The sequence below is a fragment of the Miscanthus floridulus genome, unplaced genomic scaffold (assembly GCF_019320115.1).
Source record: "Miscanthus floridulus cultivar M001 unplaced genomic scaffold, ASM1932011v1 os_2644_1_2, whole genome shotgun sequence".
Lineage (NCBI taxonomy): Eukaryota > Viridiplantae > Streptophyta > Magnoliopsida > Poales > Poaceae > Miscanthus > Miscanthus floridulus.
This window is the reverse complement of record NW_027098425.1, coordinates 1-60,000: the sequence shown is the minus strand read 5'-3', so window position 1 is coordinate 60,000 and position 60,000 is coordinate 1. Positions and strand designations below refer to the sequence as shown.

Here is a 60,000-nt window from a genome sequence, read left to right as displayed (position 1 = left end):
TAGGAGGTGGCTACCGGCAGGCCATAAGTACCGCTTACAAAAGATGAATAAGTACTTTGACAATATGGATGAATCAAAATCTACTGCTCCATCAGGTTATAGTAAAGGGCACAGAGTGTATAAGATAGTTGAGAATGTCAAGTTTGTGTTTGGAAAAAAGACCAAAGATGGGAAACCAAGAAAGGTTGTGAAGGCAAATGAGGGGGACACATTCAAGAAGAAGTCTATTTTCTTTAAGTACTTATCGTACTGGAAAGACTTAGACGTACGACATGCGATCGATGGTATGCATGTTCAGAAGAATGTGTTTGACAGCGTAGTTGGAACTTTGCTAGACATAAAGAGCAAGACAAAGGAAGGTCTCAATTCACGTTTGGACATGCAACATTTAAAGATCAGAAAAGAACTTCACCCTGTACTCCTAGAGAATGGGAAGTACCATCTACTGGCAGCAAGCTATAACCTGAACAGAGAGGAGAAACATGCAATGTGTGTGTGGTTGAAGAATTTAAAAGTTCCATCTGGTTTCTGCTCCAACATAAGGAGTCTTGTTTCGATGAAAGACCTTACACTCACCAACTACAACTCACATGATTGTCATGTAATGCTGACCACTTTTCTTCCTATTGCCATCAGGGCTATAAATCCAGTGTTCTTAAAGATGGCAATCACACGGTTGTGCTACTTCTTCAATAAGATATCTGAGAAGGTAATTATCCGTGATGAGTTAGAGTCCCTACAGAAATTTGCTGCAGAGACATTGAGCCAGATGGAGATGTGCTTTCCCCCATCGTTCTTTGATATCATGGTACACCTTATTGTTCATTTGGTGCCTCAAATTGAGGCATTGGGCCCCATGTATTTCCATGAAATGTGGACGTATGAGCGTTTCATGTCAATATTGAATGGCTATATGTCAAATCGTGCTCATCCGGAGGGTTCCATGATAGAGGCATACACTACAAAAGAGGCCATTGAGTCTGGAGGACCATTATGTAATAATCTCCTAAAAGTCCAGGTATCAATTGGTTTGCCTCCGTTGCGACATGAGGGAAGGCTTGGTGGACGAGGGAGGATGGGACGAAAATCATTCATCCCGCCAGATTACAACATAGTCCTAGAGGTACATTACAGCATACTACAACAACTCATAATAATGGACCCATTCACCAAGCAGCACATGAAAGAGCTTCGTGAGGAGAATCCAGGATGCACAAATGATTGGGTACACAAAGAACACAAGCGTCGGTTCACCGCATGGCTAAAGAATTTGGACATGACAGATGAATCAGAAACCATCAAGATTTTAGCATCTGGACCATCAAGCCAGGTCATATCATGGCAGAGCTATGACATTAGTGGCTTCACATTTTCCACCAGTTTTAGGGACACCAAGCGCATGGCACAGAATAGTGGCGTTCGATGTGAGGCTGTAGATGATACAACTGGTGAAGAAACTACATACTTTGGATTCATTGATGACATATGGGAGGTTGAATATGGTCCACACCTGCAGATTCCAGTGTTCTGATGTCGATGGGTTCAAGATAAACATGTCACTGTGGATAACTATGGCCAAAGAGTTCTTGATCTAAGTAAAGTAGGTTACAAAGATGATCCGTGGATCCTTGCTAACCGTGCTGCACAGGTGTTCTATGTGGAACAAATTCTATCTACGAATGAAAAGAAAAGTACCCAAAAGCCAAAGCACGTAGCAATCCCTGGAAAGCAACAAATTGTAGGAGTTGATGGTGTAATGGTTTAGAGGATGTTAACCAGTTCAGCGAGATGTCTCTTTTTACAAACTTTGAAGAAAAGATAAAAAATGTGGAGAAAAGTATCCCGCAAACCTCTTTGCCCTGGGTGCGCCATGATGGACAAGGAAGGACTGTAGCACGCTAGATTGTTTATCATGTAACTAATGTATCACTTATCATTTGTACCTAATGCTACTCTTTCTTATTAAGCAAGATGTTTACATTTCCCCTTGTTGTATACCTTTGGACTATGATATTATTTTCTAACTTAATTAAACAAATCTTAATTAAAACCTCTTTCCCCTTCTTGTATACCTTTGGATTCTATATTATTTACTAACCCTAGGTACATGAAATATTAACTAACCCTAATTAACAAACCTTTAATTAAAAACTTAATTAATTCACGAACCCTAAGTACATGAAATAATAACTAACCCTATTAAACAAGCCTTTAATTACTAACTAAATTAATCCACTAAGTACATGAAATAATAAATAACCCTAATTAACAAACCATTATTTACTAACTAAATTAATCCACAAATCCTAATTAAGTACATGAAATAATAACTAACCCTAATTAACATACCATTAATTACTAACTAAACTAATTCACAAACCCTAAATAAAGGGAATAAATAACCTTTAATTACTTACTAAATTAACTAACAAACCTATTATTAATAAACACTAACTAAATTAACTAATTACTAACTAACTAAATTACTAACTAACTAAATTAGTACAGACGGGCCCAGCAGGCAACGCTGGCCCAGCAGGCCCAGCAGGCAAGGCGGGCCCAGCAGGCAACGCTAGCCCTAAATAAAGGGAATAAATAACCTGAATTCCTGTGGAAAATGAAAAAAACATTAGTACAGATGGCTGTTGATGAGGGCCGCCTGTACTAATGTAGGCGGCCCTCATTAACAGCCGCCTATACTAATATATTAGTACAGGCGGCGGTCAATGACGCCCGCCTGTGAAAAGATTTTTACAGGCGGTGGTCAATATGGCCCGCCTGTACTAATGTGCTCCAATATAAGTTCCCGCGCGTGGCCCGCGAAAATTTCTATGTCCCGGAGGCGCGAGTTCAGAAATTGGACGCCATCAGGCTACCGAAATCCGCCGCCGCTCCTCCACCGCTCGCCGGACCGCCACCATCGTGAGCTGCCGCTGCCACACCGCCGAGGGACCTCCACTCCGCCGGCACGCCTCCACGCCGCCGCCGAGGGACCTCCGCTCCGCCGCAGCGAGCCGCCGCCGCCAGCAGCTGCCGCGCCGCGCCGGGAATGCGCCTACACGCCGCCGCCGCGACCTCGCCGGAACGCCGAGAGGTAGGCCGTGCACACCCGCCACCGCCGAGCTCCGCTCCGAGGCGGCTCCGATCGGTGCGGCGGCGGCTGCCATGTGCGCCGCCGCGCGCGCGCCCCTCCGAGCGCCGGCGGCGTTGCCTGCTGGGCCTGGCAGGCCCTTGCTGGGCCTGCTGGGCCTAGCAGGCCGCCTTGCCTTTTTTTTAATTAATTAGTAATGTTTTATTAGTGTTTGTTAGGTAATTTTGTTAGTAATTAGCTAATTTAGTTAGTACTTTAGTTAGTTAGTAATTTAGTTAGTAAGTAATTAGTTAATTTAGTTAGTTAATTTAGTTAGGGTTTGTTTGCAAAATTTAGGAATGTTTTTTGTTATGGTTTTTTATTAATAGTTAGTAATATTTTTTGTTAGGGTTTATTTAGTAATTAGTTAATTTAGTTAGTTAATTTAGTTAGTGTTTATTAATAATAGGTTTGTTAGTTAATTTAGTAAGTAATTAACGGTTATTTATTCCCTTTATTTAGGGTTTGTGAATTAGTTTAGTTAGTAATTAATGGTATGTACTATGTTTTTTGTTAGGGTTTTTTTTCCATAATTTAGCTATGTTTTTTCCATGTTAATACTTATATTTCATGCAGATGAGTACTCCATCAAATGCTGAGCAGGCCGATGCCCAGATAGGTACACTGGGATCTGACTCCTCTGGATCCGAACCTTATAGGAGCCCGAGCGTATCACCACGTGAATCTCCTAGAGCTAAGAAGGCCCGTCTTGAGTTGGAACGTGACCCTAATTACGAGCCTGAAGATGAGCCAAATGATGATGAGGTATATATGCTCGTAGATTGTCTATACGAGAGAATAATGCATGTGTATGTATGTACCTATCAACTGAATTGACAGGAGGTGTTCTCTCAAGTTGTTGCCGAAATGGAGGTAGAGTCACAAGATGTTCATAAGGACACGGCGCCTCAAACGACCGGGACATCCTCCGAGCGAAGAAGTACAAAGAAAAAGAGTGATCGGGCACGAGGAGATAGAGGAAGGAATAGATTTCCAGAAGAAGTTTATAGGATTACAGAGATTAGCCCGAGCGGAGAGCCCTTAGCACCTCTAGAGGCGCTACCCAAATTTAGGGCCGCCATTGGATGGTTAGTAAAGGAAGAATTTGATATCACCTGGAGTGATTGGAGTATGGTGCCTGAAGGAAAGAGGAAGAATTGTTGGACTCGATTGTGCACTAAGTTTATTTTCCCGGAGGGAACAGAAGGTTTGGTCAAGGGTCATGTCATGAAGCAGTTAGCAATATCATTCCGAGGCTATAGGCACGATATGAATAAAAAGTGGCTACAGAAGGGGCGGGACCCAACGAAGTGGTACCCTATCACAGCAGAACAGTGGGCACATTTTAGTGTCATAAAAAACTCCGACGACTCCAAGGCTAAGAGCCAAGCCGCCTCAAGACTTGCGAAGAAGAACAAGTAGCACCACCACCTCGGCACTGGCGGTTACAAGACCAAGATTCCTAAATGGAGGGCAGAAGACGAAGCAAAGAGGAGAGAGGGCAAGTTGGCATTGACAGATATAGTGCCAGAACGAAGTGCGAATTGGCTTCGCGCTCGGAAGGCAAACACTGAGAGTGATGAGATCTCCTGTCCCGATGAGATCAAGCCAGTTGCCGAGAAGGTTTTGGAAGCAACAAACCTAGAAAAGACAGGTGCCTTCAAGTCACAGAGGGAGAGGGACAGCCTTTCCCATGCTCTAGGTAACAAAATTATATTTTCCATTTTGTTCGAGTAAAATAGAAATCGACACTGACATTAAATATCATGTTGTAGGTAACCCCGAGCATCCAGGTCGTGTACGGGGCGTCTCATCCAGAACCACCTGGAAAGAAGGGTTTGGTGAAGAGTGGAAAGGCATGTATAAGAAAAGAGAACGACATAAGGAGCACATGAAGGATTTTTTTGAGCAGCAGGCTGCCAAAAAATTTAGGGATTTGATGGAAGACTTCATTAAAAACCCTGATCCTAAAGTGATGAAGCGGTTGGCGGGAGCAGTGTCTGCTCAACAGATGTCATCACAAGCTCCTTCATATATGCAGCATGTCCTAGCTCAACCCTTGGGTAGCCAGGAGATGGCCACACAATCTATGCCCTTTCCAAGCAGTATAGCGTCAACATCAAATCAGGACCATTATCCAGTTGACGATATTGATAAACCTTGGCCTTGCTCATTGTTAATTGGATATGGCCTTAGGAATCAGCATACAAAGCAAGTGGCCACAGGCAATGCCATCCCTGGACGTAGGTTTCATGGTGTCGAGATGCAAGATGCATACTGCAGGGTGGAAGTGTTGACGGTCGAGAGTGGATATGAAGACGACTTCATCGACATCCTGACCTCTGAGGGTATAGAGAAGCTTGGACAAGCAATCAAGAACTTCATACAATGGCCGAGACGGTACGTAAGGTTGATTGATCCACCAACAGCACCCTCTCCACCAGTGCATCAAGCATCCCAAGAGGCCGAAACAAGTCAACAGCCAGCATCGCCAATGCATGCCCCAGCATCCCCGTATATTTATGAGCCACCATCGTCATCCCCAATACATGATATGTCATTCTCGCTGGATGAGCTCGAGGGGCCAGCCAAGAACATGCCCGAGCAGTAGACTCCGCTAGCCAAGAAGGACACAACACCAGAGAAGGAGGTAGAGCAAACTCCCCCGCCACCACCAAAGCAGAATGAAGATGAGCAAACTCCCCCGCCACCACCAAAGCATAAGGAAGCAGAGCAAACTCCCCCACAAGCACCGGCCTCCAAGAAGGCAAAGAAATTTCCAATTCCAAAATTGGTTTCTCCCTATGAGCCAAAAAGGGGAAAGCAGCAGGCACAGTTCTATTTCTGAAAGGGCTTGGAAAGCAGCGGACGGCATGAGTCGTTGAGCTCGAACCGTCACAGAATAAGGAAGCCGCCGGCCAAGCAACTGAAGCCGTGCCACCAACAAAGGAAGCCCCAAGTGGCGATGTACATGTCGAACCGCCATCAAATACACCATTGACCCTTAAGGATATAAGAAAGCCAATGGATGATGAGTATGTCAATGTCCCCAGTAACTATGTGCCCGGAAGGCCTATGCTGCAATGGACGGTGCTTGAAAAGGGTCCATGGACGATAAAAAGGTTTCATGACTAGTACATGAGAGCAGTGAATGCTGGCCTGCATGCAGTTAGTGTTGACATACCAGCAGACGTGTTTGCTACTGGCAAGGATAAAAGCGGGGCATTTGTTACCTTCGAGGACATGCACCTGCTGTTGAACTATAGGAAACTTGACGTCCAACTCATTACAATCTGGTGCCTGTAAGTATCACTCATGCACACACATTGTTATTATTAAATTCGGAATGTGATAAACTCTAATATGTGGATGTTGTATGTAGTTTGCAAGACCACGAGCAGAGATCGTTAACTACAGGATCGATGGTCGGTTACCTGAGTCCAATCAGGTTACAAGAAAATATGCACAAATTTGTACTTACAAATGAAGATAGAGCAAAGATAGAGAAGGACAAAACACCAGAACAAGTTGCAGAAGCTGTAAAGAAATTGCAACGAAAATACGAGGACAAATATGCCCTCTATCTCAGTAGAGCAATGCTGAGATATAAGTACAGGGATTTTATATTGGCACCCTACAACTTTGGGTAAGCGTGACCTCGTATACGTACTTCAAATTATCGTGTTAACCCTAAGTACATGTGTCGCTCACTCGTTTATTCATGCAGTGACCATTGGATTGTTTTTTATATTTATCCATTCGAAGGGAAGGTGCTTGTCCTAGACTCCTTACATTATCCTCCTCAGTCATATCAAACATTCCTGATTCATTTAGAAAGGTGAGCCAACATGCAACCACATCCGTACTTATATGAATTGGAGTTTCTAAATAACTATAGTGTTTTATATTCGATATCTACAGGGCATGGCGGTTTTATAAGAAGCAAAAAGGACCGGTCGACGCCGCCCGCTTAGATCCTAGTGTGCCATTGACGATACAACACCATTATCCGGTAAGTTGTCCGAACACATATAATCATATAAATAATACACAAGGCATGACAATTTTAGTTTAATCTTTTGCTCATTAATTACATAGTGCCACATGCAACCACCTGGATCGGTCTACTGTGGATACTATGTGTGTGAGTTCATAAGGCAGCGGGGACGATACGTCAGGGACAAAAATATGGTAAAAAATATCTATGTATGAAGTTTTCTCATTAAAGTTGGAAATATTAATATTGGACATGTGTCAATGATGCTTTTAAACTTTGTTTCCAGCCGAGAAGCAAAGGAAAGGACGTGCCATTCACTCCAAAAACTATGGAAGATATAGTAGCAGACTTGTGCGGTTTTATTATGAGAGAAATAATTCCAAATACCGGATCATATTTTTATGAAGCCGGTGATTTAGCAAGTGAAAGATTTAGAGCGCTGACAGACCTAGCTGGTCTAAACTTGAAACGAAATGACATGTAAACACCAAATGGTTGAACTCATAACATGAAATGACGTGTATTATATGTAATTTTATGCTTGATGTTTGATTTCATGTGTACACATCTGTAATATTTATATGTGTTGTATGTATGATGCAATTTTATGGTTCATGTTAGCATATCTTATATATATATATATATATATAGTGCAGTGTGGAGGCAAATATTAAAATTTGAAATAAAAAAATAATAATTACACAGGCGGCACACAGAGTGAGCCGCCTGTGAAAAATGGGTTTTCACAGGCGGCTGACAAAGTGAGCCGCCTGTGTAAATAACTATTTACACAGGCGGCTGACAAAGTGAGCCGCCTGTACTGTGGGCCGATTAGTACTGACCCCTAGTATAGGCGGTGGACTTGGCCGCCTGTATAAATGCCTCTACCACCGCCTGTGAAAACGTTTTCTGTACCAGTGATCCATCAGAACCAAACCACCTAACCCGTCATTGTACAAGTTGGTTTTGAAAACCAGCTAAACCTGATCAAACCCGTCGTTGAACATGCCTACATATGGTAACCAAGACCTTAATATATATACATGAATGATAACAAAGATCTTTTTAGGATGGTACAGCCTTGTCCAAGCTAGGCCAATGTTAGATTCAAATTCTGTAAACATATTATAATATAACCATCTCATGGACATTCTTTCTAGTACTCGACTAGGATCTCGGATGTGCAAGAGCATGTCGGAGGGGTAGAACAGTCACTAGGGCTGCAAGCAATGACGAGCCAATGCCACTGGCTCAACGTAGCCCAACAAACCGACCGGATCATGCTAACATTGATCCTAGCATGCCCTGGCTTTAGCGTGTCTCCATCTTCACGAGCATTCTGCTAGTACCTCCCGTGCACCATATCTTAACTAGGAATGGAAGTGTATGTGGAGGGGTTTTTTCCACCGAGAGTATATACTGAGACTACAAATGGTGAAGCAATGAGCTAGTATTACATATTGGATTGGTGTAGGACTACAAGCTCCAAATCACCTCATTTGTCCATGGGGAGTGGAGGTATCTACTGCATCCAAACGCATGTATAAGTAGAAACAAAGGCGGTAGCTGAATCTGATGGTGGAAAAGAATGTAACAGGTCACTAGTAGAGAACAGACTTTCAGTTCAAGGCTTTAGTCCCGGCCATTTTTGGGCCTGGGACTAAAGAAAGGATTAGTCCCTGTTGAAGCTAGCAACTGGGACTAAACTCACCCGCCCAACGGCTAGAGCCGTAGCTTTTCCAGGAGGGGAGCGAGAGGGGACCTTTGGTCACGGTTGGTGGCTCAAACCAGGACTAAAGGTCACCCTCCAGTCACAGTTGGAGCCACCAGCCGTGACTAAACCTTTAATCCCGGTTGGTGGCTCCCACCGGGACTAGAATTCCACCTGTAGTCCAGGTTTACACCATAAACCGGGACTACATGTCCCAGGCTATATACTTCCTCCTTCTTCCTCCCTCAGCCTGAGCCATTTCAAGCTCTCTGCCTGCTCTCTATTCTTGCTCGTGGAAGGAGTTCATGCTTGCGGGATTGGTGAAGACTTCATTCCTCCATCCATTCTTCAGTTCTAAAGGTTACCAACTTCATCCTCTCATGTTTCATCACTAGCATGGCTCATTTTGTGGTCTAGAAATAGAGAAATTTGTGGTTTTTTAGATTGGGAATGATGATATTTTTTTTATTTATATACCATTTGAGCTCAAAATCACTTGATAGTTTGAATATGAAGATGAAGGAAGCTTATAGTAGTTCATCAAAACTAGTATGCACCTTTCATTGCCTCATTTCATGGTCTAGAAATAGAGAAATTTTTGGTTTTCTAGATTGGTAATAATGGTGAATATAGTTGATTTATATGCCATTTGAGCTCAAAATCACTTGATAGTTTGCATATGTAGATGAAGGAATCTTATAGTAGCTCATCAAAACTAGTATGCACCTTTTATTGCCTCATTTCATGGTTTAGAAATAGAGAAATATAAAGTTTTTTAGTATATAGCTCATTTAATTTCATGGTTCACAAAATGAGAAATTTATAGTAGTTGATGAAAATGAGTATAGAGAGTCATACATGGCGACTGCTTCTGGGTCCTCGGCCTCGCATGGGGTCCCTAAGCGACTAAGGCCGGACCTCCCTCTCATTGCATGTGGCAAGTGTGCACAGAAGACTGTGAGGGAGTATAGGGTGAAGAAGATCCCAACCAAGGGCGCATCTTCTACACGTGTCCGGATCGCGAAGTGAGTTATTTTTTGTCATGTTTTGTTATAGTTTGTAGCCATTTTTCGTGATGATTTTGATTAAAGTTCTTGATTTTTTGCTGTAATTTTAGTGGGATGGCACTAGATCATGTGACGGTCGGTACTGGGAGGAAGAATATGTTGTGCACGTCCAAGAATCTCTTGCAAAGGAGACTGAGGCGGCTGATGAGAGTGCACCTGTGTATGATGAGGTAGTGAACCAGCAGAAGAATGATCTGTCTGTTTTAACACCCTCGGTGTTACACCATAAATCACTTACTAAAACATGTCATAAGCATCATGTTTAAATGTTATTGCATGTGATAATATGAACAAGTGAAGCAGTGTAATTTAAACGAACCATAAAAACTTAAAACAAAATGTTGTTCACGACTTATGAAATTATCAAGTAAGGATGTTCGCGAATTTTTATTGAACAAAAACACTATAGAACATGCATGAGAGGCCTAAATAAAGTTGGAAGTCTAAGAATTATAGTTGACAGTGAAATACTTGGTGTAGAGAAATAATTGGGTTAAGTACAAATTTCAATAGCTTGAAAATGCAACTAGAAATAGAAATCCAATTAAAACTTAGAAAATTTCTGGAACTTTGGAAAGGGTAGACATTGCTTTGTTCATCAATTTTTGTAGAAAAATTTAGTTAACAAGTAGAGTAGTGTCATGGCCTGTTTTAGTTGCCTAATATACCCTCTAAAGTATGGTGAAGATAGTTTGGGTGTTTGGCCAACCGATTAGTTGTTTTGGACGCTTTAAAAAGCGTTCATGGCACGTCCTCGGTCGGTTTTCTCGCGTAGGCATGGTCACCGCGCCCCTGAGCCACTACGTCAACGCGCCAGCCGCCACGTGCGCGCGCGCCTGGTCGTGCTCGGCTGGCCGCTGTGGCGGATAGCCCTGGCGCGCAGCTGCCCCACCTCACTACCGCACTACTACCCCATCGCTAGCTCCTAGCCATGCGCCATCACGCCATCGTTGCCCTGCCCCAGCTCGCTACACCGTGCTGTTGCCCGCCACGCCGCAGCACGCTGCCGTCGCGTCCGCCTGTGCCTAGGAATAGTAGTGTTGTGAAGGAGAGAGTAGGCGAGGGCCGTTGTGCATAAGTGTTGTCGCTAGGAACAGTAGTGTGGACCGCGGGTTCATTTGTCCTAAAGCTAGGGGCTTTTCTGCAAGAGCATGTCGCGCGCGGGCTCCCCCGCTGCGGGACGCCTTCGTGTGTGGGCCGCGCCCGTTCGTTAGTGGGCCGTGCTGGTTGAATTTGTTTTTCCTTTTTTCTAGAAAATAGAAATAGGTTTTATTTTTAGATTCTGAGCTAGACTTTGAAAAATCATATCAATTCACATAGACGTCCAAAAATGGTGAAGTAAATTATGTTTGGTTCCTAAAAATATTGTCTATCTGATGATATGATTAGTGGATACATGTCTGACTTCATGCTAAGGTATATTAATTCATTTGAAAGAGCTTAGTATTATTTAGGATAATATTGTAGAAATTTTTGTGGCTAATTGATAATAGCTTTGGCCCTGAAACCTTTATAGTAGGTTCATTGTATTATTATGTGCTCACTGTAATTTTTGTAGCCCTAGGATAGAATGGGAAATAAGATAGCTAATTACCCCCTTTTAAGTGTATATTAAATCATTAATAGAAATGAGAAAGCATTTTTAGTTGCTAAGATAATACTTGAATGTTTCATACCTATTTAGTGGAAAGGATGGGTAGCTTAGCATCTTAGTCATTAGAGTTAGCTTAGTAGCTTGGTAGATGTATTGTTATTTTAAGAGCTGCTGTTGCTAAAATGCTAAGTGTTGCATCATCATTGCATGCATGTAGAGAACGCGTTGGTGGAGTTCGTAACCGCTGGAGAGCAGGAATACAAGGAGGTGATTGAGGAGTACGAGGAGGAGGTCTTCGTATAGGAGGAAGCCTTAGAGCCACCGATGACTGACATAGCTGACCACCCGCCTACCCAAGTCAAGCCCCGGTGCATAACCCTTATTTTGAATAATCACTATATATATATATATATGAGATGTGCATTACGTTTCAGGACTTTGGTGAAAACTACATGCATAAATATATCTACCTATGAGTCCTACTAGTATAGATCGCGTAGCTGCTATGCTTAAGTTTTTCGATAGCGTGAGTAACCTGCTATTACTCACAGTAGGTGATTATTATTACTGCTCTCATAATAAAATTGTGTAAAGAAAATGAAGACCGAACAGGGATATGGTACGGCTGTTGGTGGGTGTAATAGGTTGTGTCCCGTGGCCAACGGGGCATAGCTTGATTACACTATTTTCCCTATCCGTGTTGGTTAAGGACCGTTCGTTGCTGTGGATGGTAGTCAGGTCACAGACTTATTATCCTGAGCACATACTTGCTTATGGGAGCGAGAAGACTTGTCACTTTCTTGTCATGGGTTCTGGCTCTTTCTGAACCGACTGATTCGAGGCGGGGATGGTGGAGGTCTAAGCACCGCACTGAGTCCAGGACTCAGGAGCGGGGGCTTGGAGTCCAAGTTTGGATGGGGACCTGGACCCCGTGATAGGAGATTGGTAGGTTGGTCTTGCTTATGCTTGGGGTACAAGCGGGGCGTGTGTTTTGGGGTACCCAGCTGGGATACATTGGTTCGCAAATCACTGCGTGATGTGGTATGGCATGGCTATGATCTAGCATCGTAGTAAGAACTGGAAGATGAAAGGTGAAGAATGGCTCTGATTGCTCAACTCATGCTTGAAAGTAGAACAAGTGCTTACCTAGAAGGGTTAGTTAATGTACTAATCTAGACCGCTAATAAAATGAACACATAAGGAGTCACGATTAGTAATGCTTTCCGCTAAAAGAAAACCAGGAAGCCATAAAGCCTATCATATCCTTTGGAGTCGGGAAACTATTCCCACTAGTTGGGTAAGTCTTGCAAGTATATTGTGTACTCAGGGTTTATTTACCCCGGTTGTAGGTGTAGCTTAAGGATGGCTTTTGTGTGGAGGATTCTTCTGGTGGGCACAGATGGATCCTTGTATCTTATCGTTAGATGTTTAATTCAATTCCGCACTCTGAACTTGGTATTGTAATAATTTATTTCTAAGAACTCCTGTTGTATGAAATGGATTAAGTATTGTAAGCTCGTTCTCATTATTGGATCCTGGATGAAAAATGTGGATTATTTGGGTTTTGCCTTGGGGTGTGCTCAATGGAACCGTCCGATGTAGCTAACTTTTGGGGTGCTTAGTGTCTAACGGAAGACGAGCGCCCCCGAAAGCGTGTTATTTTGGGTGGTTCTGCCACACTATTTTAGTTGGAATTGGTCTCAAAATCCTTATTCTGTTGAAGTGCATTGTAGGTTTAGTTTGTTTAGTGTTAGTTGGGATTGTCTACATTGTATCAAGGCTTTAATAAATTAATGTTCGAGAGTACGTGAAAGAGTTATGTGTTATAGGATATTAATTAATCATGTTGATTGATGGATGTTGTATAATATGGGTTATTACAAGTTTTTGATGTGGTGTACGTCATGTAATGCTGATGAACCGGCAATAGATGTACAACGTGTGGACCGCCGCTCCCCAAAGTTCATTAGGGGCGTGCATGAATTAATAAATGTGGCCAAGGCAAACACGCGGAATGGTTTCATGTGCTGCCCATGTGTTCTATGTAAGAATGAGAAGGATTATTCTTGCTCAAGGATCCTTCACGAACACCTATTTATGTCAGGTTTCATGCCAAACTATATTTGTTGGACTATGCATGGAGAAAGAGGTGCTATAATGGAAGAAGGTGAAGAAGAAGAAGGAGATGATGACAACATTATTATTCGTGGGTTTGCTGAGTATGGTGCTTTTGATGATACTGCAATGGGGGAAGCTAAAGAAGAGGTAGCAGCTAAAGAAGAGGTAGCGGTAGAAGATGAGCCCGCTAATGATCTTGGTCAGGCCATCCGTGATGCATAGAGAGAATGCGAAAGTGAAAAGGAGAAGATAAAGTTTGAGCGCATGTTAGAGGATCACAAGAAATTGCTATACCCGACCTGCGAAGAGGGGCAAAAAAAGTTGGGTACCACACTTGAATTGCTGCAATGGAAGGAAAAGAATGGTGTATCCATCAAGGGATTTGGGGAGTTACTGACTATCGCAAAGAAGATGCTTCCGAAGGCAAATGAATTGCCCGTCACTACATACACAACAAAACAGGTCATCTGCCCTCTAGGATTAGAAATCTAGAAGATACATGCATGTCCTAATGACTGCATCCTCTACCACGGCGAGTACGAGAATTTGGATGCATGCCCGGTATACCGTGCATCATGGTATAGGATCAGGCGAGATGACCCTGGTGATGTAGAGGGCGAAGGTGAACATCCCAAGAAGAGAATCCCTACCAAGGTGATGTGGTATGCTCCTATAATACCACGCTTGAAATGTTTGTTCAGAAACAAAGAGCATGCAAAGTTGTTGCGATGGCACAAAGAAGACCATAAGGTAGACAATATGTTGAGACACCCCGCTTATGGGTCTTAGTGGAGAGCAATCGACAGAGAATTTCTAAAGTTTGCAGATGACACAAGAAACTTAAGGCTTGTTTTAAGTACGAATGGCATGAATCCTTTCGGGGAGCAGAGCAACAGTCATAGCACTTGGCCTGTTACTCTATGTATCTACAACCTTCCTCCATGGTTGTACATAAAGCGGAAGTTCATTATGATGCAAGTGCTCATCCAAGGCCCGAAGCAACCTGGTGTTGACATAGAAATTTGGTTCGAGATAAGAAGTCCCTGAAGACAGGAAATTATCAAGGAAGGCCAAATCCTCCAATCAAATCGGCTAAATAGATTGCCAGATCAGCTAGCAAAATGACGACATCAAGGGAAAGAGCCCTATCGACAGAGACAGCAAGACATGAAATAAGAAGATGCGTTGGGCTCCATAGAAGGGAAAGATTGGAGTCCAAGTTATCCTAGATTAGGAAGTTTTGTTCGTTTTTCCAAGTTTTGTAACCAGTCTTGTTTGACCAGGACTCATTGTTAGGCCTTGGGTATAAATATTGAACCCCGGCCATTGTAATAGACATCTCCAACGATCTATACAAACAAGTACCTTTACTTTTTGGCTTATGCCACCCCTTAGGAGTAGGAGTAGAATAGATTTTGATGAGTTCTTTGATGAGTAGGGCTACATCGGTTAGGTCCAACCTCCAGTTTGTCTAAGTATCCGTCACGACTTATACCTTGTTTGTAAGGCTGCATTGGTTAGGTCTGACCTCTTGCAAGCTTTGTATAAGTTAGTTATCGTCAGTTAATTGTAAGGCTACCTTGGTTAAGTCTGATCTCTTGCAATTGTAGATAGTTATCCTTGGTTCTTATCAAAATCCACATGGCTGCCCTCGGTTAAGTCTGATCTCATACGATTTTTTATACGAACCCCTTGCCCAATTAAGATCGATATAGATCGGCTTTGTATCTTTTTGAATCATCATCTTATCGCATTACATTGTTCACCTCCTGCACTGACGATGGTTCTTGTTAGCTTAGCCATTCTAATCCATTCTTGATCAAAGATAGCGTGTGGTCAAGGCATGTTTAGCCCTAGGTAAGGCTTGCTAGCTAATGAGATCTAGTCTAGAAGTGCTTTTATGGCTGCATCGGTTAGGTCTGACCCCCACTGCTAGCATCATAGATTGGAAATTGTCAAATTGTAAGCCTTGCTTATGGCCAAGCATAGTCTATGGCTGCATACTATGTCTGCATCGGCTATTTAGCCGATTGCCTATGCTTTCACGATAACAACATGTTCTCGTGATCTCGTTAAGCGTTTATAGATCTACGTGCTTTGAAGGTTTAATTTGTTATCTTTATTATAGCTGCATCAGTTAGGTCTGACCCCCACTGCTAAAGATAGTAGATTGGATCTGATAGGTGTACGGGTTTATACAAGTCTAACGGTTGAGTGGTTGCATGCTATGACCCTTCTTTCACTGGAATCGGCTATTTAGCCGATAATCTATCTTTTGAGAATATATGTTGGCTCCGTACATGCTTTTTACTTGTTTTTATCTTGGTTAAAAGCTAGTATGTTTCTCAATCAAATCATATGCTTTCATGCCTATCTTTTGTACACCTCTTCTCATGCTTTCATGATAATCGGCAGGTTAGATCTATTTAATTGAGTAACTGATGATTACCGATATGCTTGTTTTACTTATCATGCATCATGAACATGCTAGATATCGACACTCTAGTAGATAGCCTTGTCTCACTAGCCACTTGGGCGCACATTTGGAACTGTCTAGATGAACGACCGGCATGTTCCACCTTAAAATTACTGATCAATCTTGCTCCCTTATCAATTGCAGGTTAGATTGACTGGCACGCCCTGAGGTCATGGCCGTCCGGTCCGGTGGTACCCTCCCAAAGCCTGGAGAGAAGCTCGGGATCTGCTCCACATGGCCTCCTCACTGGCGTTGATCACTATGTTCCTGGCATTGATTTTTTGGCATCGACACAAGTCTGGTATGCCCGGTGGGACCACAATCGTTTGATCAGAAGTCGACTGCAATCGTCAACATGGAAAACAACAATGCCATCCTCAAGGTCAACCTTGAGGACTTGACTGACGATCAGAAGGCACTTATCAAGTAGGCAGCGGAAGAATTCAAAGAGAAGTACCTACTGTCTTAGCAGGACACGCAAATCCGTCGTTCAGAAGACTTCACTGCCAAGAGTTCTCCTGCATGCACAGAGCGATCCAAATGAAGAAGCTGAAGCTAGACTTGCCGCCCAGGTGATCCACAAGACTATCAATGTAGTCATTACAAATCATAATTAGATGCTTGCCAATATGATTGGCAATGTTATGAAGACAGTTTTTTGGGGCACCAGTTGATCAAATGGGACCGGCATACTTCAGTGGCTTCAACCCTTCAGCTGTTGGAAGCAATGTGACTAGCTCTAGTCAATAGCCAAACGGTGGGCAGTATCAGTAGCCACCAACATAGCAGTTTCTAGGAGGACAAGCCCCAGACTCTCAAGCTCAGCTAATCGTAGGGGGGCAAGTGCCAAACCCGCCAGCAGCAGGGGGCAAGGTCAAGGTCAAGTGACAGGGCACAACCACCTGCTTAGCAATCTCCAAGTGCCCCTATCACATAGATAAGTCAGCATCCAACTAGACAAAACCAAGCTTATTCAGTCCAGTAGCCAACCTCGCTGATTAGTCAACAGGTTGTGCAATGACCATCTCAGGGAAAGTTCACTACTTCCTATCAGACACCTCAATCGGCCTATAAAATTGCTCCATCAGTACAATGGATCACCAAGGATATCAGACCTAACATCTTGAATAGTCAGTTGTAAGGATACACTACTCACAATGCTCAGATCGACTATCTAGAAGGGTATCACCTAGTTTCTAATGCTAGCACATACGAGATGATGCCACACCCTGGGTATACGAGTCCCTATAGCTATAATGCACAACAACTTCAGTAGCTTCAAGCCTAGGGATAGCAGCTACAAGTTCAAGGACAACAGTCTCAGGCTCAGGGTCAACAAGCTCAAGCACAAGGATCTCAAGCCTAGGCCTAAGGACAGTCGAGATAGGAAGCTGTTGGCATGGATGCTGATGAATTCGCCAACAGGATACTTGCTATGATGCAGAGCTAGTTTGGTCTGAAACCCAAAGGACAAGTTGGCTCCTACCAGTGCCCAAACCCAGCTTGGTATGATATTGTGTAGCTCCCTCCATGCTACAAGGTCCTAGATTTCTCAAAATTTACTAGGGTAGATGAGATGACAACCATGGAACATATTAGCCGCTACCTCGTCCAACTCAGAGATCCATCTGTTGAGGAGGCACACAAAGTTTGGTTCTTCCCTTTGTCCCTCTCTAGACCAGCCTTCAGTTGGTTTTCTTCACTCGAGCCAAACTCTATCGCTGGATGGGCTGATCTGGAGAACAAGTTCCATGCATATTTCTACAGTGGAATAGGGGAAAAGAAGCTTACAAATCTGACAAGCATGAGGCAGAGGAACAATGAGATAGGCTCTGAGTTCATTCAAAGATTCAGAGAAGTAAGGAGCTATTGCTACTCATTGAATCTGTCTGATGGCCAATTGGCTGGATTGGCCCTTCAAGGGATGTCTCCATTGATCAGAGAAAAGTTTGAAGGCCAAGACTTTGAAAGCTTGACCCATTTAGTTCAGAGAGTGTTTGCTTTTGAAAGCCAGCACCAGACCCTATGCAAAGAGAAGTATTTGAAGGGGACTGTTGCTATGACTGATCCCTATGATGCAGACTCTGATGAAGATGAAGAAGTCACAACCGCTGAGTGGACATGGGGCAAGGCTCCAGTATCGTGTCAATGGGTGAAGGAAAAGAAAGATGTTTATGACTTCGATATCAAGAAAGCTGATAGGATCTTTGACTTGCTGCTAGAGAAGAAGCAGTTGAGATTACCTATGAATCATGTGATCCCTTCGGCTAAAGAATTGAAGGGGAAGAAATACTACAAGTTCCATAATGCCACCACTCATAATACTAGTGAGTGTAGAATCTTCCGCGTACACATTCAGAAGGCCATAGAGCAAGGAAAGATCAAGTTTGAGCCAGCCAAGCAACCAGCAATGGGCATAGATGGACATCCCTTTCTAGGGGTTCATATGGTGGAGTTTTAGTTGGCTAAGGGAAAGACAAAGGTCTTGACATCAGCTAAGGCCAAGGAAAACTGGTCTATTGACCCCAAAGTCCAGATATCGGCAAATGAGTTCAAGAAGGATGATCAGCAGAAGAGCCAATACGAACAAGGCAAGACATCCAAAGATGGTGCTTTACATCCTCAGGTCACTTCTAGGATCTTATTGAACAAGTGGCAAAGCTAGAAGGAAAAGGACTATTAGCGCCGGCTTAAAGAAGAAGAATATGAGCGTCGGTGCGAAGAAGAAGGGTATGGAAGAGAACAAGCCAAGCTACATTGGAGTTGTCCTTTCTTCAGACACTGTTGGAACGAAGGTTTGAAATTGCCTATAAGACAACTGCCTAGAGTGCAGTAATCAGTTTGTAGAGTTCAGGCAATCTCAAGCCAACCACCGATCTATCCATGAGCATTTGAATTATCAATCTAACAACATGGATCGGCGCATAAAAATATAGGAGTTCATGATCGGTTAGGCAAGCGTGTCCATGATAAAAATTCAGCCGATCATGATGAAGAAAGAGAGCATGTTCGACAAGAAGGCCAATGGTGTCTAGGAAGTCTGACAAGGAGCAAGAAGAGAAGAGTTCAACGCCTGAGAAATAGAGAATTAGAAGCTCAGAAGTATAGCAGACCTCGGACATGGCGCATCAAGCAAACAGCCGACACGGTGATGCCATCGGCTTATATTAATTCGGTATGCGCAAACCCACAGAGCTTGAATCATCTTCAGGACATGAGCATGGGAGATACAAGCCAACCACATAATCACAGAAGTCGATCCTAATACCGGCGAATCGCTCCTGCTAACAAAGAATGCAAAGGAATTTGTAAACCACCATGGGGGTTTTGTTAGGGAAAGGCTCCCGATCAACGCCCGTGAATGGAAAATAAAGAAGGAATCTCCTCAGATCAGTTTTGTCTCTGAGCGAGACAAGGACGTTCTTTGGGATTCAGTCACTGCACATTTCCATCTACCAGGAGGTGAAGACATAAACAAAACTAGTTAAAAGTTGGGCTCTCAAGAAGATGGCCACACAATTCCAGACCTGGAAGAAGAAGCTGTACAATGAATTTGTGAAGAAGAATCTGACTCCAGATTTTAGTGCTAAAAGCCCGTACAAAAAGTTGAGGGACGACTGCCCTGAATTTGTAAGGTACAAGACCTCAGAAGAGGGTGAGGCACGGGTGAGAAGGAACCAACAGAATGCGCGATAAAAGGTATACCATCACAAAACTGGATCAGGTGGCTATACATGAGTGGCATTCCCAGGTGGCAAAGAATGGAAGCAGACCTGCTTCCCAAAGGGATCCATCCATTTTCAATCGATTGGCCCGAACGCTCCAAGAATTGGTTTTTCGCGCATGGGGGATCACTGGACCCAGAGACCGAGGAGCCGGTTGTTGGTGGGCAAATCAGAACAGCAGCACAAAGACTTTTCGATATTATTGATGCTTCTGCCAGTGGTGCCTTTGTGCCCAACTGAGAGAAGGATGAGCTGACGTACGCCCTACAGACTCTTGAACACCCTGGGCGAACGTGAGGTAAAGGGTTGATTTCATAGCGGCATGGCTTCCCTGAGGACGCTGCTACCTACAGAAGCCGCCAGCGAAGGAAGGACGAGGAGTAGAGCGGGTCTGTAGGTTAGAGGAGGCGGTGCTTCAATCGTAGGAGCGAGAACTAAACATGGAGGTGAGAATGCAATAGGAAATCAGACGGCAAGTGGCACTATAGTTGAGTAGCCAAAGGCAATCAACATTACAGCGTGAAGTCAACGTTGGCCCCCCTCAGCTAAGAAGCAGATGCGCTTCCACCGAGCTCCCAAATCACACTATAAGAAATGTGCTGGTTTATGACGTTTATAACATGACATCAGATCAAAAAGTCACTAAATCAACTAGTTTATGATGATTTTTCTAGAGGCATCCAAACTTAGTGACATAAGTAAATATATGTCACAAAAAATGCCTTAAAGCTAGTCCAATTGTATATAATGACAATATTTGCCATGTCATAAAGAACAATTTGCAAGGATGGCGTATCACAAATTATTTTATTGATTTTACTAACATTATTATAAGGTGGCATGCGGGTCCAACTACCAAGACAGGTCTAGTAACACCGTAGGTGTTGATCAATGTCATTAATCCTGTCCATAATAGTATATCATTCTAGTAACCGGCAAGTTAAAGAAATCAAGATGTATATAAAATATAGAAATATTATTTATTGTTAATTATTTCAAATAGTAGATAAAAGTGTACACCTGTACGCATTTATGAATAACAATAAATAGATGTTAGAATATATATGTGTGGCTGAGTTAGGTACTAAAATAACAATTAAAGAAAAATATATTTCACTACTGAAAACTGGAATTGCCCTGTGGGGGATGAATTTTTCTGTGGGTTTTTGGCCACCCCAACGGAGAAATTCATGATTAACATGTCGGTTCTGAAAAAACCGACATAAAAATACAAATACACACAGGGAAATGTCATGTTTTTTCTATACGTGAAAATACACATAGGGTAATTAGAATTACCCTGTCGGTTTTGTTACAACACACATCACATGAAAATATTAATTATTCTTTAGATTAAGACTTTATACACATAGAAAATTTGCCAATACACAGGGAAATTGAATTGTGCGCAATGGATTTGGCGTTCACGCGTTAACATTGATGTTGGTGCCTTCTGGTGAATAGAAATAGAAAAATACAAAAAAAACCTAAATCTAAACCCCCTGCAGCCCCAGCCCCTTTCCCTTAGGTCCTGTGAGCGCAAGTGCGCAACCGTGGCTCCCCATACTCTCCGTGACCGTGACTCTAGGTCCCGTGATGCTCTCCACCGCCGGCCGGCGCCTCCAGATCAGCCGCCGGCCACCTCCCCCAGGTCTGGCGCCCCAGATCCTCCGCCGGCCGCTGCCCCTCTAGGTCCGGCGCCCCGAGATCTGCGGCCGCCTGCCGCCCCTAGGACCGGCGCCCCCCAAATCCACCGTCGGCCGCCACCCCTAGGCTCGCCGTCGACCGCGGGCTCTCTAGGGCGCGGCCTTAGGCCTGCCTCCGGCCGCCGTCTCCCGATACATGGGCGTGATCATCCAGTCATGCGGGCGCAGCCCTCACGGCGTGCCGCCCCATCATAGGCGTGGCCCCACCTAGACCATGGCGGATCTGCATCCCCTCGACCCCTCCTCATCCTAGCATCCGGATCTGCAGCTCCGAGTGCAACCACGCCGGGGCATGGAGGCAGCGGTGCCACTTCCAGTGGCCAAGGTGAGCCCTCTTCCTACAGCAGCTGTGAGATTGTGTAGTTTGTGCGCTATTTTGCATTTGTGTCGGCGCTAAAGGAACCTAGAGAATTTGTTGTCTTTAGGATATTGTGGGGGTATGGCCCCCAAGACATGGGCTGTGCCCCCAGGGGTGGTCTGGCCCATAAGGTTAAGGCGTGCACGACGCTGCTCGTGCACCGCAAGACATTGTATAGTACTAAATAGGCTACTTTACTTGTAACCTTACCTCCTCCAGAGTATATAAGGAGAGGTAGGGGTCCCCTAGCGGATAGGATCTATCAGATTGGATCTACATACAGATCAATATAATACACCAAATACACAGGACGTAGGGTATTACGTCGATCAGACGACCCGAACCTGTCTAAATCGATGTCTCTGCGCCTTGTGTCACCATTCGGTTCCTGATTACGCGCATCCCCACCGACAAATCTACCATCATGGGATACCCCTCGGTGGACTGCCGAGCATATTCTGTCGACAGTTGGCGCGCTAGGTAGGGGTGTGCGCACTGGTCCATGGCGGGCTAGATGGGATCTCAAGATCGACGCCGCTCGTGGCAACCTGACTTCCTACGGCGGCGTCCTTCAGCAACCTGACGTCGTTCGACATCATGGCAACGACAACTTTCCAGCAGCCTGTGACGGGACTTCACGTCTCTAGCAAACCAGATCTGATCTCGGAACCACCTCCGAGGTCGCCTTCACCAACAACTCACCGCCCGCCAGGTGCTCGTCGTCAACGCCGACCAGATAACGCTATACGTCGCCGACCAGACGCTCCATCTAAAGCTAAGTCACACTTTAATATTCTTCTAAATATTCTCCAATCTCCGTATATCGCCATTATTTTTCTCCGAGCTGTTTTCTCCATATTTGCTCTCCAAATGATTTTTCGAACCCCCAAACAGTCGCGTTGATGCTCGGACGCCTCCAGAGACGGCCATGTCTCCGGCTCCTCCCTACACGTGCTACGGGCTCCGCGCTCTGCGTTATGGGTGGTCGGCAGTGGCTCCTTAGCAATGCCCGTTCCTCCTACACGTGCACGGGCTCTGCGCTCGAAGTTATGGACTATGGGCTAGCTAGGGCTGGAGACTCAGCTACACACTAACTGGTCGGGCGGTTTATATTAAATATAAATATATTTTCACACCAACTAATCGCCGAACTGCATACGCCGTTTCATCACCATTGCTGATTTTTCTCCAAAATTTCTTTATTTGTACATCATGTACTACCTGTTCTACATGTTTGTATTGCAGGATCATCATCTAGGTGATCGGACCACCTGGTGCTCGGACTTCTCCACCGATCAACTGGTAGGACCACTTGGTTCATGGACTCCATCGTCGACCAGTTGATCGGACTGTTCGCCGATCGTTTCTACTCAATGTTCACTTCGCTGCCGACCAGTTGACCAGACTGTTCGCCGCTCGTGCTTTATCGCCAGCTACGCCAGTTACTCCTCAGCGCTTGGATTCTTCGTGCTCGAGGACTAAGTGGGCACACTTCACCGCACGGACATCGTCAGCTATGTCGGTGCTCGGACCTCGCCGCCTACGCTGAGGACTCCTTGGTGCTCGGACATCGCCGCCTACGCCAGGGACTCCTCGATGCTCGGACGTCGCCGCCTACGCTGGGGACTCCTCGCTCCTCGGTGCTCGATCATCGCCAGCGACGCCAGGGACTCCTCGCTCCTCGGTGCTCGGTCATCGCCAGCGACGCCGGGGACTCCACGATCCTCGGTGCTCGGTCATCGCCAGCGACGCCGGGGACTCCTCGCTCCTCGGTGCTCGGTGCTCGGTCATCGCCAGCGACGCCGGGGACTCCTCGCTCCTCGATGCTCGGACATCGCCAGCGACGCCGAGGACTCCTCGCTCCTCGGTGCTCGGACATCGCCAGCGACGCCGAGGGCTCCTCGCTCCTTGGTGCTCGGACATCGCCAGCGACGCCGGGGACTCCTCGCTCCTCGGTGTTCGGTCATCGCCAGCGATGCCGGGGACTCCTCGCTCCTCGGTGTTCGGTCATCGCCAGCGACGCCGGGAACTCCTCGCTCCTCGGTGCTCGGTCATCGTCGGCAACGCCGGGGACTCCTCACTCCTCGGTGCTCGGACATCACCAGCGATGCCGGGGACTCCTCGCTCCTCGGTGCTCCCTTGGTGGTCGGATCTTGCTACGTCTCATCAGTGTGCTAACAAGCTGCTCCATGCTGTTCGGATCAGGGTGCTGATCTTGGGCAGCACGTCTGGGGTCTTGATACGCGCATGTCAGACGACGTCGGTAAGCTTTCAGACTTCTTTTCCTTTGACCCTACTACAAGATTCATTCTTCATCTTCCAGCAGGCTCGGGGACTAACTGGGCACACTTCACCTTGTGGTGAATGTGCTTGTTCTCATCTCGAGGCTATGCCCGGGGACTGGCTATCCGCTCGGCTGGTCTTCTACTTTCTGACCCTGGCACCACGCGACTACGTCACCTACTGTCAGGCTCGGGGACTAGCTGTGGGGGTATGGTCCCCAAGACATGGGTTGTGCCCCTAGGGGTGGTCCGGCCCACAAGGTTAAGGCGTGCACGACGCTACTCGGCGTGCACCGCAAGACATTGTATAGTACCAAATAGGCTACTTTACTTGTAACCCTACCTCCTCCAGAGTATATAAGGAGAGGTAGGGGTCCCCTAGCGGATAGGATCTATCAGATCGGATCTACATACAGATCAATACAATACACCAAATACACAGGACGTAGGGTATTACGTCGATCAGACGGCCCAAACCTGTCTAAATCGATGTCTCTGCGCCTTGTGTCACCATCCGGTTCCTGATTACGCGCATCCCCACCGACAAATCTACCATCATGGGATACCCCTCGATGGACTGCCGAGCATATTCTATCGACAACGCCGGGGCATGGAGGCAGCGGTGCCACTTCCAGTGGCCAAGGTGAGCCCTCTTCCTACAGCAGCTGTGAGATTGTGTAGTTTGTGCGCTATTTATGCATTTGTGTCGGCGCTAAAGGAACCTGGAGAATTTGTTGTCTTTAGGATATTATGGTTGAGGTGGGCAGAGCAGTGGTGCAATGGGCATCTAGTAGCAAGGTGGCTCAAGTCGTTAGCTGGGTTGAGGAAGGTGGAGCAGCAGCAGCATCATCATAAGGAGGATGCAGATGTTGGATGATGGTACGGCCTGGCTTTCTTCTGTTGCATTCATGTTAGTGATCCATCCTCGTAATGAACATGCCAACTTGCTCTCTTTGTTGCATGTGTGGCATTTGACAAATTTGTACTATCCTATTTTGAGTAGCGACTAGTACAGATTTTTTGACCAAATATCAACATTACTATCCTATATTCTGTACTGACTAGTACATATTTTTTGACATGGTGATCCACTTGTTTAAAACATGTTTATCTATTGGTAATCCATGATCTATTTGTTGTCCTGCCCTGTGATAACTGATAACATTTCTGCATATAGCTGTGTTGGTTGCTAGCTGCTCAATTTGCTTGGAGAAAAAAGATAATAGAGAAATAAAATTTGAAGGGTTAGATATATAACAAGAGCTCTGGGCAAGAATAGCCTAGAGGAAACAGATATATTGCATCATGTGCTGCTCTAAATTTTTTGTCTTTTGAGTTTCTGGTTATGCTAATTTGCAATAATAAATTGGAGCAGACACTGTTAAGATTGCTTATTCAGAGGTTCCTGCTGCAGTAAGTTTGTCAGGTTGAGAAAATTTCAAGCAAAATTTCAATGGCTTATGGAGTTTATTTTAAGCTTTATGGTATGCTTGAAATTGTAGGTGTAGCACAACAGCACTGTCCTACTACTTTAAAAAGAGTACATTATGATGGCTTGAAATTGTAGGTGTAGCATAGCAGCTTTGAATGATCCATATCCCTCTTTCTAACTAACATGCTGCCATCCATTTGTACACTTGGGTCTCAGACTGGGCAATCGGTTTAAACTGAGTATTCGATTTGGTTTGATCGGTTTCTCTAGAATTCGGTTTCCAGAGATGGAGAACCGATCGGTTCCTCAAAGAACTATCAACCGACGAGTTCGGTGTCGGTTTCTTCGGTTTCGGTTTTCGGTTTCACTGAACAAACCAACAAACAGCGGCAGAAGGAGCAGAGCAGGCTCCTTTTCCTGCAGCCGCAAGCTCTCCAACGCTGCTGGCCCTTAAATATGAAACTGGGAAAGTATATGTTACTACTAATTGATACTGCTGAGGACGCCATGTCTAAAGGTATGGCATCCTTAAATATGAAACCGGGAAAGTATATTTAGTCCGCTGGAGTCATGGGGTAAACTAGTTAAATTATTTAGCACCCACCTTTCTACAACAGGAAAATACACATGTCTTCAATCAATCTAGCAATAACAATGGACACTGCTCTTGCTTCCAGGCTTTACAGTATATGTATTTTTAGCTGTCTAATTGGTGGGTTCTGATGAAATCTAAATAAAAAGCATGATTGGCTGCATCCCACTTTTGTTATGTGACGCTGCATGCTGTTTACAAGATTGACCCTGCTGTTATTATTCCTGGTTGCAGTAAAAACTCACAATTTTGAGCATCACCATGCATGTAGGCTCAGGCATTAAAAGTGCACACTGATGTTTGCTTCCAGACCTTACTGTTTCATTTTTTAGTACTGAAAATTAGCAAACTTCAGTACCTTTGTTGCATATCTGGTGAATTGAATGTTGATTTTGAAATACTTAGGCTATCTATTATTTTGTTTCCCGCAGGTCCATGACAGTGCTGCAGCTGCTCGTGCCCATCTCTACCTTAGGTAAGCAACACAACATTGGTGGCTAGTAGCAGTACAACCAACTCAATTCAGTTTCAGCTTTGAATTGTTTGTTAGATTCATAGGACAAGTCAATAGTTTTAGATTTATAACAGAACCTGCCTTTGCATATTGATTGCTCTGTTCAGTGACATCAGTTTGTGACTTGCCTACTCACATGAATAGTAGATAGACCTTTGTTACATATCGGCCATCATTCCATAATCATTTGATTAATACTAGCTGTTTATTTTGAACTCATCTTGCTTGTCTCGGTTTTGCATTTAATTAGCTTTGTTGGTAGCAGTATGCTCTTTTGCATATGCAGTCTGTATGCACAGATGAGTATTTAGTTCACTGAAATTTTATAAACCTGACAGATGCTTGGATCTGAAATTTTATAAACCCCAAGTGGAGGCTAGTTTGTCATACTGCGAGGTAATTGCATGTCCTTAGCCCTCCCCTGAAGTCTCCCCTTTCTTGTGTGGATCTTTCTTCTTGCATGGATCTGATGACCTCCCCTTTGGCTGAATCAACATACTTTTTAGTGATTAAATAGGAAACCTGAAAAGAGAAGGCTGTGAATTTTGCTGCAGCACATGTTAACCTGATAGTATGATCTTTAGCAAAAACGATCTTTGAACCAGATCTGGCCTGAACTAAAATTTGGCCTTAACATAGGCTGAACTTAAATAGATCCTGTTTATTGGCTGCATCTCATGTTCTCCACTGAGTTGAAAAAAGTACATGCAACCTTTGCGAAATAAATCACTTTTGATTACTCATTTAATGTAGTCTGCTGAAGTACTGATATGGACAATAGTAGCTATTATGGTTGGTATATTCTATAATTTCATTTGTTTCTTCAGTTAGTTGTACATGATTGCAGTTTGCCTTTGTCCAACCTCTAATTGTTTTTGTCATAGCCTTGGATATATAATCTGGTTGAGTTGTCAATGATGTGTATTTATGTCTGTGTTTCCTTGCAGATAAACCAAGAGTGGTGCTGCGCTCCTTGGAGAAGATCAGAAGCTGCTGCATGTGTGATCTAGTTGTGCCTAAAACTTGCCAAGAGAAAATTTAGATCAGTGAAGTTTGCATCTGTTTTTTATATCTGTGTATGATCAGGGTGCTGTCATCTATGCTAGTTATAGATTTGCACACTTTGACTTAAGCATACGTTGGATTTGGTCTTGAATGAAATTCAATTGTATATGGATTTGGATGGATTTAGACCGATTGATTCAACATTTGATTTGGGCCTCAGTGTGTTAAATGGGCAGGCTTATATTTGTTTTGTATGAGTGGTTGTAATGGGATTTGCCTATTTAAAATTTGTGCAATATGCAAATGGATATGTGGCAAGGTCGAAGAACCTATGATGTTGAAGCAAAAGTCATAAACCTTTATGACTTGAAAACCAATGTCATAGATTTATGACATGAACATATAAACGACACAAAGCATGGTTTAAGGCGCATGGTTTGTGACTCGAGCTTTTTCGTCATACAAACGTCACAAGTGCTAATATGTGACATAAAATTCACATATTAGGATATAGATTAATTGTCATAAAATCTCACATCTCTTGTAGTGTCCAGATGGCGCATTGCAGCACTTCCACGTGGATGACATCACTATGCCTTTGACGCCATGTGAGCTGCACATTCCCATGGGGAATAGCACAGTCATGGTGGCGCATGGTATTGTTTCTCCAGTGGCCCCTGACAAGACACCAAGAAGCCATGGGAATCCAATTCCACCTGAATATTATAGTGTCTCGGTGGATAGAGTTACCAAAGAATATAGGGAAGTGGCTCTTGACTTTCCTGGAGGTGATCGGGAGAAGACCCTAGGACAAGCAGAGCATTCATTCGTTATATGGTGCAAGCGCTATATCATTATTCCCAGTGCGGCGGCTAGGGTACCGTCGCCTGCTCCTCAACTACCTCATGATAGGTGCGGATCAAAGTGAACGAAACAGTTTTTCAATAATCATTCTCAATTATTTGTTTCTCGCATATAACCATTTACTCACAATCATTTTTATACTCACAGGTCTCCCAACCTTAGTCCAGTTCTTCCATCCCATAATGATCATTAGAGTGGTCTGGGCGATGATGATGCTCTGGACAATGATGATGCGTTACATGGTACAGTTGCATCTCCATCTCCTCCAAGGCGGTCTCCCCCTCCTCCGCCTCTCGCGCCGCAGAGGCGCCATAAGAGGCCCCCGCCCCCGGTGAAGTCCCCGTTGAAGAAGAAAGCCAACCGTTGTAAAACAAAGTCCCCGGAGAAGCTACCTTATGAGAAGTCTGAAGAGGAATCAAAAGCATAGCACAAAAAGATTTGGATAACTGGCGGCAAAGTGTAGCAGAATCAATAGCAAAAGAAGAAGGAACTTATGAAAAAATTGCCAAAGCCGCACTACATAGCTCAACGAGAACTAAGGAAAAGAGTCAGTGAAGTGGAGAAAAAGCGGCGTGAGGCATGTAAGCCCCCGCCATTATCGGACTATGAACGCTCTCTTGATAAGTCATATAAGGCGTCGCTGAAAGCAAAGAGAGCAGGGAAAGATGTTGCACGGCTCGGGCAGCAATATAAGCAATCTATCGACCCGCTAGTTGTTGAGGATGATTGTACAAACGCACAAGGAGGTCCAATCGATAGGGAGGCACTCCAAGACTTCATGGACACAACAGGTCTCACAACTCAATAGCTCATTGGGGGAGGATCGATACCAACAGCCAAATTTAATATTTACCGGACCTATGTGTATGGTAGGAGTCTTGTCAACCCTAAGTCCTATTCATCACTGGGTACGCAAATGTTCTTGTTAAACAAGTGGTACTTAAATGCGTGTGCGAAGAAAGAGGCATGGCTTCTTGCAAGAGTTAGACCAGAGCATTACTTCAATGGCTATGACATTGTACATATTGAGTTCAATGAATTACACCAACTATTAAACCGGGACGCTCTCGACAAATCTCTCCTCAACTGCTGGTGTCTGTAAGTGATTGTTTCTACAATTGAAAGTAACTTGCATGTTAGTTCGTTGTCTATATATAGTTATCCTCATACTATATATATTCTTTTGTACTATATAAATGCAGATATGAGAAGCTGAAAATAAAGAAAAAAAGTTAACGGATGATGGTTTTATGGATCCGAATCGCACATTCAGAGACACGGTTACTCCATATGATAGATGGCGAACTCAAGTGGAGAAGAATCTGTTTAGGTTCTTAGATAAGCAACATGACAAGACACTGATACTCTTTCCTTACAACTTCAAGTGAGTGTTAATGTCCCATTTTATTTTGCTTACTCCATGTTGACTTTAGTTAATAAGTTATGCCTACGTATAAACATGTAGCTTTCACTGGATACTACTGGTCATCGATATGCCCAGGAGTCTTGTAAAGATCTTTGACTCAGCCATAAAACCCCGAGAAGATTACCAAGAAATGATAGATATTCTCCAGTGGTAATTTCGGTATCACACACCGTATACTCTCTTATGCCATTTTATTGATATAACTCTATTTATTTATTTTGTTGGGCAGTGCTTGGAAAAAGTTCGCCCAGAAACACCATTGTGGTCATTGGAAAGTGCCTCTGGATATAGTTCAATACCCAGTAAGTACTAGCTAGGTCACCGCATCTTTATTTAGTTCAATTCATTATTACCATGTTTCATTGGTTGATGATGAATCTTTTTCTCGTAAAGTGGTGTCTGCAGCAGGGATCGGGAAACAACTTATGTGGATACTACGTCTGTGAGTTCCTCATGGAATACTCAAGGAGAACTCTAGAAGAGATCCTCGAAGTACGTAAAAATATACACAATTTATTACCATTGTGTTGATATATATAATCATATATATATTCATACTTTTCTGTTCATTCGAATTGAAGGTTGAATATATAGAGGAAGCAAAAGGTTCTGCGATGTGACCAGATCAAAACAATTCAAGAGGCATTGTCAGGATTTCTTATGGATTGGGTCAGAGATCCCAAAGGTGCGTATTACTATGACCCTAAAGAATTATTACCTAGTAGTCATACGACTGAAGATTCGGGTTGAATGACATCCCAATGACATGAGTACAAGGTTTTTGTGACTTTATTATGTACATATTCCATGCACGTACAACCTCTTAAAATATTTGTATATATAGTTTCATACATTTTAGTGTGTTATTTATGTATAATGCTCGAACGGAACCTTACACGTATGTATTTATGGACGTATATTAGCAGCGTAGAATTCGTATACGAAAAGCTAATCGAAATAAAAAAGAATTGAATTAAAAAGAAACCATAAAATGAAAATGAAAGAAATGAAAAAAATGAACCTTTAGTCCCGGTTGGAAACACCAACCGGGACTAAACGTGCCAGCCCCAGGGCAAGATCTGGGGGACCATTTAGTCCCGGTTGGTAATATCAACCAGGGCTAAAGGTCCACTTTCAGTCCCGGTTCCCATAACGGGACTAAAAGGGGGGCCTTTAGTTCTGGATTCGCAATCCCGGTTGGGAAACCGGAACTAAAGGGGTTTTCCCAACCGGGACTGATGCTCACTCCTGCACTAGTGGGTGGTAAGAGATGGATCCAATGGTCCTTAACATTGTCGAGCCAACCCAAAACCCTACAATGATACCATTATGACGCTGCTGAATCAAGCCACAACATGGTATTAGCATGTCAATGCCAGCTAGTGGCCTAAACCGGTAGCAATATCCCAACTAGAACTGTAGGTTGGTGGCCTAAACTGGAAGCAATATCCCAACTAGAACACAGTCGGTTGGTGGATGTAATTAACCGGGACATTGTCGGGTTATGCCTCCACTCGTAACAGTGATAGGTGTCTTAAGTGTTGGGTCTGTCGAATCCACAATCATTAATCGGATCCTAGCCTAACGAGCCATTAGTGAAGATGGATCACTGTCGGCTCCAACATACCCAACAGTCATGTGCCGTTAGGCCGGGATTGCCTGCTCTGTAGCAGTGAACCAATCATTTAGCATTTAGCATTCGCAGAGAAACACTTCCTACGGACGTAGTGAGGATATAAAAAACAATATTGTTGTGTATATAATGTCACTGCTAAACTAGAGGTACAGGCTCAACAGACTATCATTATTGGTATTATTATTAGACTACGAATGAACACACACGACCGACTGCAATAGAAGCAAGCAGCATGCACACTAGCTAGACCAGAGCAACATAGCAATGGATATGGAAATAAACAACAAATAAATCAATATGGCTGACGGTGAAACTTTCTGGCTATCGGATACCACCGAGGCATCGTACCTTCCTTGCCCTGGTATTCTTGTTCCCGCTTTTGGTCGTCCAGATCGTCGTCCCCTTGTTCTTTTTCTGGCATTTGAAGCTTGTCTGCCAAGGTCTTGGCCCCCTGGAGCGAGATGAGGAGCCAGAGTTTGGAGAGGAACTCCCCGCCTTCTCCCAAGCTCTTGGCGTGCAGGTAGGCCCTGCACATGCTGGCGGAGTAGCAGAGCATGCCCACCCACACACGGTGCATCAAATGCCAACGGTCATCGGCGTCCTCCATGCGCAGAAGCTCCTCCGCGAGCTTGTAAGCATCGTCGATGACGGTGTATGCCTCTTTTTCTTTGAGGTTGGCTGCTTCGTTCTTGATCTTGTCTAGGAGGATTTCGTCGGAGAGTGGTTGCTTTTGCTGCTTCTCCTTTTCCGTCATGTCTTTGGTGGCCTGGGTGATGATGCGCTCCATCTGTTTGGTGGTTTCGGTGAACAGAAGCTGCCTGCTGCCGGTCATCAGCATGTCGGGTCTAAACTTGAGGAGGTAGGCCATGTAGTTGGATATTGCCTCCGTGCACGCCTCACGAAGAACCTCCGCATGCAGAGGCCTGCACCTAAAGTGCCTCGGAGGTTTGCTGCGGAAGCAGAGGTCGGTGGCGATGTGCCAGATGAGGACGCTCTCGTCAAATGGCGTCTTACGAAGGCTTCGCCATATCACCACGTTGGGCACCTTCTTCGGCTGATCCATGTTCTCGGAGTAATAGTCCGTCTTGAGCAGCCTCTCCGTTTGGTCCATAGTCCAGTAGTCCCTCTTGGTGAAGCTTCTGTAACTGGCGAGGTCGACGTTCTTGACTTCGACGAAAACCTTCACGAGCTGTAGGGCGATAGCATCCGAGACCGAAGGGCCCAACGACGCACTCCCTTTTTCCTCACGAGAATAACCTTCCTTGTAACAAATGCGCCTGGCACACCTGAGTAGCCACCCAATAGTCGTCGTCGTCCTTGTGGTCTGGAGCACTGAGCCTATGAGGTTATACCCGGCAAGCTTCTCGCACAACACTGGAACATTCCCTCTGAACATGAGCGAGTCGCACAGCTTACTGATCAACACCCCAAGGACATCCAGGAGAGCAGTGAAGCACAGGAGAATGTACGTGGTCTTGATATCAACAGTGCCGCCGCTGTTGTACTTGTACCCCTGGCCCTGCTGCGGCTGCAGCTTCTGCTGGCTCGTCGCGAAGAGCATGATGGCGGCAATGTGCAGGGATGGAACCAGCAGCACATGGCAAGCCAAGTAGGCGGGCGTGAACATCACGTTCGCTCTGGTGTAGATGAGCCCGAACGCCTGACGAAGCATGGGCTTGAGCGTCTCGTCTTTCTCTATCTTGAGAGGCTCCAGGATATTCTTCTCGTGACCACCACCACCACCCCTGCCCTGTGCTTGCAGGGTGGCCTCGGCAGCGAACAGCGACAGGTCCGACAGGATCATCTCGACCTGGTCGCTCTGCGACAGGATCGGCGCGTCGCCTTCCGGCAGCTTTTTCCAGCACTTGTACCTGTCGCTGAGCTCGGTGAAGCACCACTTCCACCATGCGCTAGGCTTGACCCTCGCTCCTTTCATCACCGACGACATGGCCGTGAATGGATCAATCCTAGCTCCCCTGAGAGCCAAGGGCTTCTCCAACACACTGAGGATGCCAAGGATGAACAGCAGGACCGCCGAGGCCAGCATCCTTCTATCGCCGGAGCCGGAGCCAGGGCCAGGCCACGACTTGTAGAAGCCGAAGAGGGCGATGGTGACCTGGGACAGCAGGGTCACGGTCTGCCGGATCCACAGCATGTTGTCATCGATGTTGCTGGCGGACACCTCCTCCACCCCGCCGAGGTGGATGAGGAGGACAGGGGCCCATAGCACCTCCAGCATGCTCGGCGGCTTGCGCACGTCCGCCTCGCCATTGTAGCAGCCGGCCACCGCCCCGTTGGCGTGCCGGTTGAAGACGGTGGCGAGCGCGTAGATCGCCACGGCGTCGCTGCAGCCGCTGCCCAGCTGGATGCACCGTCGCAGCCACAGCGGGATGCTGTACTTGCGCATGGGGGCAGCCAGCACCAGGAACCACTGCAGGCCCAGGCTGCCGAGGACGAGGATGCGCAGCTGCCACTCGTCCCACCATTGCGCAGCGCTCGAGAGATGCATGCTAGCTGCTTGCTCGATGATAGATGATCCCTCCCTCTCCGTGGACGTGTGTCTGCTCAATATCACTCAATGTATTGTATTAGGTATGTAGTTTTTTTTTGGAGTCGAGTCCTTAGCGAGCAGTTGTTGGAATGGCCAGTTGGCCACCATTGTCGATGGGTTTTCCGGTTTGCCTTCCTGCCCTCATCTCTCTCATCTCTCTCCCCCTTTTTATCACATGTTGCTGTTGGAATGACTGCTTCTTCGACACATTTCACCAGAACTTTACCACGCGTACCTGTGCTTTAATCATATCATGTATGTATGGGAATATGGCTTTAAACCATGCATTTTGTTTCGCGCACGCTATATATACTCTCTGTCGATGCGAAGGCTGTAATTTACTGCTCCCTCCATTCTAAATTATAAATTATTGTAATTTTTTTTAGAGAGTCAAAGCATCTCAAGTTTGACCAAAATTATAAAGAAAATTTCAAAGCTTTATGACATCGAATAGGTATGCTATAAAAATATGATTAATGAAGAATCCAATAATACTTATTTAGTACCATAAATATTATTATTTTATTATATAAATTTAGTCAAATTTAGATGTTTTGACTCTCTAGAAAAGTTGGAATGATTTATAGTTTAGAATGGAGGGAGTACTACTTAACAGGCGAACCAATGCAAGCATTCGGTTCCACCATTGGGATTATATTCTGCGTGCTTTGGCGTGTACCACACAACTTTATTTATTTGTGCTGTACTCTCAAGACTGCACTTTGCGTGTGCCTGTGATAATATTCTAGGTCCTACGTGTTAGCCCAATGGTACATGCTACTTGTCACTGCACCGTAGTCCCAACACAACGCGCGTGCGACTAGGCCTAACGACTCTTATGGTCGGTGTAAATGGCACAACAAAGAAGATGGAGAGGGAGGACTTGGCGAGGGCGTGTTTAGATGCCGCCCTCATCTTGGCTTGCCTGCCAGGCAATTGATCGCAGCCTTAGGCGATCGAAATCCAACGCCTAGGGACGCTGCCTGGGAGGCAGCTTCCAAACACGCCGAAGAGCGTGGCAAGGAAGATGGGAAGGGTTGGACGTGGGAGAGATTTGGTGCTGGTTTTTCAAGCCTGATCCTAGGGTGAGGCAAAGTGGTGGTCGCTCCAGGCCCCAAAAGAAAGGGATCTCTTCCCACGTATGTATAGTATGTAGTACTATCACTTGGTATATGGCTTAATAAAAGTCTAAAAACCCAAGAAGACAACCATCCAGCACTGAGATGTGCATCACCAATTGACGTCGTCTGAGCCGTGCCATGTAAAACAAGTCACGGTGCCTCGTTCATAACAGCCGGTGCACCAGATGCAATATATATCACTGTTTGCTCTTTAGCACCTGACAGCGATGGCGTATTTAGGGTAGTGATACAAAAGATAAAGCGGTTACAACAGATATTGCACTACACGCAGCACAACTTTGGATTGAGAAAATGAAGGCCACTAGCTTAAGACCTCTTTAGATCTTTTAGTCCATCCCTACCCTGTTTGGATGGATGGACTAATGGCCATCAAAGTTGCTGTATAAAGACCAAAACGCCCCTAATTAATGCACACAATCTCCTCTTATTTCTCTCCAACTTTTCTCTCTCCTCTCTATTTCTCGCATCTGGATTTCACCGGCCACGATTGAAGACGTACACGACCGACGACCTCAAACAGCTTACATCCAGCCCGCGGATGAAGCAAGCAGCAAACGCATATACTCCATCGGCAATATATAATAAATAAAATTAAAAACGAGGAAGAAGCAAACAAAAAGATCGAAACAGAAAGTCAGAAATAGATAGGACACGAGACCAGAGCATTGTATGTAGCAACCAACAATATTAGTCGACATGCCATGGTTCGTCTTCTGGAGCCACGGGCCTGTCTTGTACTGGCTCTTCGCCCAGGACGTCGTCCCCAGGTTCTTTGTCCGGCATCTGAAGCTTGCCTGCCAAGGTCTTGGCCCCTAGGAGCGAGATGAGGAGCCAGACGTAGGAGAGGAACTCCCCGCCTTCTCCCAAGCTCTTGGCGTGCAGCTAGCCCCTGCACATGCTGGCGGAGTAGCACAGCATGCCCACCCACACTAGGTGCATCAAATGCCAACGGTCATTTTCGTCCTCGATGTCGAGCAGCTCCTTTGCGGGGTTGCAAGCGTCGTCGATGACGCTATGTGCCTCTTTTTCTTTGAGGCTGGCTGCTTTTTCCTTGATCTTGTCTAGGAGGATTTCATCGGAGAGTGGTTGCTTTTGCTTCTTCTCCTTTTCTGTCATTTCTTTGCTGGCCTGGGTGATGATGCGATCCATATGCTTGGTGGCTTTAGTGAACAGATCCCGCCTGTTGCCGGTCATCAGCATGTCGGGTCTAAACATGAGGAGGTAGGCCATGTAGTTGGATATTGCCTCTGGGCACACCTCACGAAGCACCTCGCCATGCGGAGGCCTGCACCTAAAGTGCCTCGGAGGCTTGCTGCGGAAGCAGAGGTCGGTGGCGATGTGCCAGATGAGTACGCTTGCATCGAATGGCGTCTTACGAAGGCTTCGCCATATCACCACGTTGGGCATCTTCGTCTTCCTCAGCGGATCTTCAGTCGCCGAAGAAATATCAGTGCTGCCGCCCGTCGTCTTCATCAGGCGCTCCTGATCTACTTCGTCGCCGAAGAAACAACAATGTTGGCCACCTTCTTCGGCTGATCTTGATCATCAGTCGAAACGGCGGCAGTCTTGTCCATCTTCGGGCGTTGCTGATCTTGATCATCAGTCGAAACGGCGGCGGTGTTGTCTATCGTCAGGCCTTGCTGATCTTGATCATCCACTACCGAAAACAGTATAATTGCCGAGTGCATTCCATCGGACACTCGGCAAATATCTTATTTACCGAGTGTTTTGAATGAAACACTCAGCAAACAAATAGCACTCGACAAAACCCAACTTTGCCCAGACACAGACACTCGGCAAAGTACAGGCACATGCGCTGGGCGTGCGATGGCCGTGTGACGGCCGTTGGGTGTGCGGCCCTGCCGTTAGAACTTTGCCGAGTGTCCGTTAGACACATTCGGCAAAGACAAGGTTTGCCGAGTGTTCTGCGCAGGCACTCGGTAAAGTAATAATATTGCCGAGTGTTTTTTATTGGCACTCGGTAAAATAATAATTTTTTTCTCTCCTGCCCTCCAAACTTTTTCTACTCTTCACATACAACATGTGGTACTACATGTTAAAATTTGGTATATTTCTCGATGTGTTTGCTATATTTAATTAATTTATTGCATTTAGAGGAATTTTTTGGTTTAAGTTAATTTTGATCTACAAGTGATTCAAATAATGGAATAAATTGAGTGGAGAAATCATATTCATGTTATTGAGTCCATTTTGGGGCCTTACCCGGGAAATGAAAAGAAATTTCGAACATTTTGTTCATGAAACACGACCACGAACATGTGGCCGAATGGTTTTTAAATTCTAAAAAAAGCAAATGAAGTCTGAAAATCACGAGATTTGTCAAGATCTCCTGATATCATACGTGGAGACTGTGGAAAAAAATTGAGAAGGTTTTGCACAATTTGTTACGTACCATGCTTACAAACCGAAGCATCTCCAAAGAAGAATCAAGGAGTTGAGAAGGATCTGGTAAGATTTGGAGTCAAAGTGACGGTCGTATTGGGGTTTGACTTCAAAACTTTTTGTATAGGCAATAGACAACATAGATTGGTCCATGTCAAATTTTGGGAATTATTCGGATCCATTTGATAATTTTAATTTATTAACTGTAATTATAGAATTTTAATTAATATAAATTGAATTTGAGCTATAACTACAATGAAATAATGGAATAATATTCGTAGAAAAATCAAATATGCATTGTTAAGTGAATTTGACAAGATACTTTCAAAGTCCATCATAACAAATTTAGTAGAACACACTATGAAGGAGGACGGTGCAACTTGAAATATTTTTTTTTGCCGAGTGTTCTCTACCTAACACTCAGCAAAAAGAATAGTTGCCGAGTGTCGTACAGGGGACACTCGGCAACTTTGTTGATCCAGCCCCACTGCGCAGTATCAGACGGTTTGAAAAAAAAACAATGTCGAGTGCCCCCGATGTGGACACTCGGCATATCTTTAGTTTGCCGAGTGTCCAGATCGGGGGAACTCGGCATACCTTTCATATGACCCCCGGCCGCACCCCCTGACGCACACGACACTCATGCACACACGTGCCCGCCCACACTCACGCACTCACACACGCCGCCGCCGCCGCCCTGTGCTCCGGCCATCGCCCTGAACGCCCACCGGCCCGGATCCTCGCCGGCCTCCCTAGGACCCCACCGCCGCCCTGCCCGCCATTGCCCTGTGCCCCGGCAGCCGCCGCCCTCCCCCCAGCGGCCGGTGCCTCGTACGGAGCCCGCCGCCGCCCAGGGACCCCGCTGCCACCCTCCCCCTAGCTGCCGGTGCCCCGGCGGCCCCCTGTCCCTGGCACTGCCCCCTGCCGCCGCCAGGGAGCCTGTCGCCGCCCCGTGTGGAGCCCGCTTCCGCCCAGGGACCCTGCCGCCGCCCCGGGAGCCTGCCGCCACCGCCCCAGGTAGTCTATGTATCATTTTTTAGTTAAGTAATAACTATGCTTATATGATTATTTCTTGTAACTAGTCAATAATTATGAAATATTTGATGTTGAGACATGATGAAACTGAGACTCTTATTTCCAGAAAAAGCTATTTTTTAAATAGAAAAGAGTTGAAATTTATTCATAATTTTCACTAGTTACCAGCTACTTCTAGATACTTATTAAGCGTAATTATTTTATAATTTGTTGGCATATGATTGATTGCTAGAGAGTCATAGTAGTTATCCCAAAACCTATGTGGTTACCCAACGGTAATAATCTAGAGGTGAAGGGTTGACATACTGCCACTAGTAACCATTAGCTGTCACGCTACGTGTACCAAATTTAAGCTTGTGTGATTTGAAATACACACACAAGCAGTAATCATTCACTCTCCAGCTTGAATCGAGTTGTACCAAATCATTCACCTCTGTTTTTTATTTGGCAAGTTTGCAAATCTGAGTTGGAAATGTACAGCACTGAGTGTTGTGTTACCGTTGAATCCTTGATATGTGTTTAGTTGCTATTGGTCCTGAATTGAGTAAGGATTCAACTGTAACACAACCAGATTGGATACAATTCATATATATTAATAGCTAGCTAGGCGCGAACCATATCATGTTGAGATCAAAAGGCTGATTTGATGGATCTGTAAAAGCTCAAATGGAAATAATGTTTGCATCATCCCATGCTGCCTAGGAGATAAGGCGCAAGAACCATGCTAGCTAGCTCTTGCAATCTCCATATGTCGAAATTGTTAAAACTAGACATACACATACAAGCAACATCACTTCAGCAAACAGTGATGTTGTACTATTAACTTGAGCATATTTCCATGCCAATGATTGCCATTCTTTTAATGATCTCGCTATAAACTTACTGACCCGATGCATTTAGCTCTCTATTATCTTCAACTTGTAGGTTTTTGCCGCCGCTCCCTGCCCTGCCCTGCCACCTGGTTCTGCCTTGCCCTCCCGCCACCCCACAACTTGCCGTCGTTTTGCAAGGTATAAGATGTGTATGTGGTTGTCGGCCATCGTGCCATTTGTTTCCGAGTGTATGTGGTTGTCGGCCATCGTGCCATTTTATTTGTTGTAGGTTTTGGAAACCTCCCCGTGCAGGGGAGGTGCTGTCGAAATTTAGATTTGACACTATTATGTTTTATTGTAGGAGAGGCTATTGCAACGTCCTCAACTCGTCACTTTGCAGGACAGTAAGGTGAGGCATCAAAGACCCTTCTTTCTGTATCATGTTCGTATATTACATAACCATGCTAGGTGTCTCCCGTTCGAAAGAGATACGGTTGGAAATATGCAGATCTTTGCATATCTATAACCGTATCTATTTCGAATTGTCCACGTTTTTTGGACAGCCCGAGGATGTGTAGATACAGTTAGTTTCCATGCTCTACTCCGATCCGTGATAGAGTTTCGGCAGCATCTCCCTACTATTCTCCGGATACACAATCTCCCTTCCAGGACATGTATTTGGAGAACAGCGGGAGGTGCTGCCAAAATTCTGTCACGGATAGGAGTAGAGTATGGAAACTAACCCCATCTACACATCCTCGGGTGGGATTAGGACCTATCTTCACCTATTAGACAGTATAGGAACGTGTAGATGCAACGTGATTTTTTATATTACTTGCTGATATGCTAGAGGATGGATGACCGTGAGTGGATGTACACGGGCCGCTCTAGTCAGATTTCGTTGACCGATGAATGGATTGACAAGACCGATGCTTTCTTGAAATGGGCATTTGCAAGGGTTAAAGGAGCTAGTGTCACTTGGTGCCCTGCAGCAAATGTGCAAACATGCGTCGGCAAACCAAGGTGGTCTTGGGTAAACATCTTTGCAAGAATGGATTTACGACAGACTATACCAGGTGAAACTACCATGGTGAAGCCGATCGTGGGAGAGACAAGGTTGTGAGACAACGCATCAAGGAATATGATGATGATGCTGGAGTAGGAGACATGTTAAATGACTATCATGAAGCATACTTCGATGAAGGACGCAGGGAGGAGGAGCCAGAGGCTACCGCAAAGGCGTATTACGACATGTCTGCGGCACAGCAACCCCTACACGGGCATACCAAGGTTTCTCAACTGGATGCCATTGCACGCCTAATGGCTGTGAAGTCCCAGTGATTACATTTAGGCAATAACAGTGATGACGACATTCCTCCTTCGGAGCACGGGCATGATTATATCGACACGCGTGATAGTGATGATGAGACTTAATCTCGATCATGATGATTATTTCTAATACATATATGAGCCATACTAATTTATTTATTATTTGTCATACATGTTATTTTTGAAGTATGTTTAGTTTATTTTGCATATCTTTCTAAGTATGTTTTGTTTATCTATGCTAATTGGTTTACTCTTTTTAATTGCAGGTGATTGAACAATGGTGGGCTGTACGAGGAAGATCGCGGCGCTTTACAAAAAATTCAAAGCTACAGGTTCAGGGTCAGCTTCAGGGAAAGGTCGAGGGAGGGGTCGAGGCAGGGGTCGAGGGAAGGGCAAAGGGAAGGGTAAAGGGAATGTTAAAGGGGCGAGGCCCCCATCGCCTGTAGCTTCCTCGTCGTCGTCTGAGGAGGACGAGGTACCTTCCGCACATGCCTCTGGTGACGAGGATGTACAGGAGGAGCAGGAGCAGGTGGAGGAGGAGGCAGTTGGTTCCCAGGTCTAGTTGCGAGGTCCCTCGACCCTCCTGAGGCGACCGATACCTCTTGAGAGGACGCCCGATGATTCAACCCTATGGGAAAAAGTAAGTAACTTTAGATGTTCTCACTAATTTTTCGTTTGATATGTTGAAAATTACAATGAAAACTAATAATTTATCTTAATCACTTGGACAGGGGTTGGATTAAGGTCAGTGGGGGTGATCACAACCGCAAGGTCAACGGCATCCTTGGCCTTTTGTGCAGGCTACACTTCCCTGGCTTAGTGCAGTTCGGCGAAGAGAAGGAGTCGGCCAACACGTGGGACCACTACGTCGCCGCCCGTGACGCCGCTGATCGTGACGGCAGGGTATTCCCCAACAAGGCGGAGCGGGTGAAGGGCTAGTTTTGGGTAAGTATTCCTCGCACTACATTGCTCAATACATCACATTCACTGGACATTCTTGAAGTAATGACTGTATACATCGTGTCTATATGCAGGACTTCTACAGATGTCAGGAGGGGTATGAGGCCAAGGTGGCCTCCATCTCTGAAGATGGCGCCAAGAAGCTCGTGAAGGACATGCACTACGAGGCGCGCGTCCAGGCCATCATCGACTACTATGCTCAATACAGAGGGGTGAAGGCTAAAAAAGAAGAGGCAAGAACAATGAACCTGACCCGGGAACAATTCTTGAAGGTAAATATAGAATATTAATACTTACTTTTTATGAGATTAATTATGCTTAATTTTATTTTTTCACATGTCATACACTTGATGACGTAGGTGCCTCCGTACTGGTGCACCCAGCATACCCTGTGCTGGGAATACATGGTGGACAAGTGGTTGGAGCCCACGGGGGGGGGGGGGGGGCGGTGGAGACGCACAACGCTTGCCAGGATCGGCATTTGCTGATGCCACGTGCATCACACCATCAAGGCAGCCTAAGCCTCGACGAATACAGGAAAAAATAGGTACACGAATTTATTTCTTTATTCTAACGCTCAATTCTGCATAATTTCTAATCATTTTGCATTTTTACCGCAGTCGTCGTCACATGATGGCCAACCTTGCTCCTAGTTCAAGGCATGGGTTCTGTCCAAAAAGGGCAAGGCGACGGCAAACATCGACTTCAACCCGGAGGACCCTCCCGAGGCGTACAGCGATCCCAGCATCCACAGCCGCGTCACTGAGTACACAGTGATGGCAAGGGAGGTTCATGGGTCAGAGTTCGATCCGAGCACCTAGTATCTTGATGGAGAAATTGTGATGAGGGTGGGAGGAGGCAAGAAGGAAGGCCGGTACTGGATTGACGACAGTACAATCGACATGGCCTCTACTCCCACTCTCTCCCAGATCCGAGCAAGGAGCACGAGCTCGAGCTCGGCGATACACCCACGGCCAACCACTACACAATTCCAGATGGAGGCTCTCTAGGTTATTTTTGTGTTTATTCATCGTTTGTTGATTGTTACGTACTTTAGCTTTGCATTGTAACATTGGATAAAATATTATAGGCCCGGGTGGAAGCAGAAACGAAGCAACGGGAGATGGAGGCGAGGATGGAGGAGATGATTCAGCAGAGGGTGGCGGCTGAGCGGCAGAACATGGAGGAAGAACAATGACTGACGATGGAGCATATGATTCAGCAGAGGATAGAGGCCGAGCGGCAGAAGATAGAGGAAGAAAATTGGTTGAGGATGGACCAAATGTTCCAATACATGCAGAATTTTGCATCGAGTATGGATCAACCTTTGCCACCGCCACCGATGCTATTCCCTCCACCTCAGCCACCCACAACTACTCTTGTGAGTCACTTGACACCTTATATTGCAGATTGAATACTTTGACTTAGAGAACTTTAGATGTTAGCTCAAAATGACTTAGAGAACTTTAGATGTTAGCACAAATTGACTTAGAGAACTTTAGATTGAATACTTTGCATGTTTTTGTGACTAGGTAGAGATGTAGAGTCGTGGGTAGTCTTGATGCTTTGCTTAGAAAGGTTTTGGTCCACGAGTCGGCTGGATGATATTGGGCATGTGCATTTGCAATATTGCAACTAAACTCTTAGGATTAGTTTGGGCTCCATAGTTCTCTGTTTTGTGCAGAATTAAGTGCAATCTCCATGTGTCAAGGAACCTTAGATATTAAGTGCATCACATATAAATATCAATCTTGTCTCACACATGCAATCTCTTCTCTTTTGTGCAGAATCAATCGGCGGCACCAAATAATCAGCCTCAAGACCCGGATTTGTCGCAGTGGTTTCAAGGGCCTCCGCAGTGATTGCATTTGCGTTTGTGGCTTATTGTGACTTAGTTGTGACTTATGATGATGGTTTATTATGCCTGTAATGATGGTTTATTGTGAATTGTGATAATGGTTTATTGTGAATTGTGATGATGGTTTATTATGCCTGTGACATAATTATGCATGTGATGATGGTTTATTGTGAATTGTGATGGTTTATTGTGAATTGAGAGGGGTCCGTTATACGTGACATATTAGTAAAAAAGGGGGTATTGGTCGCTTTGCTGAGTGTAACACTCGGCAAAGAGAGACATTGTCGAGTGTCAAGCCAAAACACTCGGTGAAGAGGCCAATTTCTGTTATTTTGGGAACCTTCTTTGCCGAGTGTTTTGGCTTTGCCGAATGTATTCTAATGGACACTCGGCAAAGTGACCATAAAATCTGGCCATTGCCCGCTTGTTTGCCGAGTGTTTTGGGTGTGACACTCGACAAAGTGTCTAAAAATTTGCCGAGTGTTTTGGCCTTGACACTCGGCAAAGTTTAGAACTACGCCGATTGTTTTGGGCTTGACACTCGGCAAAGTTTAGAAACTTTGTCGAGTGTTTTTCCGTCGTTTACTTGGCAAAAGAGACGTCACCGTGCCATCCCGTTAACTTTTTTTGCTGAGAGTTTATTTTTGCCGAGTGTTTATTGACACTCGGCAAAAGGCTTTGCCGAGTGCCCGCTGATTGACACTTGGCAAAGAGCTCTTTGCCGTTAAAATATACGCCGTGTGCTCTTTGCCGAGTGTTACATTCGGCAAAGCCTTTGACGAGTAAAGCTACTGTATCTCATAGTGATCAGTTGAAACGGCGGTGGTGCTGTCCGTCTTCTTGGAGTAATATTTGGTCTTGAGCAGCCTCTCCATTTGGTCTACAGTCCAGTAGTCCGTCTTGGTGAAGCTTGTGTAACTGGAGAGGTCAGCGTTTTTACCTTTTTTGAAAACCTTCACCAATTGATAGGTGATAGCATCCAAGACGGTGCGGTACAAGCTTCCGGTCGCTCGAGTCCGAACACCATGGTCACGGTATGCTGCGTCCACAGCTCGTTGTCTTCGATGGTGTAGGCGGTGATCTCCTCCCGTCCACCTAGGTAGACGAGGAGGAGAGGCGCCCACAGGACCTCCAGGGAGCTTCCTTTGTTCCCGGAGTCACAGCAGCTGCAGCTGCTGCTGATGCTGCTCGCCTTGGAATGGCGAGGGTGGCGAGCGTAGATCGCTAGAGCATCTGCGCTCACGTACGCCGCCCAGATGGAGAATCTGAACAAGCGAGGGATTGTGTAGTTGCGCATGGGGGCTGCCAGCAGCAGGAACCACTGGAGACCCAGGCTGCCGAGGACGAGGATGCGCAGCTGCCACTCGTCCCACCATTGCACAGCTCTCAAAATGTCAATCATGTTTCTCGGATCTACCCAAGTAGCAGCTTAAGAGCCTCTTTGGCAGGGCTCCTGTAGGGGCTTCAGCTCTGGCTCCTGCAGGAGCTGTGCCAAATGCCTGTTTTGAAAAGGGCTCCGCATGGAGAGCCGGTCAAGAGTCAAAGCCATTTTTTGCCTGCGCAGGAGAAGCCTCAAAAACGAGCTTCGCACGGCTCCTTGCTGTGGGTTCACGTCGTCTAGTGCGAAGGAGCCGTTTTGCCAAACGTTTTCCAGAACGGCTTCAGCTCCTCTAGAGGAGCTGCTCCTTCAGAGGAGCCAGAGCCGGAGCCATTTTCAGAGGAGCCAGAGCCCTGCCAAACAGGCCCTAATTGTTAGCTCTTGATGTGTCTATGTCTAGTTTTGAGAGTGTCACTACCACCACTCAAGTCTGTCTTTTCTTTTTTGGTGTTTGTGTTTCACTGCCCCTGATGTTACACCTATACCGATCACTAGTGTTTATAATGCATGCGTGTTGGGTGTTTCCTTACAATGCAATAATGTGTGCCTTCCATTAAACAGTGGAACAAACATTTAAATATCCCTACTTTATTTCTATTATTAGTATCACACGCTTTGTCAAAAACAAAAGTAAAAAAGAAAAGAAAAGAAGAAAAGAGAAAAGCGGTCACACTCTCTATTAGCTACTACAACTTTGTTTCTATGTGTTGCTTCTTGCTGCCCAGCCCTTTGATGTCCGTGGCAATATTCCAAAGTGCTAACGCGTATTAGAGACGAAACATACCTGCTTTGTTGTTAGTTATTCCTGTCTCTGAACTTTCCCGCCTTTGATGTTCCCCTCCTTTCGTGATGGTCACAGTATTAATCGTCCAACCGCGCACCACAACTGCTGGTAGATCGATCTGCATGCAAGGCTTGTTTGGATGGAAACTAAACAGGGCAGGCGTTGCCTTGCCTTGCCTAGCCAGGTAAAATTTTGGGCCACTATCGTCCAAACAACCCGCAATGTCTTCAATTCAACAGTTGAAAGAAGAATATTTAGTCACAAGTGCTCCAATTCTAATTAGATATAGTGTAGCCCTTCCAAAACTTCAGAGACAAAAAACCAAAGAAGGCTAAGCGAAATCCCTGAGATATATGGTTTAATCCTTAACGTGACTCTTCTGAGTTTTCTTGTGTAAAACCGCATGCGTTCTCCTTAAGCGAAATAGCTGTGCCCGTGCTGAATTTTTCAAAAGAAATAGGATCTATACAAAGATTAAAGTGGAAAACTCTTTGCATTCGCTGCCCTTTGCGTGTCATGGTGATATTCTAAGTTCTCACATGTTACAGATGCCCTGCTTTAATTTACTTTTGCTTTTTGAATAAACTAACATTGTCAATGTGGGTGCTATCTGTTGTTGGATCGTCAGCACTGTGAGTACTTAGAATGTTAAGAACCAATTCCCTCAGTGCCATTAGAAATTTTATGATTTTTCTGTGTGCCATTAAAATTGCTGAATTTTACTCCCATATTTAAAGATATATAACCGTTTGCACGATCCAGCAAGTGCGGCCTGCCCAGTCCAAATTTTCATTTCGTGGCAGCAGCTGAAGGATCACATCACATGAATTAATATTGGATATGCCATTGCCACGTGTTTGCCGGAGTAACTCAATTCCCTGTTGAGCAAATCATTCCTTGTGAGCACGCGCGCGTATATCCTTTCTTGTAGCTGTCTAGCCATTCGATACACCTTTGACAAACTTAAAATTCTATCTTGCTCTGATGCTCTCCTTGTTAGTGTAATCTCTGTACTCAACAGCCAAAACTAATTTATTTGCCATCGACTCCACCAATTTTATATATATATATATATATATATATATACACACACACACACTACGTACATCAGTCCACCAGTTTAACATACAATAATTATTGCCGTCACTATAAATAACCCCACTTTTTGGTTAATTATGCTTAATTTTGCAATTATACATGAAAGGGGCAAGATAGTGAGAAACATGTGGACAAGTGGTTGGAGCCACGGGGGGGGGGGGGGGGGCGGTGGAGACGCACAACGCTTGCCAAGATCGGCATTTGCTGATGCCACGTGCATCACACCATCAAGGCAGCCTAAGCCTCGACGAATACAGGAAAAATAGGTACACGAATTTATTTCTTTATTCTAACGCTCAATTCTGCATAATTTCTAATCATTTTGCATTTTTACCGCAGTCGTCGTCACATGATGGCCAACCTTGCTCCTAGTTCAAGGCATGGGTTCTGTCCAAAAAGGGCAAGGCGACGGCAACATCGACTTCAACCCGGAGGACCCTCCCGAGGCGTACAGCGATCCCAGCATCCACAGCCGCGTCACTGAGTACACAGTGATGGCAAGGGAGGTTCATGGGTCAGAGTTCGATCCGAGCACCTAGTATCTTGATGGAGAAATTGTGATGAGGGTGGGAGGAGGCAAGAAGGAAGGCCGGTACTGGATTGACGACAGTACAATCGACATGGCCTCTACTCCCACTCTCTCCCAGATCCGAGCAAGGAGCACGAGCTCGAGCTCGGCGATACACCCACGGCCAACCACTACACAATTCCAGATGGAGGCTCTCTAGGTTATTTTTGTGTTTATTCATCGTTTGTTGATTGTTACGTACTTTAGCTTTGCATTGTAACATTGGATAAAATATTATAGGCCCGGGTGGAAGCAGAAACGAAGCAACGGGAGATGGAGGCGAGGATGGAGGAGATGATTCAGCAGAGGGTGGCGGCTGAGCGGCAGAACATGGAGGAAGAACAATGACTGACGATGGAGCATATGATTCAGCAGAGGATAGAGGCCGAGCGGCAGAAGATAGAGGAAGAAAATTGGTTGAGGATGGACCAAATGTTCCAATACATGCAGAATTTTGCATCGAGTATGGATCAACCTTTGCCACCGCCACCGATGCTATTCCCTCCACCTCAGCCACCCACAACTACTCTTGTGAGTCACTTGACACCTTATATTGCAGATTGAATACTTTGACTTAGAGAACTTTAGATGTTAGCTCAAAATGACTTAGAGAACTTTAGATGTTAGCACAAATTGACTTAGAGAACTTTAGATTGAATACTTTGCATGTTTTTGTGACTAGGTAGAGATGTAGAGTCGTGGGTAGTCTTGATGCTTTGCTTAGAAAGGTTTTGGTCCACGAGTCGGCTGGATGATATTGGGCATGTGCATTTGCAATATTGCAACTAAACTCTTAGGATTAGTTTGGGCTCCATAGTTCTCTGTTTTGTGCAGAATTAAGTGCAATCTCCATGTGTCAAGGAACCTTAGATATTAAGTGCATCACATATAAATATCAATCTTGTCTCACACATGCAATCTCTTCTCTTTTGTGCAGAATCAATCGGCGGCACCAAATAATCAGCCTCAAGACCCGGATTTGTCGCAGTGGTTTCAAGGGCCTCCGCAGTGATTGCATTTGCGTTTGTGGCTTATTGTGACTTAGTTGTGACTTATGATGATGGTTTATTATGCCTGTAATGATGGTTTATTGTGAATTGTGATAATGGTTTATTGTGAATTGTGATGATGGTTTATTATGCCTGTGACATAATTATGCATGTGATGATGGTTTATTGTGAATTGTGATGGTTTATTGTGAATTGAGAGGGGTCCGTTATACGTGACATATTAGTAAAAAAGGGGGTATTGGTCGCTTTGCTGAGTGTAACACTCGGCAAAGAGAGACATTGTCGAGTGTCAAGCCAAAACACTCGGTGAAGAGGCCAATTTCTGTTATTTTGGGAACCTTCTTTGCCGAGTGTTTTGGCTTTGCCGAATGTATTCTAATGGACACTCGGCAAAGTGACCATAAAATCTGGCCATTGCCCGCTTGTTTGCCGAGTGTTTTGGGTGTGACACTCGACAAAGTGTCTAAAAATTTGCCGAGTGTTTTGGCCTTGACACTCGGCAAAGTTTAGAACTACGCCGATTGTTTTGGGCTTGACACTCGGCAAAGTTTAGAAACTTTGTCGAGTGTTTTTCCGTCGTTTACTTGGCAAAAGAGACGTCACCGTGCCATCCCGTTAACTTTTTTTGCTGAGAGTTTATTTTTGCCGAGTGTTTATTGACACTCGGCAAAAGGCTTTGCCGAGTGCCCGCTGATTGACACTTGGCAAAGAGCTCTTTGCCGTTAAAATATACGCCGTGTGCTCTTTGCCGAGTGTTACATTCGGCAAAGCCTTTGACGAGTAAAGCTACTGTATCTCATAGTGATCAGTTGAAACGGCGGTGGTGCTGTCCGTCTTCTTGGAGTAATATTTGGTCTTGAGCAGCCTCTCCATTTGGTCTACAGTCCAGTAGTCCGTCTTGGTGAAGCTTGTGTAACTGGAGAGGTCAGCGTTTTTACCTTTTTTGAAAACCTTCACCAATTGATAGGTGATAGCATCCAAGACGGTGCGGTACAAGCTTCCGGTCGCTCGAGTCCGAACACCATGGTCACGGTATGCTGCGTCCACAGCTCGTTGTCTTCGATGGTGTAGGCGGTGATCTCCTCCCGTCCACCTAGGTAGACGAGGAGGAGAGGCGCCCACAGGACCTCCAGGGAGCTTCCTTTGTTCCCGGAGTCACAGCAGCTGCAGCTGCTGCTGATGCTGCTCGCCTTGGAATGGCGAGGGTGGCGAGCGTAGATCGCTAGAGCATCTGCGCTCACGTACGCCGCCCAGATGGAGAATCTGAACAAGCGAGGGATTGTGTAGTTGCGCATGGGGGCTGCCAGCAGCAGGAACCACTGGAGACCCAGGCTGCCGAGGACGAGGATGCGCAGCTGCCACTCGTCCCACCATTGCACAGCTCTCAAAATGTCAATCATGTTTCTCGGATCTACCCAAGTAGCAGCTTAAGAGCCTCTTTGGCAGGGCTCCTGTAGGGGCTTCAGCTCTGGCTCCTGCAGGAGCTGTGCCAAATGCCTGTTTTGAAAAGGGCTCCGCATGGAGAGCCGGTCAAGAGTCAAAGCCATTTTTTGCCTGCGCAGGAGAAGCCTCAAAAACGAGCTTCGCACGGCTCCTTGCTGTGGGTTCACGTCGTCTAGTGCGAAGGAGCCGTTTTGCCAAACGTTTTCCAGAACGGCTTCAGCTCCTCTAGAGGAGCTGCTCCTTCAGAGGAGCCAGAGCCGGAGCCATTTTCAGAGGAGCCAGAGCCCTGCCAAACAGGCCCTAATTGTTAGCTCTTGATGTGTCTATGTCTAGTTTTGAGAGTGTCACTACCACCACTCAAGTCTGTCTTTTCTTTTTTGGTGTTTGTGTATCACTGCCCCTGATGTTACACCTATACCGATCACTAGTGTTTATAATGCATGCGTGTTGGGTGTTTCCTTACAATGCAATAATGTGTGCCTTCCATTAAACAGTGGAACAAACATTTAAATATCCCTACTTTATTTCTATTATTAGTATCACACGCTTTGTCAAAAACAAAAGTAAAAAAGAAAAGAAAAGAAGAAAAGAGAAAAGCGGTCACACTCTCTATTAGCTACTACAACTTTGTTTCTATGTGTTGCTTCTTGCTGCCCAGCCCTTTGATGTCCGTGGCAATATTCCAAAGTGCTAACGCGTATTAGAGACGAAACATACCTGCTTTGTTGTTAGTTATTCCTGTCTCTGAACTTTCCCGCCTTTGATGTTCCCCTCCTTTCGTGATGGTCACAGTATTAATCGTCCAACCGCGCACCACAACTGCTGGTAGATCGATCTGCATGCAAGGCTTGTTTGGATGGAAACTAAACAGGGCAGGCGTTGCCTTGCCTTGCCTAGCCAGGTAAAATTTTGGGCCACTATCGTCCAAACAACCCGCAATGTCTTCAATTCAACAGTTGAAAGAAGAATATTTAGTCACAAGTGCTCCAATTCTAATTAGATATAGTGTAGCCCTTCCAAAACTTCAGAGACAAAAAACCAAAGAAGGCTAAGCGAAATCCCTGAGATATATGGTTTAATCCTTAACGTGACTCTTCTGAGTTTTCTTGTGTAAAACCGCATGCGTTCTCCTTAAGCGAAATAGCTGTGCCCGTGCTGAATTTTTCAAAAGAAATAGGATCTATACAAAGATTAAAGTGGAAAACTCTTTGCATTCGCTGCCCTTTGCGTGTCATGGTGATATTCTAAGTTCTCACATGTTACAGATGCCCTGCTTTAATTTACTTTTGCTTTTTGAATAAACTAACATTGTCAATGTGGGTGCTATCTGTTGTTGGATCGTCAGCACTGTGAGTACTTAGAATGTTAAGAACCAATTCCCTCAGTGCCATTAGAAATTTTATGATTTTTCTGTGTGCCATTAAAATTGCTGAATTTTACTCCCATATTTAAAGATATATAACCGTTTGCACGATCCAGCAAGTGCGGCCTGCCCAGTCCAAATTTTCATTTCGTGGCAGCAGCTGAAGGATCACATCACATGAATTAATATTGGATATGCCATTGCCACGTGTTTGCCAGAGTAATTCAATTCCCTGTTGAGCAAATCATTCCTTGTGAGCACGCGCGCGTATATCCTTTCTTGTAGCTGTCTAGCCATTCGATACACCTTTGACAAACTTAAAATTCTATCTTGCTCTGATGCTCTCCTTGTTAGTGTAATCTCTGTACTCAACAGCCAAAACTAATTTATTTGCCATCGACTCCACCAATTTTATATATATATATATATATATATATATATACACACACACACACACTACGTACATCAGTCCACCAGTTTAACATACAATAATTATCATCAACAAAATTTTCATCAACAATAAAACCAGTCAACTCTCCATAAATAACCCCAGCTGTTTGGTTCAAGGGCATGCTTAAGTCTGCAACTAATTAAAAACAAAACAAAAGAAAAAAGGAAAAGAAGAAGAGAGAAAAGCCGTCACACTCTCTTCTTGCTACTAGAACTTTGCTTCTATGTATATGTTGCTTCGATCTTGCTGCCCGGCCCTCTTCCGTGGCAATATTCCAAGTGCTAACGTATTAGAGAAGAAATATACCTGCTTTGTTGTCAGTTATTCCTGTCTCTGAACTTTCCCGCCTTCGATGTTCTTCCTTCCTTTCGTGATGGTCACAGTATTAATCGTTGTCCAACCGCGCGCCACAATTGCACTCTGATATACAGTAATTAATTATTTGACCAACAGATCGATCTTATATGCTTACAGTTTTCCCTTGTAATACAGTATTGCATGCAAGGCTTGTTTGGATGGAAACTAAACAGGGCAGACATTGCCTTTCCTGGCCAGGTAAAATTTTGGGCCACTATCCAAACAACCCTGCAATGTCTTCAATTCAACAGTCGAAAGAAGAATATTAGTCATGCAAAGACTGCAATTTAGTTAACAGTCGAACCGACATTAATTCAGTTCTTCCACTGTTGGGATAACATTCTGCTTTAATTTGGTGTGTACTTTAATCATGTGTGGGAATAATGTGACTTTAAAATCATGCATCACTACTACAAAAATAATTTATAGCAACGCCTTCCTTTCTTTGTACCCTCACTACTACAGAATGGACTTGTTGTCCCGGGCGATAACGGGACAACGATCCCGGTTACCGCGCCGGGACAACGATCCCGGGACTAAAGGTGCCACCTTTAGTCCCGGGTCATCGAGCCGGGACTAAAGAGGGACCTTTAGTCCCGGTTGGTGTTACCAACCGGGACTAAAGGCCCTCCAGCCGAGCAAACGTGGCCGCACCCTTTAGTCCCGGTTGGTAACCCCAACCGGGACTAAAGGTTACTTTTCTTTTTCTTTGTTTTTGTTTAATTTGTTTTCAGTTCAGTTACACGTATTTGTTTAATATATAATATGTTTTTATGTACGTATTCTACGCTGCTAATATAAATACACGCACGCATATAATTACATCTAATTCTCATCTCGAGCATTATTATATTCGAATAAAGTATGAACCTATATATATTATAGATATATATATGTATATATACAACACTTTCATAATCTTGTTCTCGAAAATAACGATATCAATAAACATTTAATTTACATCATTTATTCCTTAGGATCAAAGTAGAACTCGCCGTTGGGATTTAGCACTTTTTCTAGAAGAAATCCTGCTATTGACTCTTGAACTGCTTTCAGATGGTCTTTTTGCATGACCCTTCGTTTCAACCATTCAGTCTTGCATTTGAAATAAAAGGAAAAGTATTAATACATATATATATATATTCATTTAAAAATAAATAAATAATTGATATATACGTACTCTAAGGACATCTTTAGGAGTTCTTCTTATGTGCGCAGTGATAAATTCACAAACGTAGTATCCACACAAGTTATTACCTGGTTGCTGCCGCAAACACCACTGTACGAGAAGAAGATTATTCTCATCATCTCATACATAAATTGAAGTACGATATAGTAATTAAACACGTGGGGAAGTGTATATAGTACAACTTACTGGTATTTCAACTACATTAAGTGGTGCCTTGCAATCCTTGCGATGTTGCCGAATAAACTATTTCCAAACCCTGTGCCACCAATAATGTACGATCGTTAATAAATTATGGCAAAGTCTATTCAATAATAGTTGTGCGCGAGAGATCGAAATTACCCCTGGATAATGTCTATCATATCTTGGTATAGTGCCCGCTCTTTTCTCAACGAGTCAAAGATTACTAACCGACTTGAGTTTAACTCAATGACAATGAGTATCCAGTGAAAGCTACATTGGTTTATACACACACGTACATGCATATAAGTTGTATTGATATTACATAAAATATGTAGACTACATTATTATTAACACTTACTCAAAGTTGTACGGGAAAAGAATTGTTGTCTTGTCGTGCTGCTTCACGAAGAACATCATGATATTCTCCTGTGCTTCAGATACCCACCGCTCCTTGACAATAATACCGGTTTTGAATACGATATAAGGATCAATGAAGCTAACACTAGTGTCTTGTATTCTTTGGAGCTCTGACATCTGGAATCTGTATATAAATATAAGTTACATGTGAGGATAATTATATACACGTACGCATGGAAGTGAGTTTATTAAATAAAAGTAAGAATCACTTACAAACAAAAGGAGCTAATGATTGATTTGTCCAGAGCGTCCACGTGGTATAGTTGATGCAATTCTTCGAAACTAATATGTAAGATGTCATCGCCACGGAAGTAATGATGGTCTCTAAATCTGACAAAGATCCACTGCTCACCCCTGCCACACGCCTACATGTACCACTTGTTGAGCAAGTACATTTGCGTACCCAATTCATTCAGAGCCGTAGGGTTGTACAGACTTTTGCCATATTTATAAGTCTTCCAGGTATCAACTTCCAGGTTCTGGATTGGAGCTTTGCTCGTCAATTGATCCAAGGTTAAACTAGTATCTTCAAAAAAAGCATTAAGGGCTTGAACCGACACTTCTCTAGAGTTGTCTGGTCGATAGACTTCTATGTTGAAACCATATTCATTAGCAACAACAAGATTTTGCATTGGTTGCTTCTGTTGTCCGAGCTGTGGGACATCCTTCCCTGATGCTCTTTTCCTTTTCTTATCTGCATCATGTGACTTCACGAGGGAGCGGTCATAGTCTGATAGTGGCGAAGGCTTACGAAGTTCAATCATCTTTTTCTGGTGTCTGTAAAACAAAGTCCCCGGAGAAGCTACCTTACGAGAAGTCTGAAGAGGAATCAAAAGCATAGCACAAAAAGATTTGGATAACTGGCGGCAAAGTGTAGCAGAATCAATAGCAAAAGAAGAAGGAACTTATGAAAAAATTGCCAAAGCCGCACTACATAGCTCAACGAGAACTAAGGAAAAGAGTCAGTGAAGTGGAGAAAAAGCGGCGTGAGGCATGTAAGCCCCCGCCATTATCGGACTATGAACGCTCTCTTGATAAGTCATATAAGGCGTCGCTGAAAGCAAAGAGAGCAGGGAAAGATGTTGCACGGCTCGGGCAGCAATATAAGCAATCTATCGACCCGCTAGTTGTTGAGGATGATTGTACAAACGCACAAGGAGGTCCAATCGATAGGGAGGCACTCCAAGACTTCATGGACACAACAGGTCTCACAACTCAATAGCTCATTGGGGGAGGATCGATACCAACAGCCAAATTTAATATTTACCGGACCTATGTGTATGGTAGGAGTCTTGTCAACCCTAAGTCCTATTCATCACTGGGTACGCAAATGTTCTTGTTAAACAAGTGGTACTTAAATGCGTGTGCGAAGAAAGAGGCATGGCTTCTTGCAAGAGTTAGACCAGAGCATTACTTCAATGGCTATGACATTGTACATATTGAGTTCAATGAATTACACCAACTATTAAACCGGGACGCTCTCGACAAATCTCTCCTCAACTGCTGGTGTCTGTAAGTGATTGTTTCTACAATTGAAAGTAACTTGCATGTTAGTTCGTTGTCTATATATAGTTATCCTCACACTATATATATTCTTTTGTACTATATAAATGCAGGTATGAGAAGCTGAAAATAAAGAAAAAAAGTTAACGGATGTTGGTTTTATGGATCCGAATCGCACATTCAGAGACACGGTTACTCCATATGATAGATGGCGAACTCAAGTGGAGAAGAATCTGTTTAGGTTCTTAGATAAGCAACATGACAAGACACTGATACTCTTTCCTTACAACTTCAAGTGAGTGTTAATGTCCCATTTTATTTTGCTTACTCCATGTTGACTTTAGTTAATAAGTTATGCCTACGTATAAACATGTAGCTTTCACTGGATACTACTGGTCATCGATATGCCCAGGAGTCTTGTAAAGATCTTTGACTCAGCCATAAAACCCCGAGAAGATTACCAAGAAATGATAGATATTCTCCAGTGGTAATTTCGGTATCACACACCGTATACTCTCTTATGCCATTTTATTGATATAACTCTATTTATTTATTTTGTTGGGCAGTGCTTGGAAAAAGTTCGCCCAGAAACACCATTATGGTCATTGGAAAGTGCCTCTGGATATAGTTCAATACCCAGTAAGTACTAGCTAGGTCACCGCATCTTTATTTAGTTCAATTCATTATTACCATGTTTCATTGGTTGATGATGAATCTTTTTCTCGTAAAGTGGTGTCTGCAGCAGGGATCGGGAAACAACTTATGTGGATACTACGTCTGTGAGTTCCTCATGGAATACTCAAGGAGAACTCTAGAAGAGATCCTCGAAGTACGTAAAAATATACACAATTTATTACCATTGTGTTGATATATATAATCATATATATATTCATACTTTTCTGTTCATTCGAATTGAAGGTTGAATATATAGAGGAAGCAAAAGGTTCTGCGATGTGACCAGATCAAAACAATTCAAGAGGCATTGTCAGGATTTCTTATGGATTGGGTCAGAGATCCCAAAGGTGCGTATTACTATGACCCTAAAGAATTATTACCTAGTAGTCATACGACTGAAGATTCGGGTTGAATGACATCCCAATGACATGAGTACAAGGTTTTTGTGACTTTATTATGTACATATTCCATGCACGTACAACCTCTTAAAATATTTGTATATATAGTTTCATACATTTTAGTGTGTTATTTATGTATAATGCTCGAACGGAACCTTACACGTATGTATTTATGGACGTATATTAGCAGCGTAGAATTCGTATACGAAAAGCTAATCGAAATAAAAAAGAATTGAATTAAAAAGAAACCATAAAATGAAAATGAAAGAAATGAAAAAAATGAACCTTTAGTCCCGGTTGGAAACACCAACCGGGACTAAACGTGCCAGCCCCAGGGCAAGATCTGGGGGACCATTTAGTCCCGGTTGGTAATATCAACCAGGGCTAAAGGTCCACTTTCAGTCCCGGTTCCCATAACGGGACTAAAAGGGGGGCCTTTAGTTCTGGATTCGCAATCCCGGTTGGGAAACCGGAACTAAAGGGGTTTTCCCAACCGGGACTGATGCTCACTCCTGCACTAGTGGGTGGTAAGAGATGGATCCAATGGTCCTTAACATTGTCGAGCCAACCCAAAACCCTACAATGATACCATTATGACGCTGCTGAATCAAGCCACAACATGGTATTAGCATGTCAATGCCAGCTAGTGGCCTAAACCGGTAGCAATATCCCAACTAGAACTGTAGGTTGGTGGCCTAAACTGGAAGCAATATCCCAACTAGAACACAGTCGGTTGGTGGATGTAATTAACCGGGACATTGTCGGGTTATGCCTCCACTCGTAACAGTGATAGGTGTCTTAAGTGTTGGGTCTGTCGAATCCACAATCATTAATCGGATCCTAGCCTAACGAGCCATTAGTGAAGATGGATCACTGTCGGCTCCAACATACCCAACAGTCATGTGCCGTTAGGCCGGGATTGCCTGCTCTGTAGCAGTGAACCAATCATTTAGCATTTAGCATTCGCAGAGAAACACTTCCTACGGACGTAGTGAGGATATAAAAAACAATATTGTTGTGTATATAATGTCACTGCTAAACTAGAGGTACAGGCTCAACAGACTATCATTATTGGTATTATTATTAGACTACGAATGAACACACACGACCGACTGCAATAGAAGCAAGCAGCATGCACACTAGCTAGACCAGAGCAACATAGCAATGGATATGGAAATAAACAACAAATAAATCAATATGGCTGACGGTGAAACTTTCTGGCTATCGGATACCACCGAGGCATCGTACCTTCCTTGCCCTGGTATTCTTGTTCCCGCTTTTGGTCGTCCAGATCGTCGTCCCCTTGTTCTTTTTCTGGCATTTGAAGCTTGTCTGCCAAGGTCTTGGCCCCCTGGAGCGAGATGAGGAGCCAGAGTTTGGAGAGGAACTCCCCGCCTTCTCCCAAGCTCTTGGCGTGCAGGTAGGCCCTGCACATGCTGGCGGAGTAGCAGAGCATGCCCACCCACACACGGTGCATCAAATGCCAACGGTCATCGGCGTCCTCCATGCGCAGAAGCTCCTCCGCGAGCTTGTAAGCATCGTCGATGACGGTGTATGCCTCTTTTTCTTTGAGGTTGGCTGCTTCGTTCTTGATCTTGTCTAGGAGGATTTCGTCGGAGAGTGGTTGCTTTTGCTGCTTCTCCTTTTCCGTCATGTCTTTGGTGGCCTGGGTGATGATGCGCTCCATCTGTTTGGTGGTTTCGGTGAACAGAAGCTGCCTGCTGCCGGTCATCAGCATGTCGGGTCTAAACTTGAGGAGGTAGGCCATGTAGTTGGATATTGCCTCCGTGCACGCCTCACGAAGAACCTCCGCATGCAGAGGCCTGCACCTAAAGTGCCTCGGAGGTTTGCTGCGGAAGCAGAGGTCGGTGGCGATGTGCCAGATGAGGACGCTCTCGTCAAATGGCGTCTTACGAAGGCTTCGCCATATCACCACGTTGGGCACCTTCTTCGGCTGATCCATGTTCTCGGAGTAATAGTCCGTCTTGAGCAGCCTCTCCGTTTGGTCCATAGTCCAGTAGTCCCTCTTGGTGAAGCTTCTGTAACTGGCGAGGTCGACGTTCTTGACTTCGACGAAAACCTTCACGAGCTGTAGGGCGATAGCATCCGAGACCGAAGGGCCCAACGACGCACTCCCTTTTTCCTCACGAGAATAACCTTCCTTGTAACAAATGCGCCTGGCACACCTGAGTAGCCACCCAATAGTCGTCGTCGTCCTTGTGGTCTGGAGCACTGAGCCTATGAGGTTATACCCGGCAAGCTTCTCGCACAACACTGGAACATTCCCTCTGAACATGAGCGAGTCGCACAGCTTACTGATCAACACCCCAAGGACATCCAGGAGAGCAGTGAAGCACAGGAGAATGTACGTGGTCTTGATATCAACAGTGCCGCCGCTGTTGTACTTGTACCCCTGGCCCTGCTGCGGCTGCAGCTTCTGCTGGCTCGTCGCGAAGAGCATGATGGCGGCAATGTGCAGGGATGGAACCAGCAGCACATGGCAAGCCAAGTAGGCGGGCGTGAACATCACGTTCGCTCTGGTGTAGATGAGCCCGAACGCCTGACGAAGCATGGGCTTGAGCGTCTCGTCTTTCTCTATCTTGAGAGGCTCCAGGATATTCTTCTCGTGACCACCACCACCACCCCTGCCCTGTGCTTGCAGGGTGGCCTCGGCAGCGAACAGCGACAGGTCCGACAGGATCATCTCGACCTGGTCGCTCTGCGACAGGATCGGCGCGTCGCCTTCCGGCAGCTTTTTCCAGCACTTGTACCTGTCGCTGAGCTCGGTGAAGCACCACTTCCACCATGCGCTAGGCTTGACCCTCGCTCCTTTCATCACCGACGACATGGCCGTGAATGGATCAATCCTAGCTCCCCTGAGAGCCAAGGGCTTCTCCAACACACTGAGGATGCCAAGGATGAACAGCAGGACCGCCGAGGCCAGCATCCTTCTATCGCCGGAGCCGGAGCCAGGGCCAGGCCACGACTTGTAGAAGCCGAAGAGGGCGATGGTGACCTGGGACAGCAGGGTCACGGTCTGCCGGATCCACAGCATGTTGTCATCGATGTTGCTGGCGGACACCTCCTCCACCCCGCCGAGGTGGATGAGGAGGACAGGGGCCCATAGCACCTCCAGCATGCTCGGCGGCTTGCGCACGTCCGCCTCGCCATTGTAGCAGCCGGCCACCGCCCCGTTGGCGTGCCGGTTGAAGACGGTGGCGAGCGCGTAGATCGCCACGGCGTCGCTGCAGCCGCTGCCCAGCTGGATGCACCGTCGCAGCCACAGCGGGATGCTGTACTTGCGCATGGGGGCAGCCAGCACCAGGAACCACTGCAGGCCCAGGCTGCCGAGGACGAGGATGCGCAGCTGCCACTCGTCCCACCATTGCGCAGCGCTCGAGAGATGCATGCTAGCTGCTTGCTCGATGATAGATGATCCCTCCCTCTCCGTGGACGTGTGTCT

The 60,000-nt window shown here is 45.1% G+C and overlaps 5 protein-coding genes and 1 long non-coding RNA gene across 6 annotated transcripts; 3 read left to right on the top strand and 3 right to left on the bottom strand.

Annotated features, from left to right (window-relative positions):
* Positions 1 to 17,678: 17,678 nt before the first annotated feature.
* LOC136535269 (uncharacterized) lies at positions 17,679 to 18,554 on the top strand. Its single transcript, XM_066527564.1, has one exon. It carries the CDS (start codon positions 17,679 to 17,681, stop codon positions 18,552 to 18,554), a length of 876 nt encoding a protein of 291 aa, XP_066383661.1.
* Positions 18,555 to 26,529: 7,975 nt separating this feature from the next.
* Positions 26,530 to 27,900, top strand: LOC136535265 (uncharacterized). Its single transcript, XR_010778967.1, has 3 exons — positions 26,530 to 26,663; positions 27,041 to 27,098; positions 27,650 to 27,900. It is a non-coding gene; the product is annotated as an uncharacterized lncRNA (long non-coding RNA).
* A 3,867-nt stretch (positions 27,901 to 31,767) lies between these two features.
* On the bottom strand, positions 31,768 to 34,309 carry LOC136535270 (uncharacterized). The gene has a single exon (XM_066527565.1). The coding sequence runs from the start codon at positions 34,140 to 34,142 to the stop codon at positions 31,926 to 31,928; it is 2,217 nt and encodes a 738-aa protein (XP_066383662.1). The 5' UTR covers positions 34,143 to 34,309; the 3' UTR covers positions 31,768 to 31,925.
* A 4,060-nt stretch (positions 34,310 to 38,369) lies between these two features.
* LOC136535267 (uncharacterized) lies at positions 38,370 to 38,762 on the bottom strand. The gene has a single exon (XM_066527563.1). The coding sequence runs from the start codon at positions 38,760 to 38,762 to the stop codon at positions 38,370 to 38,372; it is 393 nt and encodes a 130-aa protein (XP_066383660.1).
* A 2,420-nt stretch (positions 38,763 to 41,182) lies between these two features.
* LOC136535266 (uncharacterized) lies at positions 41,183 to 43,063 on the top strand. The gene is made up of 5 exons (XM_066527562.1): positions 41,183 to 41,461; positions 41,731 to 41,832; positions 41,940 to 42,137; positions 42,546 to 42,653; positions 42,956 to 43,063. Exons 1-5 carry the CDS (start codon positions 41,183 to 41,185, stop codon positions 43,061 to 43,063), a joined length of 795 nt encoding a protein of 264 aa, XP_066383659.1.
* Positions 43,064 to 57,571: 14,508 nt separating this feature from the next.
* Positions 57,572 to 59,980, bottom strand: LOC136535271 (uncharacterized). The gene has a single exon (XM_066527566.1). The coding sequence runs from the start codon at positions 59,944 to 59,946 to the stop codon at positions 57,730 to 57,732; it is 2,217 nt and encodes a 738-aa protein (XP_066383663.1). The 5' UTR covers positions 59,947 to 59,980; the 3' UTR covers positions 57,572 to 57,729.
* Between the last annotated feature and the right edge of the window lie 20 nt (positions 59,981 to 60,000).

Coding starts and splice junctions, on each gene's coding strand:
- LOC136535269 (XM_066527564.1), top strand. CDS start 17,679: ATGGAACATATTAGCCGCTACCTCGTCCAACTCAGAGATCCATCTGTT.
- LOC136535270 (XM_066527565.1), bottom strand. CDS start 34,142: ATGCATCTCTCGAGCGCTGCGCAATGGTGGGACGAGTGGCAGCTGCGC.
- LOC136535267 (XM_066527563.1), bottom strand. CDS start 38,762: ATGATACATAGACTACCTGGGGCGGTGGCGGCAGGCTCCCGGGGCGGC.
- LOC136535266 (XM_066527562.1), top strand. CDS start 41,183: ATGGTGGGCTGTACGAGGAAGATCGCGGCGCTTTACAAAAAATTCAAA. Junction 41,462..41,730: donor AGGAGGCAGTTGGTTCCCAG/GTCTAGTTGCGA, acceptor GGCTTAGTGCAG/TTCGGCGAAGAGAAGGAGTC. Junction 42,138..42,545: donor CCCGGGAACAATTCTTGAAG/GTAAATATAGAA, acceptor CTGTCCAAAAAG/GGCAAGGCGACGGCAAACAT.
- LOC136535271 (XM_066527566.1), bottom strand. CDS start 59,946: ATGCATCTCTCGAGCGCTGCGCAATGGTGGGACGAGTGGCAGCTGCGC.